General features: G+C 42.1%; 2 protein-coding genes across 2 annotated transcripts; one reads left to right on the forward strand and one right to left on the reverse strand.

Moving 5' to 3' along the window:
• The first annotated feature begins 12,791 nt into the window (after positions 1 to 12,791).
• meis3 (myeloid ecotropic viral integration site 3) lies at positions 12,792 to 25,513 on the forward strand. The gene is made up of 12 exons (XM_069676572.1): positions 12,792 to 12,803; positions 17,481 to 17,620; positions 17,918 to 18,092; positions 18,180 to 18,230; positions 18,325 to 18,375; positions 18,598 to 18,747; positions 18,932 to 19,040; positions 19,767 to 19,912; positions 20,499 to 20,575; positions 21,438 to 21,496; positions 21,580 to 21,666; positions 24,316 to 25,513. The coding sequence occupies exons 1-12, from the start codon at positions 12,792 to 12,794 to the stop codon at positions 24,510 to 24,512; spliced, it is 1,254 nt and encodes a 417-aa protein (XP_069532673.1). The 3' UTR covers positions 24,513 to 25,513.
• Positions 25,514 to 35,224: 9,711 nt separating this feature from the next.
• On the reverse strand, positions 35,225 to 50,705 carry rinl (Ras and Rab interactor-like). The gene is made up of 11 exons (XM_069676586.1): positions 50,632 to 50,705; positions 50,261 to 50,426; positions 46,408 to 46,519; positions 44,146 to 44,218; positions 42,521 to 42,609; positions 42,337 to 42,419; positions 41,870 to 42,101; positions 39,165 to 39,872; positions 38,722 to 39,039; positions 38,495 to 38,626; positions 35,225 to 37,281 (listed from the first exon to the last, which is right to left on the reverse strand). Coding segments are annotated over exons 1-11 (2,370 nt in total). The 5' UTR covers positions 50,634 to 50,705; the 3' UTR covers positions 35,225 to 36,826.
• Between the last annotated feature and the right edge of the window lie 1,085 nt (positions 50,706 to 51,790).

Consider the following 51,790-nt stretch of genomic DNA (forward strand, 5'->3'; position numbering starts at 1 on the left):
TTTCAGTTTATGGCTGTTATGCTTGTTATAACTATAATTTAGGAGCTGTTTCTTACAGCTTGGCATTCTTTTCTGGCTAACAAAATAAAATTGCATATTTTGATTGACGTATTTTCCATTACTGGTAGTTGCCATGACCTTGTAGTGTCACTAGGGGGCGATATTGCAGTAGATTTCTTGAGCACAAAGCTCTGGAAAACAAAAACAGTCCCACCTCAGAATCGTTTGCTACACTGCTTTTTTGATTCTGCGATGACAAATAACATGTTGTCATCGATGTCATCAGGAATCTGTGGATGTGTCGTCGTTGTGTTTGCGAGAGAGAAATCATGAAGAGACTGAGAGTGTGCGAGAAAGGTGACGAAGCACCAGTTGTCCCAAGGCCATCTGTTTCTATGTGGGCTGCTGTGTGTGTGTGCGTGCGTGTGTGTGTGTGTGACCTTCTCGGCAGGGGGTCAAAAGTGGGAGGTCATGACCCCGCTGACCCTGTGGGAGTGGAGATCATCAATCAACTAGGGGCAGGACAGAGCAGCAGGAGGGGACACACACACATGAACACACATACCTTGATACTGTAACACACACACACCCTTCAAACGTGCCTCGGAAACAAATGCGCTTTGAATAAAAGGCATCAAAAGCTCATTTGTATCAAAAAATCACAAATACAGACGGATAGACGAGGAATTTCTCTTCTCTGGATAAATGATGACGTCCTCATATCAAACATCTATTTCATGTTTCAGGCTAAATTCACAAAAAAGAAACAAACACACGGCTCATTCGGCTGGAAGCAAATGTCTGAGAGGCCTTTATGCATGTAATTCTGTGTGTGTGTGTGTGTTTTGTAAGATAACGCACCAGCTTTCTTATTCATGTAAGGCTCACAGATGCTATCACACACGTCCGCGCAGAAACAGAGCTTTGAAGATGGAAAGAAAGTGACTAAAGCTTCAGCACTTTTTCACTGCAGTGCCTCCATTTCATCCTGTTTCTAACATCCCCTCATCTCTTTGCTTTTGTACACAAATACACACACACACGTGCACTTACACACACCACAGAGAGCCACTATCAGGGTTATCAGCCCGCACTTGCAGAACGACAGGGCATGCTTTTTCTCTCTCCTCCTCCTCCCCCTCCTCCTCCTGCAGCCTGTCCTGTTGATCAATGAGGAAGTTCTTGGGCCTCAACTATTAATCAGAGCCTATCGGCTATCTGTCTGCAGAGCCAACCAATCATGGCCCTCCGACAGCTGGGCCATGAAAAATGTGGCCCGGGTGGATAGAGGGGAGGCTGTGGGGGTGGGAGGGTGATGGTGGCGGGGTCGAGGAGGAGAGGAGGAGGGAGGTGAGGGAGCACTCTATCTGAACCGAGTCAGGTCACGACTGCATAAATGCACTTTATGCACTTTAAGTAGATTTTTTTTATTATCTGTTTTTGTAATTTATCATTTATTTTAGGAGGAAGGAGTCACTTAGACCGAGATCACTTTTCGAAGGGGTGCCCTGCAACGTTAAATTAGATAAATATAGACACTGAAACGGTTAAAAAACATGCATATATATTCATAAACAAATGCTTGTAAACCCTTAAAACACACCTTAAAACACCACATGTATTCTGCTTTAGAAGTTCAGCCACTGACTTCAAAAACACCATATGGTACCAGGGTGAGAGCCTTATTTTGAAAATATATACCGTATAAATTAAATATTCTTAATGTAATGACACACACAAGATTTGCACAGGTTTCATGAAAGATACACACATCACAATTCATCTTGTACTTTTTTTTATAGCTATCAAAAAGAACAGACATTGATCAACACATTAACATTCACAAACAATCCCCCACCCTCAACATAGGGCACTCAGGAAAGTAAATAAATGAATGACATACATTTAAAAGGCGAAAATAAATAGAAGATTATATATTAATTTAGGAGTGGCAGTATAAACATGTTCCTCATACACATTCAGGCAAGGCAAGTTTATTTATTGAGCACCTTTCCATACTTTACTTTATTAGGATCCCCATTAGCACCTGCATGAGCATTGGCCATTCTTCCTGGGGTCCACACACACACACACACACACACACACACACACACACACACATACAGAGTCATACACACGTACAAACTATATCTACATAAACATAAACAAACAGCTCATCTCATTAAATTAACAATCAAGTACGGAAGACAACCTTACAATTTACTGTACAGCCAGCAGCCAGCAGCCAGCAGCCAGAAGCAGCAAGGACCCCCCGGGCAAGGGGTGGCTCGGATCGGCTAAAACTGAACGGGCCTTTCTTAGAGTTGTGACCTTGTGCAGGTCTGTGAGGTCGTTCAGGTTAATACCTGCAATTCTGACGCACACTTTTACAATTCCCTGCAGTCTATTTTTGTGTTTGAGGGAAAGTGAGTCGTACCAGCAGATAAAAGAAAAGGTAAGAACAGATTCAGAATAAAAACATCTCCATAAAAGTGCTCTCAACATTCAAACTTCCCTATAAGAATACTGACGTGCTTTCTTACACACAGCATCAACGTGGAAATCAAAGGACAGCTTGTCATCAACGTCCTCGATGTTCTACTTCTTCTTAAATATAAATAGTAATTGTTACTTGACAGATATTTTTGTCTGAATGACCTTAAATTATGTATTTCTCCATCCTGTGCGTTCAACATTTGATTCCAAGAAAAACAGGGTGTTAAAATACATTTCTGATTCTCAGCCCGGGGGGCTTTCAAACACACATTCTGATTGTTCGACCATCTTTCACACATTACACGCACAATTAAATTATAGTTCACGAGATGTTTGGAGATTCTGTTTTAACAACGTTTTGAACCAGTCTTTAATATTCTGTTGAACAATATTTCCTGGCAATGAATTCCACCCGACCATGGCTCTGTAAGAAGCATGACCCTTCCTCCTGAAGCAAAGCGTGTTTGATGATTGTGTTGAGCAAACTGAGAGAGAGCTTGTGTCATCAGTACGTTTCTGAGTAGATTTCACAAAGCGTAAGCGGATCTCTGCCTGACAGTTAGCCAACTCAGTCTATCATACATGCTTTTTATATAGCTCTGTAAGAGCACTGTAAAGCACAGAGCGCTTCATAAAGCTATTTAAAGTGCTTTACACAGTTAAAACAGAGCATTAAGAACACAACAGATACAAAGAAACAAAATACATTAAAATATAAGTTCAGGTCAGAACACTACAACAGTATGCTAACTTCCTCAAGGACGCTTTCTAACACGTACGTCAGTTAAACTTATGAGTCGTGTTCCCCAGAACACTTTGTACCTGCAGCTTCCAAACTCTCTGAGGTGTTACAGTCACACAAGTTTTAAAAGCAAATTGTAAATTGACCTTTTGCTTAGGCCAAAGTCTTTCTCTTTAATCATAAATCTGATATCATTTTTCAATAGTGTTTTGAATTCCCAGAATTCTCTTGGGTCCCAGACTCCCACTGTTGTCATATTCGACCTTTGCCTTTGCTTTAAAATTGTATAGAAGTAATTAAATATTGATCAAGCTAAAAAAAAAAAGAAGTAATAGATTAAAATATAAGATCAATTAAAAGTAAATAAATATAAATTAAAATAAGATAATCAAGTACAATGAGATAAGAAGTTTTAACTGACTGAGTGGCTTGTCTTCACAATCAGAAATACTCTATTAATCCCCGGGGGGAAATTCAGCCGTTACAGTTGCTCTGACAGAGAAAGCATTCAGAAATATATGGCATAAAATAAAAGTAAGAAAAAAGTAAAATATGTGCATTAAATATACAATAAATAAGAGATAAAGATTAAATGCTTTGAAGTGGATCTGGTGATTTAAACAAGAATGCCAGACTGAAATATAATCGCCAGAATAAAGTTAAATGCAAAGTTAATTTGAGGCCTTTTGCAGCCACGTAGCACCCACATCAGTTTGAAATCAGACAGCAACTATTAGAAACACTGCTTTTCAAAGTTTGCAGCAGCGAGCTGGCTCCTGAGTGAGGACCGCACCGCTGTTGATCTGCTGTTCAATAACGCGGCCTGTCCTCACGCCTCAAAGCTTCATCAACACACCACCATCCCTCTTCTGCATAATCACCATGCTCACACTCATCCATTCACATCTTATTGCCATGATTAGATTACATCTAATGCTATTACACCGCTCCCATCTCTCCTCCTCACTCCACCTCTGTCTCCCTCTCTCTCCCTCATCATGGATTTCTTGCAGATCTTATTAGTGTGTGATGCGGACCAGGTCTCCCACTTTGGATTTATGAACCCTCAGACTTCTCTCCTTTAATCTCCACCTCTCTCCTCCGCCTCCGCTCCCTTCCTGCATCTGTCCATCTATCATTCCCAGGGTTGGCTTGGGCGGAAGAGTATTAATCCCTCCATCCCATCTCTCACTCCTCTGGACAGATGAGGAGGTGGAGGAGGGAGATGAGGATGAGGATGGGAGGAGGAGGAGGGGTAAAAGGGTAGGGGACCTCAGATTACTTTTCATAATATTTCTGTAGCATTGTGGGAAAAATGGAGCGGCATTACAAGTAATGTATGCAGATTTACTAGACGATAGGTCACAGCTTCAACAGGTATGATAGCTGAAGATGCAGCGGAGGTTAGTGTGTGTGGGCGGAGTGCACAGGCAATAACTGCAGATGGGATCATAAACAACTTACAGAGGGAGTGCGCATATATAGTGTTTGCATGATAATGCTCTGTGTATGTGTTTACCAGGATGAGGTCTTTGCAGAAGTGTGCCAACATGCAGAGCGTGCATTTCTGCAGAATGGCAACAGATACTGCGTCTTAACTCAGCTGATTCCTCTGCACACAGGGAGTTGTTTCAGCATGGGGGGCTGACGTTTCTGGAAAGACAACCATTACATTATTTGCCTCTTTCTCCCGGGTGCACAGCAGCTTACATGCATGTATTAATAATTTGAATTAAATTAATTCCCTTGTCCCAATACTTCCTACCACCGCAACCCAAGCATTGCCAACTTCAACAGACCCAGGCTCCTGATACTGACAACGCTGATGCTTCTACTGGCCCCAACATTTGAATTAAACACACAAGAGAAAAACAGAGGAGTTTGTAGCATTGTGTGTTAGAAAGAAGACGGGGAAGGCAGAGCCATGGTGAGGTGCCCTGTCTGGGACTATGCTGTGCTAATAATGTAATACATGTTGCTGTAATAAATGTTAAATACCTAGAAGTTGTTACTAGTCTGAGAGATTTACATTTTTTTGGAGTAAAATCTGAAATTTGAGTTGTCAAAATTTTCAGCTCTTTCAAGATAACGGGTAAATAATCCTGCTAGATTAACACACAGGGGCTGATTACCATTGACTTTGGTGTTTTGTTCAACATTACAGAGATGAATCATGTTTCTGATCAAGCCACAGACATTTCATTTCAACAACATAAAAAAACACTGGATTTACTGGCAAGAAAAAGCCTTCAGGTAACATAAAAAGCAGTGCTAAAGGGGCCATATCTTTTAAATGGATATTCTCATATCGTGCGTTGGTTTCACATTTTTGGGTGTTTATTGTTCACAGTGAAAAAGCGAAAACTGCATAATTCCGTGTTTTTCCAGAGTTTACATGTTTAAAAAGGTCGCCTCTGAAATGGGCCGTTCAGAACGGCTGCAGGTTTCTACGTAGAACCTTGCTGTCGCTGAAATCGACCAATCGTCATTCACCGTCTTTCACCTCAGGCTGCCTTCTTGCTCGTAGTCGAGTCAAGATTCCAACTTACCATTCCGATACCTCCTGGTGATTCTGGCTCGTACATATGAGGCCGAATAACCGATCCGAGAGCAGAACATGTTTTCTACAACTTTGGAGTGACAGTGCAGTGCACCGGTCACTACGAATGCTGTCAGCCAGTCGTGGCTAAGGTCTGGCCTTTGAATGGTAAAACGACTTGTTCGTTTCAGGAGGACGGAGAGGCTCCGAAAAATAATTAATTTGAATATGTTTACAATTTTTAAAACGACACACATTTTACCAACATGATTCACAAAAACACTGAGAACATTGAGAAATATGTCCCCTTTAATTCTGCAGAGTTAGACCTGCAGGTGTACAGAGATCATGCAGATTCAATCGGACTGCTTGATGCTTTTCTATAAATCATCTTTTTCAGTTGGTTCTGAACTGAAGTGTTTAAAGTGACAGTTATTAACTTGGGCCTGTTACCAGCAGCTCCTCTAAACTTATAGGTTAAGGCACACGGTCACATCAGGGTTACAAGGCCTTTAGTTAATCCTTCAAATTAGGCGTACTGCACCTTTAATAATGCTGTAAAATTAGATGTTTCTTTCTTTAGATTTAATTTTTCTGCATTTTTTGCCGTGTTTTTTGGGCAAGAAAGATTGAGGGAACGACTAAAGCAAAGGGCTGGGGTTAGAATCGAACACAAGCCCTTAACTCATGAGGTGCATCCTCAACACGTGTCCTGCCAGGGAGGTAAGATGAAATGATTTGTATTAGAGATCATTCAAAAGGTAAAACAATGTTTCCTGTGTCTATTCTGGCCAGCAGGAGGGCTTCAGTCCAGGCAGCATGCTTCTTCCTTTTTTGCTAATGTTGATGTCTGTCAAAAACAGAAACACACACACACACACACACGCACACACACATGTTCAACAGAATCCAATAAGCTCGGGGAATCAATCGGAGTGATCAGGACATTTAATGAGCGCAGTCACTGCCGGCCTGATTCTCCAAAAAGCAAAGAAACAAATTCAGGGGAAAGAAAAGAAATAAACTGTTGACCATCCGTCAGAGTGAAGCCTCCCCACCTCCTCCCCTTGTACACCCCCCTCCCCTCCATCCAAGCCCTTGCAGTGACAGGTAGATTAAGGGGCGTGATAGATGCCCCTCTCTGTGTCTCCCTCTCTCCAACCCCACCTCCCCCCTTTTCCCTCCCCTCCATCCATCATGGCGGCTGGTGTAATTGCGGCTGCGTGGGGCTGGCAGAGGGAGCCTCCATCCATCTCCTTAACAACAAACAGTCGCAAGGACGGATGGGGCTGCGCTCCCCAGTTAATCTCCATCTATAAGAGGGGGGAGGAGGAGGTGGAGGGATGGAGAAGGAGAAGAAGAAAATAACAGAAGGGGAAAAAGGTAGTGTTGGCTTACTATAAACAAAACAGGCGGAGAGGAGAAGCAGAAGGATGGCGGGTGGAGAGGTGGTGGAGCTAAACGAGAGGCCCAAACAGGTAGAAACAGGAGGGACATAAAGGAGAAAGAGATGATGAGGGTGGAGGAGGAGGACAGAAGCTGGGAGGAAAGTTTTAAAAGAGGCTGCAAGAGCAGATAAGCGTGGATTTGCTTGGCGAGCGCGCCAGGAGAAAGCAGCAAAGACGGAGGGAGAGATGGAGGGAGGGGGTGAAAATTTATGTCCATAGTCCAGACGACCCAGAAACTAGAGAGGCACAGGCTCATAAAAATGCACTCTGCACCCCCCGACTACTTTTACCCCTCTCTGTTTCTTTCCCCTCATCCTCTCACTCCCTCCGTCGCCTCGCTCCCTCGCTCTCATGCAGGCGCTGGAGGCTCACGGCTCTCTGATGTTTTTAGGTGCTTGTGTGCGGTTTGCCAGAGGTCACGGCAGCCATATTTCCTTAATGGCAGAGTCACCGAAGTCAACAAGGCTGGGTGGCCTTCCCACCTCCCTCCATCTCTCTGGTGGAGTTAAGTTAACTGGAGTTTGTGGATCGGTGAGGGCGGCAGCAGCTTGTAGAGGTGTTTTTCACCTTGCAGATGATGCAGTACCATTTGTACAGGGTCAACAGATGGCAATGCTATATTTCTGTTTCTACAACACTTAGGTCAGACCGAGTAGTCGATCGGACAAGAGGCATTCCACGAGAGCTGACATAGAGTACAGCACTGGCTCTTTTGCCCTTATTGATATTGTAGCTGAAGATAGACAGGAAATGTGGGGAGGAGAAGGTGAAGACGACATGCACAAAAAGGCCGAGGTCAGGGTCAAACCAGTGGCAGATGCAGTGAGGACTTTGCTGCTGTGGCGCCTGCTGTACTGACTGACCCAGCGCCCCAGCACTGGGTCTTTTAACTATATGTATTACTCCGCCTCAGGTGTTAGAAATAAAATTGATTAAAAAAATGTCTCATAATTAATATTAGAGCAAACAGTCGTCTAGGTTGTGGCAAATTTTGCATCAAAAAGATGGACATATGTCTTTAAATAACCAGAACTTTAACAGGTAGACAAACTGAGAGTGCAGGCAAAGGTTTAAGTGTTGCTGTGAGTTGCAGAACTACTTGGAGCCAAATGAATGATTCATTATACACAATAACAGTCTTCGTTGCTGTTTACTTTTTCCTACTGATATTCAGCACAGCAGCACGACCTCCAGTGCAAGTCTGCCATCTTTTGTTTGCAATCTAGTCAGAGTTTCACGACATTATAACTCTATTTCTGCTGTTATACAGGAAGATTAAAAGACCATCTTGCAGCAAAACAATCTTAGTTACACGTGTCGTTCATCGTCACAACTGCAACTAAGCACCCATATCCCTGCACGTTCAAACACCTACATACTGCTGTGTGCGCTGTCCTGAACACAAACACATTCTTGTCCGAGCGCACACACACACACACACACTCAACAGGCCTTGGTGGGTGCAGAGGAGCGAGCACTCGAGCATTGACAGGCAGTGACAAATAACTGCAGCAGCCTTGACATGCAGAATGGTCCCACAGTGAACCTGGCTGACGGATATTCAGCTGTGCGGTGCAGGAGAGGAGGCTGTTTGTTACAACGGGGAGGGAGCCGTGTCAGGCGGAATTCACCTGAGAGTAAATGAGAGCACGCAGGGAATATGCAGCTGAAAACATGATGCTCATTTTAAACACAATGATACGAGGGAAATCTTTAACAGGCATCAACAGTTGTTTTTGTACAGGAGCAGAAATTTGGCATTACTTCCTGATTGTTTGGGGTCCCACACGCCCTGCTCTATTTGTAAAAACTCTCTTTGTTTCTTTTGCTCTTTCAGACCTTATGAAAACTAATAAAGCAATGCAAAGTATTGAACTCATAAAGACGCTTTTTGCCACAAACTGGGCTTGCAAATGTGATTGATGTGAAAGGAAAAAGAGTTGTAAATATAGTAAAACAATGACATGTTGTGTGTCATTCATACAGGTTAAAAGGTACAATATTTTATCCTCTGTACAACTTTAATTCCCCTGACCTCTGTTGATTAAACTTTCTGATAACCGCCAACAAAAGGTTAGTGCTGTATTAGAAGTACTGTCAACTCAACCCACAAACATATAAAGCACTTTGAAAATCACCAGGACTTACAGATGAGATTTCTGAAACAGCAAACAGAAGCAATGCTTCATTTTCTCTCACAGACTCTTATAACATCAAATCAGTTTGAAATCTTATTTAGAAACACTTCTCTAAAGAAAAACCACAGATGAATTACCGCATGGGCTGAGTGGGCACATGCCCAGGCGATAAGCTAATGGGGGGCCTGTGGCCGTTGTTACGCCCCATCCTAAGGCGGCCCTATGGGGCTAACAACTATCCACAATTGGCCCACATATAGCCATGTGAACTCCTTACAAATACATGGGATTTATGAAATGACACAACCAAATTATTAACTGACGGCCAACACAAGCAGCTAGAACACAACAAACACAAAATCCCAGTCTGAGAGGCAGAACCACCGCAGTCCCCACGCCAGAAGCTTCTCTCTTCAGATGCCACGTCTGGGGGTTTTAAGCGCCCAAGAGCAGGTGAACCTCGTTCTGCAATCAGCAGGGAAGAGGTGGGAAGACACAACAGAAAGGCAAAAGGGACAAACAGTGCGGGACACACATTCAGCCGTAACAGCTGTAAGAATGATGGAGAAACATACGCTCAGCGGGTTGAAAACGCAAACTAAAGAAAGACAGAGATGCTAAAGATGCTGCTTGCGTGCATCAAAGACCCTCAATTTCGACATTTTTCAACAAAAAAACAAGTGGAAGGTGATTGTGATACTTTGAGCAGGGGGGGACGGTGCTACAGCGCTACCTTCCGAGGGGTGCCTGGATGCTAATGCAGCGCCGCCAACCAGGGAATGACCTGGATGCTATAAAGCCTCCACAGCAAGCCTAAGGTCACAGGAAGACTGCACAGCTGAGACATGTGGTGGCGACGCGGTGTGCATGTACTATAGGCTTATTTGTGTTTGTTTAGGGGCCCGTGGCGAGTTTGTGCCCAGGGCCCGTGGTGGTGATAATCCATCCGTGAGCAAATCCATTGATAAAAGAACATGAAGTGTGTTTTTTTGAGCTCTTAAAGAGGGCCTGGGATCTTCAGGAGTTTTTCCCTACATGTATTTGTTCCCATTTTTATTGTTTTATGATGTGAACTTAAATAAATACTTGTTGTGTCTTTATTTGTGTTCTTATAAGGTATCTGCCTTCTGTAACACACCCTGCTACTGTTACCTCTCAGCACAGGCCTAACAGAATGTGCTCTCATTAACATGTGATGTGAAAAAAAGTAGGTGTTTTCCCACCAACACCGGGAGATGTGATAAAATGACAGATCCTTTAGTGTTTGTGATGGTAATGAGTGTAATCTACATGTTAAGATAATAGTCTGTTAGATAAATGTGATCAAAGATTTATGGTGCAATCAAAGCAACAAGTTGAATAGACCTGAAAGAAAAGAAATAAAGAGGTGTCATTGTTGGCAAAAACATTCAATTGAATTCAACAGAGAGAGAGAGAGATGAGGAAATAAATCCCTGTAGACATGCATGCCTCAGATGTTGCCACATTTTCAGTGTTAATCCCTTTCATTCAGCCTGTTAACAAAACAAAACAAGCCTTGGATCGTCTTTTCCAGCCCATTGATGCCGCTTCATGGCTGTATTACCGGCTCAGTGTAGGAGGGGGTTGAGGGCTGTGATCACCCCTGTAGGACACCAGCCGCCCCGCGGAGTTAAAAAGACCCCCAGGCTGCAGGGCCGGTGCAGCGCCCTCACGGTCAAACCGCATGCCGCCCACGGAGACGCCTGCCCCGGCCCCGCTGTTCCCCGCCAAGCCGCTGCTGATTGAAGTGCAGCCGCCTGTTGGCCCCTCACAGCGGGACCGGGGGAAGAGCAGCGTCGTGAATAATTATTATGTTACTGAGGCGTCATTTACAACACAAGACTGAGGGGTTTTTGATATTCCACCAACACGTGAAAGGGCCTTTTTTTTCTCACTGGAGTTAAAATTAAACTTTGTCACAATAATGGTTTTGTTTTCTCACCTCTCTCAATCAACAAAAGAGGGCCAAAGGGTGACATTTGGGCCGTGTCAAAAGAGTGAGCTACAATGGCCGTCCACAGAAACAATAAAACACTTTGGAAGCTATTAGTCGCTAACTTTCTTGTCATCTAGCACGCTTCGGCCTTATTTATGGGTCAGGGTTAGTCTTTATTTTTGCTACAATACTCTTCAAATGAACTCTTTTTTAAGAAAATATCATCTTATCATGCCTAATGAAACGTTTTGAGCAAATTCTCTGCCACATTTATATTTTTTGTGTGCGTAAATCAATTTTAACACCCAACACAACCGTTTCTTATCGCTTTAATTTATTGTCCAGAGTTTAACAGACTCCACTGCTACAACTGAGGGTGACAGAGTTATCAAGATTGTTAACCCGAGTTATCCAGGGATGATTATAGCGCAGCTGCGGCACAACTGAGAAGAAAGGAGGGGAGGATGGAGAGATCATGGAGCAGCGATATCACATCGAAGGAGAGCCGAGATAAAACGATCGAGGGGGTCTTCTTCTTCTTCTCTGGTGTTTTGTGTGTGTGATAAGGAGGAGGTGGAGTAAAGGAGGAAGAGGAGGAGGAGGGATTGAGGGAGGGGGGCCAAGAGACCCCGTCGCGTTTTGACCCTCCGAAACCTCCCCGCACACCGCCACCACCACCACCATCACCACTCCTCCTCCTCCTTCTTCTTCTCTCCTCGTGAGACTGAAAACACCATCGCTCACTCCCAGCCGTGACACTCTCCAGCCTGTCGCCGTATGCTGCTGCGGACAGCGAGCGCAAGGAGCCAAAAAGCAAAGAAGGGACGCTTTCTGTCTGTCTTCCAGCAGCACCGAGCATCCACACGGCCGCGAGTCGGAGCAAGAGGCACACACAGGCGGAGGCGAGGCGCTGCAGGAAGCCGCTACTCTCTCTCTCTCTCTCACCGAGTCTCTGGACTAGACCGGACACGGGCCGAACAGGACTGGATACGGCGGATATTTACATCTCGGTGGGACATTTTACACCGTTTACTGGAGGCTTGTATACTACTCAGCAGCACTAGCCCATACAGCATTTAATAGGCTGCGAGCTTTATTACCGCTAAGTGTATTATAAACCATTAAGCGTTCATCACAATAGCGTCCATAAAATCTCCGGTCCCATCATAATGTTGTAACATAAAACGCGATGGGCTCGGAGTAAACACACACACACACACACACACACACACACACTGAGGCAGCACGCAGGTCTTGACTGTTTGCATGCACATTCTTGTGTTTTTTATAGAATATTTGCAGATTTTTTTTTGCATTAATCGTGTTTAACTCCAGTGCAAATGAATATTTCTAAATAAAAGTATTTACTTTTATTCCCAGGACCCCCAGGGACAGAAGAAGGGAGCAAAGCTCGCTGGACTAGCCGAGCCGCGCATCATCATCTCCGGTGTGGGACTGGCTGTCGAGTCGCATGGAGAAGAGGGTATGGTCTGCAGTTTCTTTATTATGTAGAGAAGCCTTATGGCCGCGTTAACAGATTTGAAAGAGAAGAGGTGATTAGAAAGGCAACATAATGGAAGCATGTGTTTGGGAATCCTCTTTGCACACTGCTGGGTATCTGCGGGTTAAGCAGCCATGCAAAGCACAAGGCCCACTGGAAACAGACTAGTGGACTGTACTGGCATGGACTTCATGCTTATAGGGGAAAACAAGCAGGGGCATTACAATCCTTACAGTTAGAATCCGATTTTATACTTGAAAAACTTTTCTGAATGTTTATTTATCAGCACTGCAAAGAAACAACTCGAAAGACCACCTTTAAAAATCCCTGATTTGTATGGTAAAATGTTCAGTGGAGGCTATGTGTAACTTGCAGAGTAGGTGTCAGCAATCTCTCACGTGGAGCTGTCTGTCAGGATGTAATATTTAATCCTCTCCTTAGAATGATATGGATTTATTGTTGCGGAATGTCAGTCAGGCGCAGGAATGGCACACCAGGGTTAGAGTAGGTCATTAAGAGAGGCAGAGGAGAGGAGATGCAGCTCTTCAAGTCGGTAAGTAGGTCAGTTTTTTTGCTACACTGATTCAGAGGCATGGAGGTGGAGGTGGCGGTGGTGGTGGAGGAACGGACAGAGGCTGACGGGCAGCAGGCGGACTGAGACCTCTGAGTGGAAGACAGCAATTAGAGATGTACAGTGTGCAGACAGAAAATCAGTGCTGTGTGGACGCAGAGCAGGGAGAGAGGTCCAAACACCCAACACAGTCACACACACACAGAACCAAGTGACAGGCTTTAAAACAGCAATCCAAATTTAAAAGCCGTTTTTTAAGAATAAAATAAATGCACTTTCTGGTACGTAAAGGTTACGTAAAGTCTTCACTGGACGCGTGTGTGCGATAGACAAAAAGTCTTCTCAGGAAAGTCAAATGGAGTTTGGTGGTTTAACGCGTGTTTTCTGGAAACGTGGCGGCCATGTAAGAGATTATAAAGTTGTAGTTTTAATGGCAAAACTCGATTTGAAATCCTCAACAGGTCCAGTTTAATTAGTTTTATCTACTTGAAATGCAGGAGTGACTTATTTTCTGCACCGTGATTTTAAAATCTTCCTTAGTGTCACTTCTCGCTCCGTTTGTGAAAGTTTGTTCCAACTTTTATATCTCTCAGTTTTGTTTATTCAATTCCATAAAATACAAAGAATCTTAAGGCAAACCGATGAAGGTTTTTGCTGGATATTTAAATAAGTCATCAAGGTAAAATAGTCCTGAAACTAATTCAGAATTCGCGATTAGTTTCTAAATTGACGCACTGAGAAAATGAATGGAATTAACGAATTAGTCTTAGAATAAACATGGTTATCTTTTCACGCATTTCTTTTAAATAATAACTTTTGAAATTTAAAAGAATGGAGATGCGTAAAAAGTTCAATACACCCGTCTAGTTTTTAAGCGGTTTACCAATTTAATTAGACTTTAAAGAGCGACTGAAATGTAAGACGAAGCTGTGCACCCAATTTCCTCTTTTAAATTTAACACACTTAATGTTTCAGCCACACATAAATCCAGAACTGCAAAGCTAAATTATGTTATTTCTACATTTCATGATTTCAGGCTCTGGGGATTTGTCTTCCCAGCTGAAGCAGCCTGTTAGGGTCTTGTTGAAATAATAATTAAAACTTGTAATGAAAATGTTGTCCTGCCGTCTGAGGCCTGTTTGCCAGCTCCGTGACTTTTTCAAAAAGGGGGGAAATTCGCGGAATTTGTCATCTCGACTTGTGCGCTTTGATCCGCTTGACGCGCAGAAACCGGATAGGGGCCGTGCGTAAAAAGAGACGCGCAATCCGATAGCGGTGATTGTGTTAATAGCCGGCCTCCATAAAAACTAGAAGGTGTCCCGGAGCAGGGCCTCAGAGCAGGTGCTTTCTGTGATCCCGGTGGCCATATGGGACTCTGAAACACAACAATTTGATAAGCCATTTAGGACAGTGGTTCCCAAAGAGTGGTCCGGAGACCTCCAGGGGTCCTGTGGAGGGGACTGAAGGAGGGCAGTGCTTGCTCCTGGAGAGGAATAATTTGATTTCTCGTTTATTGATTTCCATGAGGTTTACAAAGAGATAATATGTAGGAATAATCACTTTTATATTGGTTTTACTGTTGCTAGCTCATCACTAACAACAAAAATCATCTCAAATTTCAACAAAAAACTTGATGCATGTGAGCAATTAAGAGCTCAAACAGCTTTAAGAAGTGTATGTGATTATTGGATTTTTTTAACAAGGAACATAAAGTAGTCCCTGCTGTTGAGTCACACACTTCTGCAGTAAATCTGGACCTCTTGTGGATGCCTGCCCGGGGAAAAAGTAGGCTAAGCAGATCATAACTTTTACAGCTTGGTTAAAATAACACTGAAGTGAAAGGTGTCCCGGGCCAGGCCACCTAGCAGGTGCTGCCTGTCTGTGATCCCAGTGGCCCCCGCGCCGGCAGTCCCTTTAATCCAGCAGAGAGACAAACAGAAGCAGATCTGCTGCACTGAAGTACAAATTAGCTCAGTAACACAGAGGAGAGGCGGAAACAGGGGAGTCACACATGTATATTCATGACACTGTGTGTGTGTGAGTGCTGCTGTCTCTTGGTGTATCTCTGCATGCATGTGGGATTGTGTCTGCCAGCGTGCCATATGTGTGTCTGATTCACCGAGTGTGTGAGCGGGCCCCAGCGAGGCTGTCACAGCGGGTCGTGAGGGACGTCTCAGCACGGCTCCTGTCTCGTCTGTGTTTAGGAGGGAGGAGGAGATATTAGCAGGCTCACTCTCTTCCTCCGAGGATCTCATCTTCATCTTTTCTCCTCTGCTTTTCGAGAACCAAGAAAATCTGCTTTTTTAAATCTCCACTTGCTCTGCATCTCTGAGGTTAAACAAGTGCACTCGAAAGGGTTTCATAATGCAGAGAGAGGTTGAATATTTGGGAGCATCATCAAGGTTTTCCTATGAGGGAATGGGGATGCACATGGAGTAACTGCAAACTGCAAAACTGCAGTGACATTGGTCTATAAACACACACACACCCTCACACATACCTTGGGAGTAATATACAGCCACAGTATGGCATTGTAAACATTTCACAGAATGGTTTTTGTTTTGCTCAGAATGTTTAAAGTGTCTACAATCCTGCTGACAAGAGAATCCATACACATGCATGTTTGCACATACAGTAAGATCTGATTAACACATTAGTTGATCAACTAATTGACTCCTTGAATGGGAATATTTGCCTTTTTTTCTTTAATTTCCATAATAGTAAATTAAATATCATTAGGATATCGACTGTTGGATGGTCAAACAACTGTGACTTATGATTATTTTAGCTATCTTTTGATCTGACGGCTATTTTAATGATTAATTGATTAACTGATGACGACTTTTTATGAACAAATTTACAAAAGCAGCAGATCCTTACCTGTAAGAAGCTGGAACCATTAATAGTTCTTGCATGAAAAATCACTGAAACAATCGATTAATCGATTAATCGTTACAGCTCTTATTTGATTGTGTCGTGGGCTTTTTAAAAACTCCTTGAATGGGAATATTTGATTTATATGATAGTAAATAAAGTATCATTTGCATATCGACTGTTGGATGGTCAAAACAAGCAAATTGAATTCAGCTGCGACTAATGATTATATTAGTTATCTTTTGATCTGACGGCTATTTTAATGATTAATTGTTTAGTCTATAAAATCAGAACGTTGTGAAAAAGACTCATCACAGTTTCACTAATCCCCAAATGAGGTCTCGATGGCAACTTTTTATTAACAAAATTACAAAAAGCGGCAAATCCTTACCTGTAAGAAGCTGGAACCAGCAATAGTTTTTGCTTGAAAGATCACTGATACAATCGATTAATCGATTAATCGTTACAGCTCTTATTTGATTGTGTCATGTGGGCTTTTTTTAAACTCCTTGAATGGGACTATTTGATTTCTATGATAGTAAATAAAGTATCATTTGCATATCGACTGTTAGATGGTCAAAACAAGCAAATTGAATTCAGCTGCGACTAATGATTATATTAGTTATCTTTTGATCTGACGGCTATTTTAATGAATAATTGATTAATTGTTTAATCTATAAAATCAGAAAGTTGTGAAAAAGGCTCATCACAGTTTTTCTGAGCCCAAACTGATTCTTGATGACGACTTTTTATTCACAAAATGACAAAAAACAGCCAATCCTTAACATGTCAGAAGCTAGAAACAGCAACAGATTTTGCTTGAAAAATCACTGAAACAATCGATTAATTGATTAATCGTTAGAGCTCTTATTTGATTGTGTCCACTTGGGGCTTTTATGGGCTTTTAAAACCATTTTAAAGATCACAGTGTAAATCAAGAACATTACTGTCAAATGAATCAGCAATAAAAATAATTACTTGTAGATGCAGCCCAAAATACAAACACCACTATGCAACATAAGGTTGCAGTGAGTTCAGACACAAACAGATTGAACAGCACAGCAGCAGCTCTGACTCTGGGTCAGTAAGCCGTGTCTCTGAAGCCCCCTGACAGCTCAGCCACATAATAAAATCACTCCAAGATTTGATGTCAGACAGGCACAGATGTCCAACGTGTCTCACGTTTACTGTCTTTCCATCTAATTGTGTTTCAGTATGAAGAGCTGGTGCACTACTCAGGGTCGGAGGCCATGTCGGTGGGGGGGTACGGGGACGATGTCAGGCAATTTCCTCCCCCACAGTACGGACCCCCCATCCCCGACTCCCTCAAACACCACAAAGACCAGATCTATGGGTAAGCATGTGTGTGTTTGAAGCATAGATGTGATTAATGTGGCCTGTCAGAGGCTGAACAACAGATAGCAGATTAGCATGTTTGTGTGCTGACTATGAGAATACATGTGACGTGTTTACAGCTGTCTGCTTCATACATACTGTGCTATAAAGTTTCCTGTAACACCTCCTGTGAATGTATCCTGTGTTCGCTATGTCAACTGTTACTGTGTTTATGTATAGTATGTTAACTGTATATATATGTGTCCTTGTGTGTGTGTGTGTGTTTGTGCTTGTGTGCGTGCGTGTGTGTGTGCAGTCACCCACTGTTTCCACTGCTGGCCTTAGTGTTTGAAAAGTGCGAGCTCGCCACCTGCTCCCCTCGAGACTCCGCTTCCCTCTCAGCCACCTCCCACCTCCCCGGCATGACCAATCACAGCGACGTCTGCTCCTCTGAGTCCTTCAACGACGACATCGCAGCGTTTGCAAAGCAGGTGAGCGACAGCCGGGAGAGCCAATCAGGGAACGGGCGACAAAGAAAGTTTTCAGGTTGCTTATAATTTCTTTGTTTTCTGACGCAGATCCGTTCGGAGAAGCCCATTTTTTCTTCCAATCCTGAGCTGGACAACTTGGTATGATGCACACTGAAGTCACAGTTAAATAAACATGCACTTTTTCACAAATGCATTTTGGGATATGTAGTAACCCAGATTCTTCTCTCCACAGATGATCCAGGCCATTCAGGTTCTTCGCTTTCATTTGCTGGAGTTAGAAAAGGTTGGTAGGAATGTTTTATTGCAGCACTTTACGGTCAATCTTACATTTAATGGACTTTTTGCGTGCAATATTTTGCTAAAAAGCATTATAATCGTATGCTTGGACATTGTAGGAGACTTGAAAGTGAACCTCTCCTAAAAGTGCTGCTACAGTTGGACCGTTTAAGACACTGGTTTGGAAGTGTGGTTCACAGTATGAACTAATGAATGTGTTTTTCCATAGGTGCACGACCTGTGTGACAACTTCTGCCATCGCTACATCACCTGTCTGAAGGGCAAAATGCCCACAGATCTGATCCTGGACGAGCGGGAGGGCGGCTCCAAGTCTGACATGGAGGACTTCACTGGATCCTGCTCCAGCTTGTCAGAGCAGGTGAGACCAGCTGTGTGGCAATCCTGTAGGAGAGGCTTCACCATTCATCTGTCCAGCTGTATCCACTGGATGTCTGAATAATGACCCAGTGTTTCATGCCTCCCTGTTCTCTCACCTGCTGGGAATTCCCCACCTTCCTAATCGATCTCCCTCACACCTCTGCTCCGTGCCTCTCTCCCTGCAGAATGCATCGTGGTTACGGGAGCCAGATGAATGTGCCACTACTCCTCTGGGAACACCAGGCACTTGTGGCCTGCCTTCACTCAGCACGGCAGACAACTGTAGCGACACAGGTACAAACACACACACACAGACACACACAAACACAGACAAACAGAGAAAACGCTGCACTGCACAGCAAGGATATATGCAGGGAAACAGGTGTGCAAAATGTGCACGCACCTGACAAACTGAACCTTTATATCAGTCCACATAGTCCATATCAACTGAATGCAAATGTGTGCACACTTCTGTGCTATTACAGGTATTTTTGAAGAATGCAACTTATGCAAGTTCAGTCAGACAACTCTTGTTTGTAATAGTTTGAAATGTTTACTGCAGCAGCAGAACGCAGCTTGTGTTTGACGTCTCGGCTCCGACCTCATCACTCCTCGCAGATTTATTTTACGTGCATAAACTTGAGGAGTGATGAGATAATATCTTAAACCTCCCTACTCGGAGCCTGCAGGTGGATGCTGGGGTGGTGGTGGGGCTGAAAATATGAGTGCAGTACTGCTGCAGGGCAGCTGTGGCAATAACAGAGCAGAGGGAGAGAGCGGAAATCTTGCAGCTTAAATACAGTTGACCACGCATATCAAGTGCGTAAATTACTGTTACTTTTCCTTTGAATTTTCATTATTAGTGTAATAATTTTTCCAAAAAAATATGTTACTTGACGTCAATACTCATCAATTTCTGCAGGAAACACTAAAAAAGAATGCCGTACATCTTCAAAATCAGCATTATGAGTTGGTCAAACTGTACCTAACATTTGAGATACGCTTCGTGCATCCTTGCAGGCGACGGTCTGGACGGAGGCATGGCGTCCCCCAGCACAGGAGAGGAGGACGACTCCGACAGAGACAGGAGGAACAACAAGAAGAGGGGGATCTTCCCCAAAGTCGCCACAAACATCATGCGAGCGTGGCTCTTCCAGCATCTGTCGGTGAGAGAGCTCTTTCACGTTCTTATCGCAACAGAGTTCAATTGTTAAAACACTGAATCAGGACCACAATTAAAACCGTCCTGCAAAGCTTTAACAAGACAAAGAAAGCTTGTGTATATCTGCGTGAGAGAATAATTACTGACAGAGAGGGTTTAGCGTGAAGCAAAACGTCGCAGACGAGAATAGATAGAGAGGGGAGCGGGGTGTATAATGGAGGTCAATTAAATTAAATGAAAAATCGGGGGATTAAGTGATTATGTGAATATGCTCGCTATTGAATAACTACGGATGTGATAGAAATGGAGTGAGTAATTGTTGCTGAGGTAATTAGCTATTAAATGAGGCAGGTCAAATGTTGCTTCACTCCAATTATTGCAGAGGAATACAGGGAGAGGGAGCGCGCGGGGTTGCCGAGGGTGAAAATGTGAGCGCAGATGTGAATTCAGATGGAAGGTCATCAGTATTCACTCTGACGTTTCTCTCACAGACATTGTTTCATTGTAGCCCGAAGCTGAAGTTACATTATGTCTCAAATTATTCTCTTGTTGATCCAAATGTAACCCTGACTCTGTGTGTCCTCTCCCAGCACCCATACCCGTCTGAGGAGCAGAAGAAGCAGCTGTCACAGGACACGGGACTGACCATCTTACAGGTCAACAACTGGTCAGTGCACTCCAGATCAATACACTAATTCTTGCCCTGTGGCTTATCAATAATCAGTTAAACTGTCATGTTAAATGCAACACGTCGACTTTCAATTTAACAACGCTGCCGCTGCCTCGTCAATAACATATCGGCATGATATGCTGCAGGAAGGAACAGCATCCATATTTTGCACCTCACTTTTTTTGCTTACTAAATCTTTATAGTGCATATTTTTGGCGGTTAAATGAAAGACAGCACTTTTACAAGACTTTTGGAGACGACCATTATCTATTTTATTAGAAAGAAGCTTGTAACCGGGACGAAATGTCCCACTAAGCATTATTTTCTGAAGCTGCAGCTAAATCCACTCACTCTATGTTCATAAAACAGAATAGCAAATCAATATCCAATAATCCGATGGTTTACTGCTCCCAAATCCCCTGTTCACTCCTCGCGCACACTTGTATCTGCAAGGGCAGAACACGATACATGTTGCTGATCATAACATTCAATATCTGAGCCAAAGGTTTTATAAGAGAAACACACGTTCAAACAGAAACATGAAGTGTGTGTTACACGCTAAACAATAGATTTTGTAGCCTGATAACGTCCACGTATTTTACTTGTGTCCCTGCAGCAGCACACACACACACACAGAGTGACCCGATCAATGCAGATCAATCAATTATCACAAGGCGATCAATGCCTGCTCTGCCCTAACGTTGATTTACTCTGCCCTCTGAAAGGGTTAAGTGGTTGTAAAATTGAAAAAGGTTAATAGTCTCCCGGTCGGTTTTTCTCCATTAAACGTTGGCTTGGTCCATCTCTCTCTCGCTCTCTCTCTGAACACATTCTTTCTTTATGTCTCTCGCCCATGCAGGTTCATCAACGCCCGCAGGAGAATAGTTCAGCCCATGATTGACCAGTCAAATCGCTCAGGTCAGTGTTTACAACTGTGTGTATATGAGTGTGTGTGTGTGTCAGTGTTGTAGATTTGTGACTGATGGTGTGTCGTCTTACAGGTCAGGGTGGTCCTTACAGCCCAGAGGGGGCAGCACTCGGGGGCTACGGGCTGGACGGACAAGCTCACCTCGGGCTCAGAACAGCAGGTACGGTAGCCTTGAGGGCTCACTTTCACATCCTGACAGTCTGAAATACACTTTTTTTTTAACCGCCAAAAACAAGAAAATATCAAGATAAAAATAATGAAATGATTCTACTGACGTTATGTGAGCCTTGGTGACATTTTCCTTCATTACCATAAACACACACTCAATCCTCTATACACTGTCCTTAAATGGATGTTAATTTGCAATGAATTGTCCTCAACAAATGCACTTTGTACTTCTGTTTGGGTTAAATGTACTAAAAAACACAACTCACAGCTGTTTCTGGAGATCAGAATACCTCTTAAAATTTAACTATAATACACAACTCAGGAAATGAAAGGAACAGATATCATTTGAATATTATTTATTACCAAAATGTCCAAAAAAGTATGGCTAAAATAACATAGCCTATGGTTCCATTACTTCACAGTCGACACTCAGCACTCATAACTTGCAGAAACTTGCTTACTAAATCTTTCCTGTCAGACCAGGGGCCGCTCGCACAAAGATAGACTCTGACTACGGCTTGTATATAACAAATAGTCAGACTTCAGATAGACGTCTGAATTAATCCGTTTCACCAAGCAGTTTACTTCTTGACCGTCTTAAGCAGGACTATGGTGCATTGAATTCTGGTCCGTTTTCCCCAGCAGTTTTAAGGGCATTGTACTTGGCAAATTCAGCCAAGAGTAAAAAACAAAACCAACCAGATATGCAGCCATAAACAGTGTTAATCCGACCGTAGAAAGCAGGTGTCACTGATTGTTACCATGGTAACATGGGTCTTAGAGCTGAGTTAGCCTGGGGGTAAGGTGTCTCATTTTTGGGGCTTAAAATCTCACTACAGACCAGTCTAAAACATCTTTGTGAAACCGGCCCGTTTCTTTAATTTAGTAGTTTATTTTATTTTAGGATTTACTCCTTCATTATGAATCAGCTGTGTGCAACACATGGTAAGCCAAACGTGTCGTCCCATCACTCTGTTGGTTTAGATCTTCTCACTGAATTCGTTGCTAATAAGAAACATTCTCTACATTACCCTCCTCATGGTTCAAGTCCACAGAAAACACTGCTGAGTACCTTTTTCAACAAAAAGAAAATAGCTTTAAAGGGCATATTGAAACTGAGGGATCTTAAATATAAATAGTTATACTCTGTTTATTCCTCACTGTGGTTTTTCATTAAATAGTTGAAACGTAAATATTTGAAAATGAGGACAGAGTGACTCAAACTCTGTCGTCTTGTCCACTCCTCTATCTACGTTTGATGTAATTTAACCATAAAAGACTGGAACTTTTCATGTTGTCAAGTTCTGACAGAATTATTACAAAACAAAGGACAATGAGCACATTTCAGACGCAAACATATAAAAAACCTGGGGAGCTTCATTTTGCTTTGCAGAGATGTAACCGTTTCCTAAATACAAAATATATCCGTCTGAGTTTTAGGACAAAGTGAATAAAATATTTAAGACCTGGAAGAAGCTACAGATCAAATTGAATGCTGTCAGATTTTTGCAATAAACAATTTAACACAATGGAATCTACTTAAGGAAAAACAAATCGTTAAAACCAATTTGTTATTTGGTTAGGATAGCAAGAAAGCACGTTTAAATTTCTGTTTTTTATTGGTTTGAAAATTATAGAAATGATAGAGTTTAGCTTTAGTTAGAAGCTGCGGTGCAAAGTTTATGGAGATCCTCTAAATTCTGTGCTCTCTGCAGGTCAAACATGATTTAGTGAGGACTGTTTATTATTCTTACTTCCACACTTTAATTTTATATAGTTATAATGTGAATGAGGATAGTTTGCTTTGCCAAAAGCCAATTAATCATCATCAAACATCTGCACATTGTATCAGACCAATTTCAATAGAGCCAAACTCTAGATTATATTCCATTTTATTCTCTTAATTCATTTGCAATTGCACAATTTAATAATGCACTTTAATGAACATGTCAGTTTAAACATTGTTTTTAAGGGGAGCTTGTTTAGCTCAGTTGGTAGAGCAGGCGCCCCGTGTACGGAGGCCACAGTCCCTGACGCACTGATCGCAGGCTCGACTCCCGGTCTGCCAGTCACCTGGTGCATGTCGTCCCCCCACTCTCTACTCCCCACATTTCCTGTCTCTCTTCATTTGTCCTATATAATAAAGGAAAAAGCTAAAAAAAATAATCTTAAAAAAACACACCAAAAAAAATGTTTATGTGCGTGTAAATGTGGGGGTTAAATATGAGCTGTAGCCCATGGGCAAGATATACATTCGTGCTTAATGTCATCGATACAATACTTCAAAAAGTATGACTAAACTATACATTTAATGACATAAATACATTACAGAAATTTGCAAGTTTGGTTTACCTTTAGTCACATCCTAAATTCACATTTCCAAGGCTAGGCTCTGTCTTTATTTTAGGCTCTCTCTTAATTCCCTAGGTCGTCTATTTCTAGTTGTTCTTGTTGCCTTAGTGTAACTATAGTTCTGCACAATGAACTGGCTCTTTGAAGCGAATAAGCCCGTATAAGACCTTAAAGATGAGGCAAGCATTTGCAAAATGTTTAAATAAACGGTGTGTTTATTTTATGGCAGCTGTGACGTCCGTTTGCTTTGGCAGAAAATGTAAACGTGCCCTCTTTGTCCCTCCACCAGGTCTCCAGGGGATGTCTTCTCTGCAGGGCGACTACCCCGGCGCTCTACTGTCCCAACCGGGCTACCCTCCCCACCCGGGACCCTCCCTCCACCCTTACCCGGGACCACACCCCCACCCCATGCTACTCCACCCGCCGCCACACGCACACCCCGCAGAGCCGCTCCTCGCCCAGGGACTGGACATACACGCACACTAGCTGGGGCGGGGGGGGAGTTGGGATGCGTGTATGAGGACGAATTACTGTGTGAATGTGTATATGTGAGTGTGTGCGGTGAGTTACAGTATATATGCGCGTGTGTGTGTGCTGTGTATGTGTAATACCGCATACAGAACACTATTTAAAGAAAAAGACACATTGCTCCGAAGGTTTACATTCCCCACTGAAAGACACTGACCTCAATGTAGCTGTTCCACTCGCTAACACACACACACACAAGAAGACATAAACATTACACACACACCACTTTCAGTCTGGACCCACAGGTTTAAGCCATACCTCTGTCAGAGTAGAAGTGCTTCCTCCTCTCCAAATGTCTCCACTGTGTCCTGTGGGTGAGACACATGCTTTAAACTACACTTCCCATCATGCCTGCTGAACCACAGGAAGAAGGTCGACCAGATCGCAGAGACAGATGAATATTTATCCCGGGACTTTGTGACAGCACACGGACGTTACTGGATGGGACCGGATCCTGTGAACACGCCTTCTTCACTACTCCCCGTCTTCCTTCACACGTTGACTGTCAAAGACACACACACACACCTTCTCACACACTTTATTTAAAGCTGATTTTTGAGTTTTTTTTATTCTATTTTTATATTTATGTGTGCCACTCCAGGCGGATGCAGCTTCACGTGAAATATTAGTGCTCTTCCTCAGCATGAAGCTAAACACTATGAATGACTTCCAGTCTGCCTCGCTCTCGTACCACTGACCTCCTTAAGATGCCAACAGGTGTCCATTACCTTAGATCCTTTCTACACGCAAACAACACATAACATACACACACATAGCAACACACACTACACTGAAAGCCATTACTACACACACACAGACACAAACAAACACACACACAATCTTCTGTAAGCATTTCTAGAACATTTTTTGTCTGTCACAGCGGCGTGTGAGGGGAGCTGCAGCCAAAGGACTCTTCAAACATTCGGCTCCTTCTCCGCGCTGCTCGGACTGCTGAGACATTTCTGAAGGATGTTGGAAAATACCGTTAAAGTATTAAAATGTTTTTTGTAAGACTTGTCACTGGTCATGTGTTTGTGTATGTTTGATTCCACCTGTGGAGTGTGCAGAAAAGAGGAGAGGTAAAGGGTCTAAAATTACTCCCAAGCACAGGGGTTGGCACTGTCACCTCACAGTAAAGGTAATGGATGGTTGGATGGATGGATTGTTTTCCTCCTGAAAAAGTCCCTCCTGCTCTGGGGGTAGTACTTTCCAAAAGTACAAGAACTTTAGGGGTGGGGTTTTGCAGTTGCTAAAATTTGTGATTGGTCGAACACACAACATTTTATTTTTGCAAAGTTATGTCAGCTGTCTAAGTTGTGTAATCTTGCAGGGTTTTATGGCTATAGATGAAATGCACACAAGAACAGGCTGAAGGAACATGTCTGCACATTTTTTAGCTTGCATAAATGTACTTGATATCTTAGAAAAACGTTAATTAAAACTGCAGACTGCACTCAGGAAAATTGCAGATTGCAATGAGACAGCTCCAGGTATCATTTCATTTATTTATTAGACACAAACTGGAAAAAACTTTGATGTTAGCAATTTAATCATTTGTCATATTTTGCACATTTTAACGAAAAAGTTCCCTTCATATAAAATCAATGTTTTCTATATTGATAAATCCAGAAGGAGTCATATGAAGGACTTTTAACTCAAAAGTAGAGCGACCTAAGAAAAGTGGAGGTGATAATTTAGGCGCACAACAGAACCCAAGGTGTCACACACAAGCGCATACAAACAACACCACAAACAATCACAGACATCTCTAAAAATTTTCCAATTACAAAGTGTAAATTCATCCAGCGGGATGCAAAGCTGAAGTTTTAACCAATAAAGGAGGAGCAGACTGTATTATGGTTTTCCTGTCCAAGAGTATTTCATTTTTATCCTCTAATTCTGTGTCAGTTAAGGTTAAAAGTAATTTTACAACCTGACCAAATTCAAAGATATTTACTGACTGAACTATTCAATTTCAGTCATTATTTGCAGATGTCAGGGAGATGTATTGTATATTTTTTTCATGGTATGATTGTTGACAAAAAGCACACTTTGATATATCAGCATTAAGTTCAATATCGAGCATATGCAGAGATGTCTGATAAAGTTAAAGACAGGCTTGAGGTTGTTCAGAGGCATATGCATATAAGATTGTATCATCTGCATAAAAATGATTATGAGTCTGTGTTCAAGTAATCGTAATGATTATCAAAATTGTAAAAAAAATAATGGACCAAGCAAAGAGCCTTGTGGTACTCCTCCAAAGGGAGGTTTGTTGTGAGACAATAAACACAGATTACTATCACACATAATGAGCTATTAAAGACACACACAAGCAGTCTTGGCTCAGCAAAGAGACAATAATGATGCCGATGATTCCTGACAGTTGAAGGCCATTCCTTATCACCACTGATGGCCAAAACTAGTGTAAGGTACGAACTCCTGGAACTCGAAGACTGTCCCGATTCAAAGCCTCATTCAGATGCGCCCGACATGCATCCTCCTTTTCCCGGGCCTTGAAGGATCCACAGGGTGCATCATTCGCGCCCCAAAGTATCCAGAGATTCACTGTGTATCAATTCAAACAAGATGGCGGACTATTAAGCGGCCGAGGAATAGACTTTAAATGAAAAAGTTTTTGGTTTCAAACAGAAAGGGGCCTTGAAACAAATTATGTTTACAACAATAGGTTAAGTTGCATCACGTTAGTTATGATAGCTAGTTAGCCAGCTAGCTACCTGTTGCTGGGCGACAGGAATGGCATTTGGTGACGCAAGGGTAATGGCGGGAACAGCTGGTGATGCAAATCCTCCGCAGACCAGACCATCTCATTTCAGTTCGGCCTTAGCGGTTTACACAGGCTACGAATGACTCATCCTCTGTAGACCATGTACTGCGAAGGATGCAGCCCCTGAACTGAGACACAGCTAATGTGTTTAACTCTGATGGCGGCCTCAGGCTGCAGCCGCAGTGATCTGTCACACAAGCTGGATTCTCAAAGCAAGGAAAGAACTTTTAATGCTTTACAGCACAGACCAGAGCTCCTTGCGGCTTGTGTCAGTCTTTTCCAGCACTAACATCCTTTTGTCCTTCTTGTTTATCCCCTAAATTAAAGATATAACATGTCAGCATGATTTGCAAACACTCAAAACCTCAACTCTCCTAACTTTTGCCCTCCACATGTCCACATCCTATCCATTACCTTCACCTCTTCTCTGATCTTTATCCTTTCAGTCCTCAAACGTCCATACATAATTCCACCTTAAGCCACCCCACATCCACCCACAGCACCCCAAACGCACAACAAACACTGCATCCCCACCCCTCTCCCTGCCCCCATTCAGCCCCGAGCAGGAGGGGGGTCAGGGGCCAGAGTGCAAACAGAGGTCAACAGGAAATGGCTGTTCTCCCTGGCACTCAGGTCCTGACCCCAGCACCCCTCCACTTTTCATTTCTCTTTGTCCCTCCACACACTAAGTCCCGACCAGGACATGTTGGTCAATGTGGGGCCATCACTTTTACTCTTCCATCCCTGCACTTCTCTCTCTTCGCCCTCATTCTCCCTTTCAGTTGGAGGGAGTGGGGGTCTCATGAGGCTGGACAGGACGTATCTCTTCATCTCTCCAATTTTCAGACAGCTGCTCTTCACATGGTCACATGGAATAAATGTCATCACTCCGCCCACTCGCTCGCGCTGAATGTTCCGGACTATTACCTGCTGCATTCAAACATCGACTCACCCCGACTTCTTGCAGACATTTTACTCGGAGGCTGGCAGGAAAAAGTCTGCATAAAGTCCGGATCAAATTTGGCCGTTTGCGACAATTTTCAGGAGTGCTGTGCATGTGTGAAAGAGGTTTTACACACTTCACATGCAGAAACTTTGCTGGGGGAATGTTGCATGCTGTAAATTGCTTTGCCGGAGTACAGCTGAGTTGCAGCACTTTTGGACGTCGTGTAAAGCATCAAGAGTTTGTTTCATAACCAGTTATAAATTCCAGACAGTAGGTTTAAGTTTGTTGCTTTAGACCATAGACTGTATAAAAAGATGGACGACGTGACAGCTCCCTTAAAAGTGAAGCCAAACCCTCTCTATCGCCCCCTGCTGACTGGCTGCAGTATAGGTCATAAAGCCCGCCTCCTCCATGTTAACAGATGGGACATGAGTCAAACTATATAATCTAAATACACGTTTTCTCAAACATGGTTTCTGTCATTATAGTTAGTTATTCTGTCCAAGTGTTCATTTTTCTTAAAAGTTTGTTTTTAATTAGTTATTTGATGCTGTCAAAAGGATGATTGACAGCTCTGTTGACCAATGCAGCTCCTGCAGCCGATCTGTTTCAGATTAGCAGAGTGGAGGAGGAACGGGGAGAGGAGACGTAACTAAAACAATCACTACAGTCCCTGAAGTTTTCATGTACATGAACATCGGCTTCAGACCAACACAAAGAAGCTGCTTCTGCTGTTAAATTGTGCGCATGTGCCGACCCTGCGTGCAGCCTGTTACAGTTGCTCCTATATTTCTCTATGCGTCTCTGTGTCAGAGCAACTGTAACGCCCGAATTTCATCAATGAAGTATTTCTGATTCTGATTCTGAAACTATTATTTTATATCAATATAGTTTCAAGAAGATAAGGACACATTTCCTGAGCCGTATTTGCTTTAAAAATAAAGCATCAGTCAGGCTCTACATTTTTACAAATGAACCTGGTGATCGATCGTCTAACAGTCGACTCCATTGATCCTTTAATGTACAGTCCTGAAACATCACAATCAACAACACATATTTTATTCTTTCACCAGGGTTCAGTATTATTCACAGTCAGAGCCTCGGCTTATGATTGGTTCAGATAGATTGCCAGCTCTTCTCCGTCTCACCAGCACAGACTCCATTAGCTGGTGGAAATTAGACGGCGTAAAATCTGGCTTTATGTTGACAAATGAAGAGGAGAGGGCGACAGGGAGAGAGAGAGAGAGAGAGAGTGAGTGTGTTTATGTGCTTGGTTTGGATGTTTGTGAGTGTGGTTAGAGGAGAGAGGAGGAGTGTGTGGTTGAGCGGTGGATGATTTAGCGTTAGCGCAGAGGTATAAGGACTATAAGGCACATTTTGAGACACTTCCTGAAGAGAAAAACATGTTTTTGTGGGAAATATATTTCAGAAAACACTTTGATTTGATTGTCATTTTAAATGAGCTCCATTGCAGCGCTTGTATCGTGCAGGATGTCCTCATATAAATATATATAGGGCTCCTGCTCTCCTTATAATGTCTATATCATTTCAAGACTCCTACTGGTTTGAATTTGACCATTTGTGCTATTGAAGCAAAATGAACACACATGTGTAATGTGAAAATGTGTGAGCATAAATATGTACGATTCCATTTTAACGTAAAGTGTGTGTGTGTGTGTGTGTGTGTGTGTGGGAGGGGGGATACTCTGGTGGTCATTAATCATTCAATTACACACCTGTCAGAGTTCAGACAAGTGGGAGAGAGGGAGGGGCGGGAGGGGTCGGGGGATGGGTGGAGGAAAAAAGAGGGAGGTGGGGAGAAAGAGAAAGGAATGGAGGAATGCAGCGGGGTAAAGGAGGAAGACCCGAATGACAGAGAGAAGGAATGAAAAAGGAGCAGGAGGCTTGGAGGGAGAATGGGAGAAAGTTTTATTGTGTTGTGGTGTGTGAATGAGCCGTGACAGAGGCAAGCTGCTGGACGGCGACGGCCTGTGAGAGGCCGCAGTAAAGACAAAGACACTTACATGCTTTATGGGAGACGAGTGACAGATGAGGACAGAGCGGCACAGTGAAGACGCAGTCGAGCTCCACACGTCATCCAAACTGGATCAACAGGAGTGAAAAGTGAGGCAGTGTAAGGCGTCTTTAGTGCACACACCAGGTCATATAATAATATAAAGAAGCTGCTTTGATTTAGTTGTTTTTTATTTTTAACAAGGTTTTTGTAGCGGTTACATTTCTTCATATTTTCAGATAAAGTTTTGTAAAACTACCGAGGCCGTTGGTTCTACCAATATTATACTGTTTATCACTCACACTAACCTGGAGTGTGATCTTTTCTGTTTGTTTACAAGAATTTAATGGACTGTACCATTTGTACTTACAGAAAAAACCAGAAGAAAAACAGTAATGAAGGAAGCATACTCTTAAAAATATTACTTAAAGTAATAATCTCAAAGATTTTCATGTAAATAAATGTCTGTTAAGTATCTATCGCCGAATGAGGTAACACAATGGTGATTGAGCCTATGGCCCTAAGCCTTTACATTTGCAGTATCACAGACCCAGTTAGTGACGCGTTTTCCATCAGCCAGCAGTGGTTGGTCTGCCAGAGAGGGTAGGCGGAGCTAAGCGGCTGCTTTTCCGCTCTCTGCAGGTGTTGCGAGTAAACAGTAATCTACTATGGCTGAACAAACAAAGAAAAGATGGATGACTACAGATACAACTTCAACAATAAGTGAAAATCCAAAGAAAAAGAAACAAACTCGACGCTCAGATGAAGCAAACAGTCTAAAAAGGAAAGTGACCGTCAGCGAGGAAAATCAAGAGTTACAACCGGAGCCAACCGTGGACGTCACACATGCAACACTGTCTGGATATCTGGGAAGTGTGCTCCCGCAAGAGAAGAGAAACTGAGATGTTCGAGATTATCACTTTAAGTAGATACTTTATCTCTTAAATCCTAAAATAGATGTAGTTAAGTAAAAAGAATAATATTTAACTCTGAGTAGAAGTTTAATGTAGCCTGACATCGTTATATTTTAGTGTAGAGCAAGTATCTTGAATATGTACTTGAATAAATGTACGGAACAACTTGCAACCACTCCAGTTGTTCATAAAAAATAATAATTAAACATATTCGGATATTTGTTTTGGTCTATTTCTGAAATAGTTTTAAAAGGTTTTCTTTATAGCTGAGATAGACTGACGTCATGGAGCCACTGTCCGTCTGTTTGTGGCTCTTTGTCGTCTACTCCTCCATCTATACAGTATATGTTTAAGTATATGTGAGCACCCCCCCACACACTTAATCCTGTGTGTGTGTGTGCTGCAGTCTCCATGTTTAGCTGCAGTACCTCTACTGCCTCAGGCCACAACCATCTGTGCCCCCCTCCCTCCCCTCCTCATTTCACATCCACACACTCTTCCTCTCTCCTCCGTGGACCCCCTCCTCCACTGCCGCCACCGCTGCCATATATCTAATTTATGGCTGTGGTGAGTGCGTTACACACACTCATGTATGCATAATATATCACGTGTGTGAAAGAAGCGTGTGTGGGAGAAGGAGGGTGTGGACGGTGTAGTCAGGACCAAAACTCCGTCTTCAATGCTTCCCTAAATTGTTGTTGTTTACGTGTGTGTGTCCGATGTGTGATCCAGTCTGTGTCTCTGTGTTTCCCTCAGCTCTTCACCAGGCACTGATAAAGTGTGAGAAGAGAAAGGGTGTGTGTGTGTGTGTGTGTGTGTGTGTGTGCGCAGGCCCAGCTGTTTCTGGGCTTGACATCCACATGCAGGCAGAATGCCAGATGTCTCATTAGGCAAATTTGATTGGCTCGGTCATTTCGAATGCAGCGATGATACGGTTCCATATGTGTGTGTACATGAAGCGCTGCATGTGTGTTTGTGTGTGCATTTACATAAGAGGCCCCCTGTGTAACTATTTACATGTGTACATGCGTGATGTATGTGCATTCGTTTACAAGTTTAGTAACGTTTGAATTTATAGGGTGGAAATTTAAAACACACCTGGACAATAAGAGTGCAAATTTGAAATAATTAGAAATTGTGCTGGAAAATAAAAGATTAAACTGTTAAAATATAGTAACAGCCGATATTTTATATCCTATCCAAACAAACTGCTTCAACTTCCACTTGAAGTCTTTAATGTAAATAAATGTCTGTTAAGTCTCTATCTATCGCCGAATGAGGTAACACAATGGTGACTGAGCCTATGGCCCACTGATGAAAGCCTTTGCATTTGCAGTATTACAGACTGGGTGTCTGGTGAGACTTTTGCAGAATAACTCACAAGCGGCGCCCAGTTAGTGACGCGCTTTCCATCACCCAGCAGTGGTTGGTCTGCCAGAGAGGGTAGGCGGAGCTAAGCGGCGGCTTTTCCGGTCTCTGCAAGTGTTGCGAGTAAACAGTAATCTACTATGGCTGAACAAACAAAGAAAAGATGGATGACTCATATACAACTTCAACAATAAGTGAAAATCCAAAGAAAAAGAAACAAATTCGACGCTCAGTTTGGGACAAACAGTCTGAAAAGGAAAGCGACCGCCAGCCAGGAAAATCAAAGGTTACATCCGGAGTAGCCGTGAACGTCACACATGCAGCACTGTCTGGATATCTGGGAAGTTTGCTCACACAATTACGCTTTATCGCCATAGGTGCCGCCAAAGAGAACAAAACTGAGATCTTCGAGATTACAACTTTAACCACTAACAACAGAAATTCAAATCCTGTCTCAAATGCATCTGCACCATATTGCATCCGATATTAATTACCACTGTTATTTACATTATTATAAATATCTCATTATTATTACCACATACAAACTGTATATTATATTAAACTTAATTCTATTATATTATACTATGTAATATACTATATTATGGTAATTTTTAAATTCACTTAATATCCCATATCATACTACATTATATCCATACTGTAATATACCATACTGTATGTATTGCACCTTTTATCGTACTATATCTTATACCTCATATCGTACTGTACTATTTCATACTGCTAAATTCTGCTGCTATTAACCATACATGTCACTTTATCTCATAACTGTCACTTTAACTTACTCCTACTCGTATACCAGTTGTATACGTCTTATTTATTATTTGATCTGTTATTACATTTTATTGTATTTACTTACTTGCTATTTTGTCAACACTCGAGTTTCCCCTCTGGGGATCAATAAAGGATCATCTTATCTTATCTAATCAGATGGGGCAATAGTGTTTCAGCTCCATTTGGGGTTAGAAACGGTGTCAGAAAGGGGGGGATGTTGTCCCCCCGTTCTCTTTAATCTTTTAATATTGAGTGGTGTCTTGATCTGCGCACCAAAGAGGATAAATGGCTGAAATTTCCTGACTATAAATAGTCTGGTAATATGTATATGTTTAATATATAAATGTTTGCGTCTGTAATAGAGTGAAATATCTTCTTGATGAAGTAAAGATGTCTCTAGATCTGTTCGGAGCTTACTGTGCACCTCTGCACACCTGTGGACAAACTACAAGAAAACAAGCTTACAGAGATTACAAGCAGCTTACGATGATGCTATGAGGATTCTCCTTAAGCGACCAAGATGGTGTAGTGCAAGTGAAATGTTTGTGACCGCTCAGGTCAATACTTTTTTAAAGAAATCTTATGTATAAATATATTTGCCGGCTTGATGCCTCAGAGAACGTTATCATCTTGGTACTGTCAAACAGCAGATGTGCTACACGCTACCAATCCCAGATCTGAAAACACTGGTACAGATGCCTTCTTATAGGACGTTACTTTTATTTTACCTTAGAATAACTTATTTTGTGTGTTGTCTTGTCTTTTTATCTGGACCTCAAGACTGTAATAAAATCAGAGCTGCTTCTTTATGTTCTACAGTTAGTGCTTTAACTCTTTTTAATGCTTAAACCTAGAAAGCCACTTTCTCTGTGACCGCTTGGAAAGAAAGCCTTACATCCATGTACAGTATTTTCTGTAATGTAACTCAGCAATAACAAACAAATCCAGTTTATATTCTTTTATCTGTTCAATATACCCCCCAGTACAAATACAGCGCTGCTTTATTGCATCAATAATTTAAATAACCTATTTATACTCTGCAAACAGAAAACACATCAGTTAAAGAGGTATACGCTGCACACTTCACAGGAGGTGTAATGCTGCCCTCTAGTGGTGAAAAGGAACAACAGATATTTACAGTAGCTTGTTATGGGATTCCTTATGAGGCACTAAGTGAAAGTGACTTCCTTAAAGAAGTCCTGAAGCAAACTTATATTATTCTACATAATAAGATGGTCCATGGAGAAATACAACAAAATCTAGTAGGGGTAGTTCAACAGCCTTATGTTTAGCCTTCATAATAAAGAATTGAGGAGTTAGGGAAGAAAAGAAACATCACAAAGGATATTCAGTAAGTAAAAGCACAGTCTCAACATCTGGCTGATAAAGTCAACGAAAAGCCTCTTTAAAGCTTCAGTTTTGTTTATGGCTAACACCTTTGCAAGCAGTTACTTCCTTTCACATCTCACAGATACAGAGCAACATAATATAGAGACATGTTTCTGTCAATCTGTATGTGAGGCCATAATTCTTCTTATTATTTTAGCTCTGTTTTAGTCTCCAAGAATAAGTGCTCTTAAGCTGTTTAATGCACATTTTCACCAGCTTTTTCACCAGCTAGCTGCTAGCTTCATCTCTCTTCTATTGTGTTTTTTTCTACTGTAGGCTTATCTAGGGTTTTGAATTTTGGCAAATTTGCAAAAAGATGAAGAGACTTTATGTATGTATGGAGTTCATTTTGTGTCTTCATTATGCAATCAAACAGAATAGGTTTAAAAGCAAAACTTTCCACACTGCGATCAAAAAATGAATTTAAACGAAAAACTGTAGAAACGGCAATAATAAAATGTTTTATTGCAAATAAAATGCAAACCCAAAAGTTTTGTTTATGAATAGAAAAGTTTTGTTTGCAAACCCAAAAGTTTTGTTTATGAATAGAAAAGTTTTGTTTGCAAACCCAAAAGTTTTGTTTGCAAATCCAAAAGTTTTGTTTTTAAACCCAAAAGTTTTGTTTTTGAACCCAAAAGTTTTGTTTGTAAACCTAAATGTTTTGTTTGCAAATCCAAAAATGTTGTATGTAAACCTAAATGTTTTGTTTGCAAACCCAAAAGTTTTGTTTACATATCCAAAAGTTTTGTTTGCAAATCAAAAAGTTTTGTTTGTAAACCCAAACGTTTTGCTTGTGGTTTAGCTGAGTCTCGTGTGCGGGACAACTTGTAGCCACTCCGGTCTGTTAGATAAAATAAACCACTCCTGATAATGGCTAAAATTTTCTATAAGGATTTACATTGCTTTGGACCATAGACTGTTTAAATAGCTATGAACCCACTTCTTCATATTTTGGTTGCAAACCATTTCAATGCTTTTAAGTTAAAGTTAGCTTTACGGTAGCATCTAGCGGTGAAAGCCAAACGTTTACAATGTCCCGTCGTGGTTAACCTTTGTTTACCATCTGTGATAACAAACACGTCAGGGACCCGTTACGAACAGATGGAGATCAATAAAAGACAAGTGAGGATATGTTTCAGGACTCAGAATGGTTGAAACAGTGGGACAAACAGCACTGCGGCACATTGTAAATAGGAGATGAGCTTGGACCCAGAAACAGTTTAACGTGGAAGTGTCACCATTTAACAACCGGGTTGAACAGTGGATGTTGCCAAGTTGTCACTCCGATCGAGACTGGCCAATAGAGAGGTGTCTAATGTCTTTCAGCCAATGAGATTCAGCTAAACCACAAACAAATATTTTGGATTTTCAAACAAAACTTTTGGATCGCATTAAAACATTTTTAATCAGAAATGTATTGATCACATTTTTTTGATCGCAGTGTGGAAAGTTTTGCTTTCAAACCTACTCTGTTAGACTGCATAATAAAAACACTAAATTAACTCCATAATTAGGATGAGAGGGAGGACACACCTAGCTACAACTCTATCCTGGTTGACAGCTCGCCTTTGAAGCCACTAGTCAATCCTAGGCAGCCACACCCTGAAGCATACTCTGCTTTATCTTGAATTTCCCTGTGAATAGGAGCATTATTTACAAAATGAACATCATGCTGTACGGAAGAAGAAACTAGCAATTGAACTCATTAGGAAAATGTTAACTGGGGTAATAAATAAACTGAAAAGTAAGGTCACTCTTATTTTGCGGCCAGTGTTGTCGCCCCCTGCTGGCCATCAGGCGATGTCCACCTCTTATTTAACTTGGTTGACACTATCATGAGCACCACACTTTGATAACTAACAGGCACAGCTCAGCTCTTCCTCCTTTACCCAGAGTTTAAATGTCACTGATCCTTTCCTGCCTCTTTAGAAGTGGACCTGAGCAGGAAGGGTTTCATGTTATTGGTTCAGCTCTCAGGTGGGTATGACCCAGCGGGAAAAGGTCATATGAGCTTCTCTAATTGGTGGAAAAACATGTGACCAGCAGGGTTCCCCTCTTTGCATCTCAGGTCTGCTTCTTCTCTCCTTTACAATCCTCTGTGCAAAGAGTCTGTCTATCTCCCTGTTTGCTGCTTATTACACGTCGCTGCTCACAGTCTGATGCTGAAGGGGACACGCTCCCTCGTCTTCTGCTCGTCTCCTCCTCCAGAGGCTGCAGACCTCTTGCGCTGCTTTCTGCCTGCTGCTGCGACTCGCCAGCAGAAGCGTCTCCTTTCACACCTTCCTCTTTACTTCCTGTTTCTGTCTCAGAGCTCTTCGTGCCCCTCTCTCGACACGGCGTTCTGCGGATGGTTCTCCGGTTCTTGCTGCGGCGTGACTGGTTGCAGTGCAGGGTGCGCCTGCGATGCCATTGGTTCAGAGAGTGCTGGGCTTCCACACTGAGCTGACGGGCGGCCAACCGGGGCTGGAAGCTGCTGATGTAGTATAGGGAGGCGTATAGAGTTGTAAGGTAGTAGCCACCTGTTGATAAGGGGAGGGCAGAAAGGGACGTGTGATGGTATTAAAACAGTAAAGGGAAAGCTTTTATTAAATGAGCACAGTTCGAGGTTAGAGACACTATGTATATTTATAGATCTATTGCTAAGTTTAGAACATAAAGTCCTACTTAACTTCAATAAGCTAGTTTCATGCTTGTGATATAATTTAATTTTTACTTTGATTGTGATTTTTCTCAAGCAATGTATGCATTAGTAAATGTTATAGTACATTACATAAGGATTATATAAGATAAGATAGAACTTTATTAATCCCGAAGAAAATTAAAGTGCCAGATTGCTCCAAAAATACATACAAAATAGAGACATACAAGAAACAACTCAAATTTAAGTGAAAATATAAAATATAATCGAATGCATGAAATCTAATATCAGCACGTCATCAGTATCGGACGCTAAACACTTTTGAAATGTAATATCGGCATCCACCCCAATTAAAACGTGTCTGCCAATAAGACGAGCAGATAAGATGACGCTTCAGTTCCACACAGGCGATGCAACCTTGTGACCATCCAGTTAAACTTAAATTAATCACTACATTGATTAAATATTTTGCAGAATGCACCTTCAACATTATGCATTAAAAAAAGCATGTTTAACATGTAACTTTAGTTAAAGTAGTTATTTTGCAGAGTATATATGTATATTTTGAAACGCATTCTTTATGTCTCGTTTAAGCATTGTAATATGTTAAAGGAGAGGCTTGATGGTCTCTACAGTAACATAGTGCATTTATCAGTATCAGCAAAAATTTGTTGTAACTGCGTATCAGATATTGGGAAAAAAAATTATGCATTCCTAGAATGATGTTTTATTTATGAATGCATTCACAGGAAATGTGTGGGTTTTTAAAAAAAGTTTTTTGAGTATTTGTACACATTAGAATGAATGGCCAATATCCAATTGTGCTAATATAGCCGATGCTACTTGCTAACTTAGCAAAACATCATTGTCTTATTTGCAATTTGAGGTATGATGTTATATTTGTGAAACAGCAACAGTTGGATGGAAGACTTAGTTACAACTAGTGGGTACGTCACACTTTTTTAAATTTAATGATGTGTACACCTATTCTCCATGTAGTTAAATTTAGGCTTTATATAAAGGTGAAGTCTATATGAAGGGCAACGTAGCAACTAATGAGTCAGCCAAAATATCAAATAGCGCATCGGCCTTACCCTCTCCCTGCAGCTGTGTGGGGTCCAGCAGCTCCATCATGTATTCTGTGTCTATCTGTAAGGTGACCACGTCACTACGGAGCAGCACCCACGTCAGGCAGGGTAGGAAATCATCCGCTCCAAACACTGTGCCTGCAGGTGAGGAGAGGAGAGATGAACTTGAAAGGTCATTAACACACAGACGAGGTTATAGAAGGAAAAAGGATTTTAAAAAAGTGCCTTCCTACCTGAGCTCGAATTAGCACTCATGCTGTGATAGATGCTTTTGCAGACTTTGAGCAGGATCTGGACCTTCTTGTTCGGGGAGTAGGCCTCATGTATGCTCGTCCACCTCTGCTGGATCCGCTCCAGGCTGACAGGGTCGGGAACTCCAACACTTGCCGAGCCCCCCAGCTCCTCCATCCCTTTCTTTTCCAGTACTCGCATGTTGTTCTGGAGACGCTCAAAGCTGCCGTCCTCCGTCCGGGAGGTGTGAATGCTGCAGTAGAGGTGTGTGGAGACGGGCTTCAGGGCCACCTTGTGGAGGGAGAGCTCCACCAGGGAGTCTGTGGGAGGTTCAAACAGGTCAAACATACTGATCCACTGAGTTGTCAATTATGTGAACAAACACTTTATTATTGAAATGTATTTTTATTTGTCTCTTGTCAAACTTCACTGTCAGCTTACTCACCGATCTCTGAGTCATTTATGTCCGTCATGCTTTCCAACAATGCCTGGATTTCTGGATAGTCCAACAGCATCTCCCTCAGCGACGTGACCGATGACCTCACTTCCTGTAAGAACTCTGACCCCGTGACCCCGCTGGGATCGGAACCTTTCTTCAGCGTCATCTCCACAAATCCTTTCACAGCTTCTGCAAACGCCGCGCCTTTCCGCTCGCTCAGCTCCTGCACGCGATTGGTCAGTCGCTTCTTCTGACTCACCAGCCCGCCGAGAGCCTGACCCACCGCCGAGAGACGATGTATGACCTTGTCAGCCAACCAGTGCGCCGGCTGGTGGTGCATGGCAGAGCACGGCGATTGGGTCTCCTGTTCTTCCTCGATGCTGCTGATGGACAGAGAGTCGAGCTCCAGCGATGGGGGTTGGAGCAAAGAGGAAGGCCTGGGAGGGGGCAGCCAGACTCCATCTTCGATCCAGGACACCCTGTGAGGAGACTGCGGCACGGGGCTGCCATGGGGCTGCAACTCCAATGATGTGCGATTTGAACTTCCAGGGGTGGAGGGAGTGGATGGAGTAAGACTCTCCATACTTTCTCGGTGAGGGGGGCTGCAGGCAGCATCTCTGCTGGGCCTCCTGAGAACCACCCCTGCTGGAACTGCTGGTGTTGATGGGGTTTGCTGGCATTCTGGTGAATCAGCGGACCTGGCTCTGATAAGACCTGAACAAGGAAAGCATGAATTATGAATAGAGATGTTCTGGGAATGATACCAGTGTTGGAAACACCTTAGATGCTGCCTAGAATGCAGGATTGTGTATCAGTGAGTCCACCAGTCTGTGCACCACTCAAACACCATCATTTAAACACTGGTTTCAACAGAAAGCTTTTCTTCTTTGCTGCTCCAAAAGCAGTAGCACACACACTGTGCAGCCAGCATGGATTTATTATGACTGCCACAACTACATCTTTATTAGAAGAGGTGATTTCAGGTCAGTTTTCACATGGCGAAGCAGGCTTAAGAGTCAGATTGTATTGACCAAGTGTCTGTGCACATACAAGGAATTTTACATTACTCTCAATGAACACTAAAATATTATGTACGTCATCAACAGCGCAGGGCTGGCAGACTGTTACTTAAATCAGAGTTAGCAAAATGACAATGACGACGTGTAGAGTATGCAAGGCTTCAGTTTCATGGGATAGCTTTAGTGTTGCCATTCAAGTACTAGCAGTTTAGGCCTTCAGCTAATAAATACTGTGTATACTGTATGTTTCTTTTGTGCTTCAACTGGATCAGCACTCCATATTTGACCGATACTCAAATGTAGTTATCTGGAAGGAAAAATGAGGCTACTTTAAAGCACTTGATACGTTGTGGAGTGCAAAAGTACCCACCTTTACTTAGTTTAAAATATTTCCCATTTGTGTTTGAAAGGTTGGTTTAGATGACTTCAATTAACTGAAAGTTCTTTTACACATACCCCGTGTAGATTCAGATCTAGAGGGAAATACTACTTATGAAACGTTCCCTGGAAAAGTCTAACATTTTTGGAAACACAGTAATTCAGTAACAAGATTTAGATTAAAAAAAATCTGAAATGTGAATGTGATATGAAGCATTATTAGCTTAGCATAAAGGCAGGAGGAAAACAGCTAGCCTGCGCCAACCCAAAGTGACATCTGTCCATCAACCAGCACCTCTTAAGTTAATCATTTAACAAGTTAGCCTTCGGTTAATTAGTACAAAATGAGAAGTTGTGGGGATCTTTTGTGAAAGCTTGGAACAGGAAGTCACACTGCCCAGTTAAAAAGTAGTCCGGCACATAACCTCCCCATAGTTGTCATCGCTTCTATTTCTTTATTTATCTCTTAATTTGCATTGCTTATTGCTCGAACTACCTTTGTTCCTGTTTCGTCACTTATATTTTTTTGCTCGCATTTATTCTTGCTGACCTTTGGAGTTCTTGACTTCTGATGAGATTTCTTCAGTACTCTCCGTTTGGCCTGATTGTTGAAAGTTCTTTAATCTGTTTTGTATTCCGTAATCTTCCTGAGTTCCTGCCTTTGCTTTGTCTGTCAAAGCACTTTAAACATTCTGTTTTTAAAGGTGCTATATCAATCAGTTATTATTATTATTATAGAACATTTTTTACCTATTTAATGTATCAGGTATGTCATGTTTATAAGGGAGCTTCAGAGGAAATGTAAGCAGATTTTTTTTACCTCTAAACGGAGCCATGCCAACTGTTTCTGCTTACTTAAGTCTAAATGCTCAGGACAAGTCAAGCTAACGGGCACCTGGCTGTGGCTCTACATTAAAGCTTGGGTAGGCAATTTGTTAAAAGCATTTTTTGTTTAAGTTGTTACAATTCTTGTTACATCCTGACAGCAATCAACAAATCAAACGCGCTGATAAAAAAGCATTGTTATCCATTGCCTGTAATAAGGCAATCCAAAAGTTTAAATGTTCACGGTTAGATGCTTTCATATTCTTTTGATTTCTCCAAAGTCACCTATCTCTGCCTCCAAAGAAGTGTCAATCTTCTCAACTAACTCTTGACTAAAAGGAGTATTTCCTGAAAACACAACGTGTGTTTAAAATGAAAGTAAGTAACTTGCATCTCCTGAGCAGGAAATTTAGAAGTATTATCCCAAAATTGTAATTTGGGTGACTCTAAATTCTTGAATCATGTATTAAAGTAAAAAAAAGTTCTCACCTGAGCTGTCCATACTGGCAGCAGAGGGTTCCTGGTCCAGTGAGATGGCGCGTTTACTCAATAGCCCCGCCCCTGTCCAAGTCCTGGTAGTGCTGAGGCGCCGCTGTCGTGTTTCAGGTGATGGCTGTGCGGCGCTCTGTCCAGCGGTCGCCCTGTGAGTGAGCCAATCATCTCCATGTTCACGAAGGTAGAGCGGGTTGATGATGCACAGGGCCCCGTTGGTAGAGGTCAGCTAGGAAAACACACACAGATACACACACACAGTTTGTTCAATGAAATATGAAAAACGTCTCCCTTTTTTCCTGAATTCTGCATGTAGTTAGATGATCCATTACTAATTTATAATAGTGATAAGTGCTCCTTTAAGATACTGGAACACATGCTGTTTCACTTGCAAAAAAAAGAGGAAATAAGTCAAGTGTTTCCCTTTTAAAATCTAACTCAGTATGCACAGACATGCAGCTTACCTGTATGGAGCACATTACGTTGGTCGGCTCCCTGTCGGTCATTTCATCAGTGTGTTGTTCAGGTGGTGTGCAGAGCCAAGTTTCTGCATCAGAGAGGTTTTATAATTAAGTCCAGCTCTTGAAAATATCTTTCGTGTCCTGTTTTTATTCTGGATATGATAAAAAAAAAAAAGGACAAACTCACTGGGTTCAAGTTGGGAGAGACAATCTTTGTTCTTCTCGGTTACACTGTAGATCCAGTGAGGAATGGAGAGACAAACAGCCAACACATCCCTGATGAAACGATGAAGCAAACATGGTCAAGAGACTGAGTGAAGAAGTTTGCATGGACCTTGAAATGTTTACAGTTTATTAAATGCTGAAACATTTTGTGGTTAGGGTTTAACTTGAATTTAAATTATGGAAATCAACATTTCTGGATGGAGTAGGCTCTAGAAAAGACTACAGCCATGTTGGTGACATACACCAATGTTTGCTGCAGGCTAGTTTGCTAGTTTCCTTAAAGGAGCAATTCTCCCCTGGAAAAAAGCCACTGTAGGTCAAAGCTGGTGTTCTCTGTAATCGATAGAAGAAATAATATTTGAAATTGGCGCCATAGCTGTGGAGAAAGTTGTACAAACAGCTCATGGTTTTGCCCATTCTACATTCCTACAACACCCAGGGTGCATTGCGCCCCTCCCTCTGAAAGGAACGAGACATGACATCAGAGGCGGGCGTCCTAGATTGAGGAAGTGTAGTTTAGCGAGCTCCCTGGCCTCCGCCAGATGACGCGTTTTACGTAGTCTGGCGGAGGTTTTCCAGGGACCAATGGAGAAGCGGATAGCGTCCTCCAAAGGCACAGAGCCAAATTGCATTTTTTTTCCTACCATATGGCATTAGCTCCCCATAATAGCATGACAGGACCGAGGTTGAAAATCAGCGAACTTGCCCTTTAATTTTTGGAGGAAATGTCAATGTCTTACCAAGTCGTGTACCTGCAGAGCCCAGATGTATATTTAAGCAATATCACATACACAGCAAGCAACCCAAACATTCTCCTGTACTCTGTATCTACAGGTTACAACAGATCAGCTGCTTTTTATCATGTACATTTATCTGTCTGTTTTAATTTATCATCAGCCAGTTAAATAAGAGTCTGCTGTGTGATTCAGAGGTACCAGCTTGATTAATACAGACATACACGGTCTGCAATAATGTTAATTAACAGTATTCAGAACACCCTGCTGAGGCGGAGTGATACGCTGAGTGAACAGTCCCGGTGATGTTGTTCTCTATATCACCACTCATGGAATACCTCTTGACCAATCAGATTACTTTGTGCTATTATATTTTTACATGACTTTTTCAATAATTTTGTTGGTAATGACTTCACAGAATTGTTTTCTGTTTCTGCTTTACTGAGTACTTTTTTGAAACACAAATTTCTGCCATTGCAGTTTCAATAAAAATAACTATTTATTGTGTTACTAATCATCGTGGCTCCAGATATAAAGTTTCAGACACTATCGGGGGCATAAAAGCACTCTGCGAGTCAATTAAAAGATAAAAGGCAAGGACGCATCAGAGAATACTCAAATTAAGTGTGATTTCTTTTAATTAGTATAATCTGTTTTTTTTTCTTTATATAACAAAAATGCCAGAACTCATTTTCCAAAATAAATAAGGTAACATTTTGCCACGATGGTTGTATCTTACAGTAGTTTACTCTAAGTCTTGTTCATAAATATGATATTAGGATGAAGCTCAAATGCAAGTTCAATCACACATAAGGCTTAAAAAAAAGTCATCAGAGATACAGCAGATCCTTACCTGGTCAGAGAGTAGAAGAGCACCAGCTGAGCGAGGTCAGAGAAACACAGACGAGACTCAGACAGCTGAAGGGCTGACAGAGAAACAGAGAACAGAGTGGGCAGCTTTACTGTCATGTTCTCTCAAAAAAAAAACCATGCATTCCTGGAACACACACTGCAGTAATAACCAGGAAGATCAAGCGGGGACTTCTACTTAAGATAAGAAGTGCGACTGTTTCATCAATTTTATTTCCACACTAGCATTAAGACTTTTACTTTCTGTTATTGTGGGGTTTCTAATGCTGAGAAGGAGGGCATCTGAGGGCAGCAGAGGTGGCAAAAGCACGCACACTTTAACTCAAGGGGAAGCTCTTTTTCTTTTCTTTTTTTCTCATAATTTTTTGGGCCTATTGCTTTTATTAGGCAGTAAAGGTGGACAGGAAGTGTGGGGAGCAGAGAATAGGGCCAGACATGCATCAGAGGGCCGCAAGTTGGAGTTGAACCCACAGCCGTTGCGTCACAGACTTTGCCTCAGTACATGGGGCCTAACGCTCCAGCAACCGAGCCAAACCAGCGACCTAGAAGACACTCTTTTACTATGGATGAAAAAGCTCTTTAAAACGTGGTGAACTGATTCAGTTTCCTAAAGACCCCCTCGACTGAAAATCAAGTGTTTAACCTTGTAAACATCTCCATGTGCTACAAGACATATCAGGGACAACATCAGCAGTCATCTCCATGGCTGGGCCTGTCTGCTTTTAAACTGCAGTGTACCAAGGACAGGCTGAACAACACCTTTTCAGATTGGCAGGTTTGAGACGTCACAAACCTAAGGAGCCAATCCCGTTAATAGACGGGGTGACGCTACGCAGTAACCTATGGCAACCACTTTGGTGATGCGCGAGCCAGCTGTAACCGTCATCGTAATTTTTGCAAACTCACTCCTGACTACTAACGTTAACGTTACTGCTACTAATTACTACATTTCAAGCTAGCTATGTTTCAACAAGTTGCCACTAAACGATGGCAGAGACGTGTTTAGTTTTTGTCTGTAATTTTAGGAAAGGAGAGGCGTAGTACAGAGTGGGCGGGGACGATGCAGATTCAGGAATTTTCAATGAGGGAGAAGGAGGAGACGCCTTGGGAGGATTTTTACAAGGTAATTAAATGTATTTTGCAGAAAAAACATATCAGACACAATTTATTAATTCAAGAGGAGCATTTTATGTGTCTTAAAACATGACTTGAGCTGGTCATGAAAAGTGAAAAAGTACATGCTCTAAAATGCGCTCACAGTATAAAAGTAAGGTTTGGTAAGGTAAGTCTTGAGCTAAGCTAAGCTAAGCTAACCGAGCGTAAAATTATTTCACTTCAAATAAAAGAAAATAACTCGTATTTGAAAATCTGTTGTATTGGTCATATCTAAGCGCTGTCGCCTCACAGCTAGAAGGTTCCTAGTTCGAACCCTGGTTCGAAGTGTTGAGTTTGCATGTTCTCCCCGTGCATGCGTAAAAGGTTGACTGTCTCTGTGTGTCAGCTTTGTGATTGACTGGCGACCAGTCCAGGGTGTAACCCCACCTCTCGCCCAGCTGGGATAGGCTCCAGCCCCCCTGCGACCCTGAACAGGATAAGAACATATCTTGCGACCCCGAATCTGCTCTGACATAAGTGCAATTTGTTGATCTGACATCTCGGGTGTGATATGAGCTGATGGATACGGCAAAGAGTTATCTTTCATTCATGTTCTTGTCTCATCCATTTAGGTTCAAAGTAGAGAAAAGGTGCTCACGTTTCATAGGACAGGTGCGTAGGAGAGGACAAGATCTGTCAAAATCACAAGTAAACTCCCGCACACCAGCCAACTTGCAGAAAATACATTTATACATACTTAAGTCTGAAACTGTACTTAAGAACAGTATAGGAACATATTCATCACACGCCACATGCATGCATCTGCAGAGCAGTAACTAGTACAAACAGGTTTGGACAGAAATATTTACTGGAAAAGGTTAAAGGAACCTGAATTTGCAGTTTGAGAGCGACCTGAAGGTGTGTTTTGGTTTACCTGTTCTCACCTGTTATAACTTTAAACAGCTTTCTGTTGTTAAGTTCAAGAGTAGAAAGTTGATGACGCTTTACTGCAACTGACTGTAAGTCTAATCCGAGGGAGAAAAATGACTCATAGATTAACCGCTAAAAGTGACATAGTGACTAGATCAGACACCCACACACACACACACAAAGAGAAAGAAGAACGTGTTGACTCGCGGTTGGTTCATACCTGTTCCTGTGCTTTTGATAGTATAATCAATGACCGCTTCATCCTCTCCACCCGCAGACACGCACAGCAGGCTGGGCTGAGAAGTCGCAGAGTCCCTCACGACCAGGAAACTCTGGAGGGAGACACAGTGACTCATTAACAGAAACTTGTCAAGCAGGAAGAGCTTTCTTTAAAATGTTCCACGTCAACCAGGCACACAGGAAAAAAAAAAACACTGATGATTTCAAACAGATTGTGGTAAAAGTCCTCACTGCCTCACTTGTTTCTGTGACAACACCAGATTTTTTTGAAAATGAAGTCATGATGGCAGGTTGTTGACAAAACTGCAAGTCAGAAACGGTTGATTTTCCATGGTTGATATGGGGTGATAAAAGCTGCAGTGCTGTTTGCCCACTCATTAAACTGAAATGACTTGATTGAAGATGGTTATTACCATTATTACTAACTGAGGACCCTCGCCTCGGTCGCTTTTTCTCTTGTTATCGCTGTTTCTTTTCCAAATGCACTAAAAATTAAACTGAAACACTCATTCACATACATCTTACGTGAAGTATAATCTTCATGTTTCTTAAGAAGAGTTTAAATCACAGAGTTGTGTACTGAGCGAAGAATCTTAGTCCTGTTGCTGTGTAAGATGAGATGAGATTAGTTAAGCTTAATTGATCCCCCACAGGGGAAAGTTACTCGCTACAGCAGCTCACAAAACAGGCAAATTAAATCAAGTACTCAAGTAATAAAAAGATAAAAAATGTGACGATATGAATAATAACAGTAACAAAATAATTATTTACACCATTTTCCATGAGAGCTGCCATAATGGCTACCACTCGCGCAGAGGCAGATGTCATTCAAAGACCCAGAGTTCATTTCTTTCTTTATGGTTCACAGCGGCTCTGTTCTACGACCCACCAACACCCATCACTTCTGAAAAGCATCCCCTTTATATTGTTAGCCACTGTCATTGTTAACAGTTTGCTAAGCTAATCCATGCTAAATGTCCTAGTCTGTCCAATACTTTGTTTCATTACCAAATACCTGCAAAACTAGCAAAACTAACTCCATAATCCTTAGCTGTACGTTGTGTTTAGTGCTAATTAGCACACATTAGCATGCTAACATGCTTGTAGAGGCCATTTTTGTTTAGCTGAAGAACTTCAAGGTGTCAAACTTGCATTTAATGACACAATCACAGTGGTTCCTACATAAATAGAAGTGGACACAGGTGTGTGACAAGGAAGACTTGAAGATTTTGTTTTTAACCGCCAGCTAAGCAAGCTACATGCTAACAAAAGACTACTTTCATTTTTGCTTTAGTTTTGGCTTTAGAAGCAAAATGTAAGTCATTTTGAACACTTCTGATATGCATTGATTAAGTTTGACGCGTGCATCAGTCAATTTGACTATTATGATACAAGCCTGACACACTGCACATTCTGAGCCTCCTACAACTGATCAATAAGCAACGTTTATTTATTTATTATATAAGCATTTTTCTCACACTGGTGCTCTGTGCAGGCCCTCATACAGCGTCTGCCTGAAGCGACTCAGTCAGCTCTGTCCCTTTAAGAAACCCCGCCCCTTCAAGTCCACTTTCTTGTGAATGGACAGCTCTCCGAAGCCTGCAGAAGCTGTACTTTGTGACGTCACAAGAAAAAATCATAAAAGAAAATTAATGAAAATGGATATTTCAAATTAAAAGCCCTTCAAAGTGAGCATGTCATTTTTGCTTCCGTTGGAACACTTTTGGTTTTCTCACGCAGAAGATTTTTGCATTTTTTCTCTGTGATCTCACGGGCTCGAGGTAGGCGGGCTCAGTTGGAAAAAAGATGTTGTCACATATTTCCATGCACCAATCAGAGTTAGGAAACATTTAAATCAAATGACAGCCAGTGGGTTGTTTGCTTATGCTGCCACTGTTTTCTATTCTTCATCAGATTAAAAAAAACGTGAGAAAAAAACTGCATTTGAAGTAATAGCTTTTTACACTGATAACTGTGCTTTAAATGTATAGATGCTGCGTTTGTATAGACACTGGGTCTGATCGCCTTTTTTGGAAACGATGACTAAAACAGAAAAGGCAGTTGGTTGAGACATAACTAACTTGGGTACAACAAAAGCACATGCAATCCAGAGTAGAGCAGATCAACGGCTCAGTCAAATAGTTACATCACAGCAACTGCTTTCAAACACCAGCACACAATTAAACACACAGACACACACACACACAGACACACACAGGAAGTGGCTTTCATGCTTAGTGTGCACAGAAATAGAGACAAGTCCACAGTAAGTCACCAGACTTGACAGAGAGTCATACACGGACACCCAGCAGGGCATTGAGGTACGAACAAATATTCTGTTGACTCAAAACAGCAACATTTGATCACTCGAGCATGGAAAGTATTCAAACAGAAATGAAAGACTCAACTTTTCTGTTCATATTCATGAAGCCCTGAACCTTTGTTATACAGTTTATGCAGTAACAAACAAACCCTCCTATCGTTCCCCATTCCTGAATACCCTCATGACTTGTTGCTGCAGATTTTGCATTTGCACTCAAATAAAACGTTCAAATTTCAGTTTTCTTACCTGCTCACATTCTATCTTTGCTGTATCCAAATTGTAATGTCATTTCCCCGTCATGCACACTCTTTTATTCAACGCTACTTCTGCATTCAGCGCCAAAAGAAGTGTGCTGTTTTATCAGATGTCACTATAAAAAGGGAACTAGTTTTGTGCCACAGAGCTGTGCGTGTGAATGTTCAGTCCGGATAAGAATGCTTCGGCTGTTACAGAATTTGAAAGGGAAGCAAATCGATATCCCTGGAGTGTGTTTCCTCTTCTTTTGTTTGAGAGCCATGTTGAGCTTATAAGTATCATAAATCACCTAGGCTGCATAACACAGCAATCTAACCAAGCTGATCGGATGATATAAAGTGGGTAACCACCATACATAAAGGATCAGAGAAAGGTAATGCAGAGAGATGGAGACCAAAAATTCTGCCTCCTGTTTCCGCCTTTAAATTGTGGGGTAAATAAAGAAGACATGGACACAGAAAGAAGCAATTAAACTTACATTTTCAAACTATGTAGGTCCACAAGGTTGAAACAGATATTCACCCCTTGTTTGTGGTAAGATATGCTAGCATATAACTAAGGGAGCTAGAAGTAAAGTCCGAAACCACTGGTCCATTCAGGATCTGAAAGTGATTTTGGAGGAATTAGGTTATGTTAGGTTACTTTAGTTGTACCCGTAGGTAGATTGGGTTTACAGTGAGTTAGTCAGCCTCCTTTTACACACACACACGCACACACACACACACACACACACACACACACACACACACACACACACACACAATAGACAGCACAAAACAGACTTGTAAAACATGATACATAAAGTGACGACAGTGCTCGAGACTAAAAGGGTAACCGTTACTAAAACAAGATAAAAATGAAATGTGCCATCAGAATAAACAAGATGAATGACAAAAAGTTCAAATAAGCAGATATCCATACATAGTGGATCAATGTTTCAGGCACAATCCAAAACCTGGGGCTGGTTGCATTGGGATTATAATATAACCACTTTTTTGGCTTCAGTTTTTTTTTTAAATAAGGAGAAAAGTAATTTTTGGAGGAGGCTTAAACTCTACTAAATACCTGAGGTCAAGATTTATTTCAGTTGGCCACTTAATAAACCTTTCCGTTAGTACGAATTTCAGTGACTGACTTACTTCAATAAAAAGGGCATTAGAGGTAATTCATCATTCTAATAAAGACGTGTGTTAAATAATTAAGGCAAGACTCCCTGATTAATTCTGTTTTGCTGTGAAGAAGGAGGACCGCTCACCCCAGCAGGTGTTCCACAGAGAGCGTCATGGACCCCCTCTCTATCCAAGGCTGCCCCGGGGCACCAGGCCTCCTGACAGCCCCTCAGCTGCTGCAGCAGCGTCAGCCTCCTCCTGCTGCTCCTCCATGGGATGGCTGTGGTGCCGTTGACTTGACTGTGAACCGCCCTGGACCCAAACAGATGGACTCATTTACTGTATGTGCTTGTGCGAGCTCATAAACAATCATTGTGTAGGTAACATGCTCTCACATTTAGACAAAACTACGGTTAACATTTTAAGATGTTTGAACAATCAGACAAAACCTGAACAGACTTTTAGAAATAGACTCAGGCAGAAGCATCCAGATGGTATGGAAATGGTTGATACTTACATGTGTCGGGCTGCTTCAGTTAGTTCACGTATCTTCTCTCATCTACACCGTTAGCACATCTCTCCACATGTCGCAATCTGCTCACTCTTGAACCCTTTACTTTCTGCACGGTGCAAAAATGTTGCTTAATACCAACAGGGGTAAAAAAAGGAAGCTCACATACTCCTCAGAAGGTCATGAAGATTCCTTGTGTTGTTTGCAGGATTGTGCGCAGCTGCCCCGTTTGCCTTCCTCTGTCACCTGCACATGCTGGCACACACTTTCAATTTTCATGTGAGCCTCTTCAGCTGATCTTTCATCACAGCGCCTCCTTCGCCCTCCCCTCTACTCAGGTCTGCATGTGGTTAACCCAACTCTGAACACAATGTGAACAGTGTAAAGAAACCGCATGTTCTCTGAGGAGCTACATGCGTCTATTTTTTGCTCTCTGCAGAAGTCTGTGCTCACAGATGATGAAGGTTAAAACTTCAAAGTTCCCCTTAAAATGCTTCACCACTACTTAGAGATTATCTTCGTTTTTAAGGGCTCCAGATTTAATCTTGCAGCTGTGAAGGAAATGCATAAACACGTGCATGCACTCAGTTTTGGATCCAGCAGTTAGAGATGTCGACATGAAGAAAGTTGCAACTGGTCAGAAGGCACAGAGGATGGCGTGACTGCACTGGGGGGTTTTGGTGTATATTTTATCTCGTGTACAGACAGGTTGGTTTGCTGGTTGTCCAACAGGCCCGCTTCTTACCGAAACTGCAGCGAAAGGTGTTGTTGATTGGTCAACGTTTCCGTGGCAACAGCACTCATGGTTTTCCTTTAACAGGAAGCTAGATAACACCTTCTATTTGAACCATTTCTTTTAGACTCCATGATCAGCAGATTATAATAACCACTGCGTCTGCCCCCTAAACAGAGCCTGAAACCAACGTATAAACACTGTAATGTGAGCCTGCAGATAGACTGCACAGGCACGTTATTATTATTATGCAAGACAAGTCAGTTTATCTGTCACCCAGTACGGCTCTATGGACTAGGCCTTAATTAGAGCATAACGTCATCATAATCAGATGAAGCCCTTGCTAGCTGTTTCTATCTTCAGATAATTTTTTATTATTTTTCATTTGATTAATTTTTTCTCTGGTGTGCATCAAAATACATAAAAACTAAC

The sequence above is a fragment of the Semicossyphus pulcher genome, unplaced genomic scaffold, assembly GCF_022749685.1.
Source record: "Semicossyphus pulcher isolate SPU_LCO1_2020_fin unplaced genomic scaffold, fSemPul1.0.p SCAF_26, whole genome shotgun sequence".
Lineage (NCBI taxonomy): Eukaryota > Metazoa > Chordata > Actinopteri > Labriformes > Labridae > Semicossyphus > Semicossyphus pulcher.

Coding starts and splice junctions, on each gene's coding strand:
- meis3 (XM_069676572.1), top strand. Junction 18,093..18,179: donor TCGCAGCGTTTGCAAAGCAG/GTGAGCGACAGC, acceptor TTTCTGACGCAG/ATCCGTTCGGAGAAGCCCAT. Junction 21,497..21,579: donor TGACCAGTCAAATCGCTCAG/GTCAGTGTTTAC, acceptor GTCGTCTTACAG/GTCAGGGTGGTCCTTACAGC.
- rinl (XM_069676586.1), bottom strand. Junction 42,102..42,336: donor ACGTAATGTGCTCCATACAG/GTAAGCTGCATG, acceptor GTGTTTTCCTAG/CTGACCTCTACCAACGGGGC. Junction 39,040..39,164: donor CATAAATGACTCAGAGATCG/GTGAGTAAGCTG, acceptor AACCTCCCACAG/ACTCCCTGGTGGAGCTCTCC.